Genomic DNA, 72,089 nt, shown 5'->3' with positions numbered 1-72,089 from the left:
GTTTTCGTCATTTGTTATCGAATCGACTTAAAGCCAGATCGTCACATTGGCCGCTCTTCTCTCTGAAACGGTTGTACTTATCGTCTGCAAAGCTATGTAGCGTGCTGCGGCATGCTGAGACACTAAAAGCACCATAGTAGAACACAGATCAAGCTTCTAAGTTGATGTAATAGCCAGTAAGAAGTAGTACAATTCAAGTTTTAGGTATTGAATATGGACCTTTTAGCTGGCTTTGGTGCCTTGGACATGAGCTAGGACCTTAACATTCTGCATGAAATAAGGACTAGCAGCCGAGTTGCACGGGAGAATGTGAAAAGTGTTCATATGTAGTAATAACCTGAGAAATCCGTCCTTTTTCGTCATTTGTTATCGAATCGACTTAAAGCCAGATCGTCACATTGGCCGCTCTTCTCTCTGAAACAGTTGTGCTTATCGTCTGCAAAGCTATGTCGCGTGTTGCCGTAGGCGGAAACAGGAAAAGCACCATAGTAGAACACAGATGAAGCTTCTAAGTTGATGTAATAGCCAGTAAGAAGTAGTCCAATTCAAGATTTAGGAATCGATTATTGACTTTTTAGCTGGCTTTCGTGCCTTGGACATGAGCTAGGACTTTAAGATTCTGCATAAAAGGAGGACTAGCAGCCCATTTGCACGGGAGAATGTGAAAAGTGTTCAAATGTAGTAAAAACCTGAGAAATACGTCCGTTTTTGTCATTTGTTATCGAATCGACTTAAAGCCAGATCGTCACATTGGCCGCTCTTCTCTCTGAAACGGTTGTACTTATCGTCTGCAAAGCTATGTAGCGTGCTGCGGCATGCTGAGACACTAAAAGCACCATAGTAGAACACAGATCAAGCTTCTAAGTTGATGTAATAGCCAGTAAGAAGTAGTACAATTCAAGTTTTAGGTACTGAATATTGAATTTTTAGCTGGCTTTAGTGCCTTGGACATGAGCTAGGACCTTAATATTCTGCATGAAAGGAGGACTGGCAGCCGAGTTGCACGGGAGAATGTGAAAAGTGTTCAAATGTAGTAAAAACCTGAGAAATACGTCCGTTTTCGTCATTTGTTACCGAATCGACTTAAAGCCAGATCGTCACATTGGCCGCTCTTCTCTCTGAAACGGTTGTACTTATCGTCTGCAAAGCTATGTCGCGTGCTGCGGTATGTGGAGACACTAAGAGCACCATAGTAGACCACAGATGAAGCTTCTAAGTTGATGTAATACCCAGTAAGAAGTAGTACAATTCAAGTTTAAGGTATCGATTATTGACATTTTAGCTGGCTTTGGTGCCTTGGACATGAGCTAGGACCTTAACATTCTTCATGAAAGGAGGACTAGCAGCCGAGTTGCACGGGAGAATGTGAAAAGTGTTCATATGTAGTAAAAACCTTAGAAATCCGTCCGTTTTCGTCATTTGTTATCGAATCGACTTAAAGCCAGATCGTCACATTGGCTGCTCATCTCTCTGAAACGGTTGTACTTATCGCCTGCAAAGCAATGTCACGTGCTGCGGTATGCGGTGACACTAAAATCACCACAGTAGAACACAGATGAAGCTACTAAGATGATGTAGTAGCAAGTAAGAAGTAGTACAATTCAAGTTTTAGGTATCGGTTATTGACTTTTTAGCTGGCTTTGGTGCCTTGGACATGTGCTATGACCTTAAGATTCTGCATGAAAGGAGGACTAGCAGCCGAGTTGAACGGGAGAATGTGAAAAGTGTTCATATGTAGTAATAACCTGAGAAATCCGTCCTTTTTCGTCATTTGTTATCGAATCGACTTAAAGCCAGATCGTCGTATTGGCCGCTCTTCTCTCTGAAACGGTTTTGCTTATCGTCTGCAAAGCTATGTCGCGTGCTGCCGTAGGCGGAAACAGGAAAAGCACCATAGTAGAACACAGACGAAGCTTCTAAGTTGATGTAATAGCCAGTAGGAAGTAGTACAATTCAAGTTTTAGGTATCGATTATTGACTTTTTAACTGGCTTTCGTGCCTTGGACATGAGCTAGGACCTTGACATTCTGCATGAAAGGAGGACTAGCAGCCGAGTTGCACGGGAGAATGTGAAAAGTGTTCATATGTAGTAAAAACCTGAGAAATCCGTCCGTTTTCGTCATTTGTAATCGAATCGACTTAAAGCCAGATCGTCACATTGGCTGCTCTTCTCTCTGAAACGGTTGTACTTATCGTCTGCAAAGCTATGTCGCGTGCTGCGGTATGCGGAGAAACTAAAAGCACCGTAGTAGAACACAGATGAAGCTTCTAAGTTGATGCAATAGCCAGTAAGAAGTAGAACAATTCAAGTTTTAGGTATCGATTATTGACTTTTTAGCTGGCTTCGGTACCTTGGACTTGAGCTAGGACCTTAAGATTCTGCATGAAAGGAGGACTAGCAGCCGATTTGCACGTCAGAATGTGAAAAGTGTTCATATGTAGTAAAAACCTGAGAAATCCGTCCGTTTTCGTCATTTGTTATCGAATCGACTTAAAGCCAGATCGTCACTTTGGCCGCTCTTCTCTCTGAAACGGTTGTACTTATCGTCTGCAAAGCTATGTAGCGTGCTGCGGCATGCTGAGACACTAAAAGCACCATAGTAGAACACAGATCAAGCTTCTAAGTTGATGTAGTACCCAGTAAGAAGTAGTACAATTCAAGTTTAAGGTATCGATTATTGACATTTTAGCTGGCTTTGGTGCCTTGGACATGTGCTATGACCTTAAGATTCTGCATGAAAGGAGGACTAGCAGCCGAGTTGCACGGGAGAATGTGAAAAGTGTTCATATGTATTAAAAACCTGAGAAATCCGTCCGTTTTCTTCATTTGTTATCCAATCGACTTAAAGCCAGATCGTCACATTGGCCGCTCTTCTCTCTGAAACGGTTGTACTTATCGTCTGCAAAGCTATGTCGCGTGCTGCGGTATGCGGAGACACTAAAATCACCATAGTAGACCACAGATGAAGCTTCTAAGTTGATGCAATAGCCAGTAAGAAGTAGAAGAATTCAAGTTTTAGGTATCGATTATTGACTTTTTGGCTGGCTTCGGTACCTTGGACATGAGCTAGGACCTTAACATTCTGCATGAAATAAGGACTAGCAGCCGAGTTGCACGGGAGAATGTGAAAAGTGTTCATATGTAGTAATAACCTGAGAAATCCGTCCTTTTTCGTCATTTGTTATCGAATCGACTTAAAGCCAGATCGTCACATTGGCCGCTCTTCTCTCTGAAACAGTTGTGCTTATCGTCTGCAAAGCTATGTCGCGTGTTGCCGTAGGCGGAAACAGGAAAAGCACCATAGTAGAACACAGATGAAGCTTCTAAGTTGATGTAATAGCCAGTAAGAAGTAGTCCAATTCAAGATTTAGGAATCGATTATTGACTTTTTAGCTGGCTTTCGTGCCTTGGACATGAGCTAGGACTTTAAGATTCTGCATAAAAGGAGGACTAGCAGCCCATTTGCACGGGAGAATGTGAAAAGTGTTCAAATGTAGTAAAAACCTGAGAAATACGTCCGTTTTTGTCATTTGTTATCGAATCGACTTAAAGCCAGATCGTCACATTGGCCGCTCTTCTCTCTGAAACGGTTGTACTTATCGTCTGCAAAGCTATGTAGCGTGCTGCGGCATGCTGAGACACTAAAAGCACCATAGTAGAACACAGATCAAGCTTCTAAGTTGATGTAATAGCCAGTAAGAAGTAGTACAATTCAAGTTTTAGGTACTGAATATTGAATTTTTAGCTGGCTTTAGTGCCTTGGACATGAGCTAGGACCTTAATATTCTGCATGAAAGGAGGACTGGCAGCCGAGTTGCACGGGAGAATGTGAAAAGTGTTCAAATGTAGTAAAAACCTGAGAAATACGTCCGTTTTCGTCATTTGTTACCGAATCGACTTAAAGCCAGATCGTCACATTGGCCGCTCTTCTCTCTGAAACGGTTGTACTTATCGTCTGCAAAGCTATGTCGCGTGCTGCGGTATGTGGAGACACTAAGAGCACCATAGTAGAACACAGATGAAGCTTCTAAGTTGATGTAATACCCAGTAAGAAGTAGTACAATTCAAGTTTAAGGTATCGATTATTGACATTTTAGCTGGCTTTGGTGCCTTGGACATGAGCTAGGACCTTAACATTCTTCATGAAAGGAGGACTAGCAGCCGAGTTGCACGGGAGAATGTGAAAAGTGTTCATATGTAGTAAAAACCTTAGAAATCCGTCCGTTTTCGTCATTTGTTATCGAATCGACTTAAAGCCAGATCGTCACATTGGCTGCTCACCTCTCTGAAACGGTTGTACTTATCGCCTGCAAAGCAATGTCACGTGCTGCGGTATGCGGTGACACTAAAATCACCACAGTAGAACACAGATGAAGCTACTAAGATGATGTAGTAGCCAGTAAGAAGTAGTACAATTCAAGTTTTAGGTATCGGTTATTGACTTTTTAGCTGGCTTTGGTGCCTTGGACATGTGCTATGACCTTAAGATTCTGCATGAAAGGAGGACTAGCAGCCGAGTTGCACGGGAGAATGTGAAAAGTGTTCATATGTATTAAAAACCTGAGAAATCCGTCCGTTTTCTTCATTTGTTATCCAATCGACTTAAAGCCAGATCGTCACATTGGCTGCTCATCTCTCTGAAACGGTTGTACTTATCGCCTGCAAAGCAATGTCACGTGCTGCGGTATGCGGTGACACTAAAATCACCACAGTAGAACACAGATGAAGCTACTAAGATGATGTAGTAGCCAGTAAGAAGTAGTACAATTCAAGTTTTAGGTATCGGTTATTGACTTTTTAGCTGGCTTTGGACCCTTGGACATGAGCTAGGACCTTAACATTCTGCATGAAAGGTGGACTAGCAGCCGAGTTGCGCGGGAGAATGTGAAAAGTGTTCATATGTAGTAAAAACGTGAGTAATCCGTCCGTTTTCGTCATTTGTTATCGAATCGACTTAAAGACAGATCGTCACATTGGCCGCTCTTCTCTCTGAAACGGTTGTACTTATCGTCTGAAAAGCTATGTCGCGTGCTGCGGCATGCTGAGACACTAAAAGCGCCATAGTAGAACACAGATCAAGCTTCTAAGTTGATGTAATAGCCAGTAAGAAGTAGTACAATTCAAGTTTTAGGTATTGAATATGGACCTTTTAGCTGGCTTTGGTGCCTTGGACATGAGCTAGGACCTTAAGATTCTGCATGAAAGGAGGACTAGCAGCCGAGTTGAACGGGAGAATGTGAAAAGTGTTCATATGTAGTAATAACCTGAGAAATCCGTCCTTTTTCGTCATTTGTTATCGAATCGACTTAAAGCCAGATCGTCACATTGGCCGCTCTTCTCTCTGAAACAGTTGTGCTTATCGTCTGCAAAGCTATGTCGCGTGTTGCCGTAGGCGGAAACAGGAAAAGCACCATAGTAGAACACAGATGAAGCTTCTAAGTTGATGTAATAGCCAGTAAGAAGTAGTCCAATTCAAGATTTAGGAATCGATTATTGACTTTTTAGCTGGCTTTCGTGCCTTGGACATGAGCTAGGACTTTAAGATTCTGCATAAAAGGAGGACTAGCAGCCCATTTGCACGGGAGAATGTGAAAAGTGTTCAAATGTAGTAAAAACCTGAGAAATACGTCCGTTTTTGTCATTTGTTATCGAATCGACTTAAAGCCAGATCGTCACATTGGCCGCTCTTCTCTCTGAAACGGTTGTACTTATCGTCTGCAAAGCTATGTCGCGTGCTGCGGTATGCGGAGAAACTAAAAGCACCGTAGTAGAACACAGATGAAGCTTCTAAGGTGATGTAATAGCCAGTAAGAAGTAGTACAATTCAAGTTTTAGGTATTGATTATTGACTTTTTAGCTGGCTTTGGTGCCTTGGACATGAGCTTGGACCTTAAGATTCTGCATGAAAGGAGGACTAGCAGCCGAGTTGCACGGGAGAATGTGAAACGTGTTCATATGTAGTACAAACCTGAGAAATCCGTCCGTTTTCGTCTTTTGTTATCGAATCGATTTAAAGCCAGATCGTCACATTGGCCGCTCTTCTCTCTGAAACGGTTGTACTTATCGTCTGCAAAGCTAGGTCGCGTGCTGCGGTATACTGAGACACTAAAAGCACCATAGTAGAACACAGATGAAGCTTCTAAGTTGATGTAATACCCAGTAAGAAGTAGTACAATTCAAGTTTAAGGTATCGATTATTGACATTTTAGCTGGCTTTGGTGCCTTGGACATGAGCTAGGACCTTAACATTCTTCATGAAAGGAGGACTAGCAGCCGAGTTGCACAGGAGAATGTGAAAAGTGTTCATATGTAGTAAAAACCTTAGAAATCCGTCCGTTTTCGTCATTTGTTATCGAATCGACTTAAAGCCAGATCGTCACATTGGCTGCTCTTCTCTCTGAAACGGTTGTACTTATCGCCTGCAAAGCAATGTCACGTGCTGCGGTATGCGGTGACACTAAAATCACCACAGTAGAACACAGATGAAGCTTCTAAGTTGATGTAATATCCAGTAACAAGTAGTACAATTCAAGTTTTAGGTATCGATTATTGACTTTTTAGCTGGCTTTGGTGCATTGGACATGAGCTAGGACCTTAAGATATTGCATGAAACGTGGACTAGCAGCCGAGTTCCACGGGAGAATGTGAAAAGTGTTCATATGTAGTAAAAACCTGAGAAATCCGTCCGTTTCCGTCATTTGTTATCGAATCGACTTAAAGCCAGATCGTCACATTGGCCGCCCTTCTCTCTGAATCGGTTGTACTTATCGAATGCAAAACTATGTCGCGTGCTGCGGTATGCGGAGAAACTAAAAGCACCGTAGTAGAACACAGATGAAGCTTCTAAGGTGATGTAATAGCCAGTAAGAAGTAGTACAATTCAAGTTTTAGGTATTGATTATTGACTTTTTAGCTGGCTTTGGTGCCCTGGACATGAGCTTGGACCTTACGATTCTGCATGAAAGGAGGACTAGCAGCCGAGTTGCACGGGAGAATGTGAAAAGTGTTCATATTTAGTACAAACCTGAGAAATCCGTCCGTTTTCGTCATTTGTTATCGAATCGATTTAAAGCCAGATCGTCACATTGGCCGCTCTTCTCTCTGAAACGGTTGTACTTATCGTCTGCAAGGCTAGGTCGCGTGCTGCGGTATGCTGAGACACTAAAAGCACCATAGTAGAACACAGATGAAGCTTCTAAGTTGATGTAATACCCAGTAAGAAGTAGTATAATTCAAGTTTAAGGTATCGATTATTGACATTTTAGCTGGCTTTGGTGCCTTGGACATGAGCTAGGACCTTAACATTCTTCATGAAAGGAGGACTAGCAGCCGAGTTGCACAGGAGAATGTGAAAAGTGTTCATATGTAGTAAAAACCTGAGAAATCCGTCCGTTTTCGTCATTTGTTATCGAATCGACTTAAAGGCAGATCGTCACATTGGCCGCCCTTCTCTCTGAAACGGTTGTACTTATCGACTGCAAAACTATGTCGCGTGCTGCGGTATGCGGAGAAACTAAAAGCACCGTAGTAGAACACAGATGAAGCTTCTAAGTTGATGTAATAGCCAGTAAGAAGTAGTACAATTCAAGTTTTAGGTATTGATTATTGACTTTTTAGCTGGCTTTGGTGCCTTGGACATGAGCTTGGACCTTAAGATTCTGCATGAAAGGAGGACTAGCAGCCGAGTTGCACGGGAGAATGTGAAAAGTGTTCATATGTAGTACAAACCTGAGAAATCCGTCCGTTTTCGTCATTTGTTATCGAATCGATTTAAAGCCAGATCGTCACATTGGCCGCTCTTCTCTCTGAAACGGTTGTACTTATCGTCTGCAAAGCTATGTCGCGTACTGCGGTATTCGGAGACACTAAAAGCACCATAGTAGAACACAGATGAAGCTCCTAAGATGATGTAATAGCCAGTAAGAAGTAGTACAATTCAAGTTTTAGGTATCGGTTATTGACTTTTTAGCTGGCTTTGGTGCCTTGAACATGTGCTAGGACCTTAAGATTCTGCATGAAAGGAGGACTAGCAGCCGAGTTGCACGGGAGAATGTGAAAAGTGTTCATATGTATTAAAAACCTGAGAAATCCGTCCGTTTTCTTCATTTGTTATCGAATCGACTTAAAGCCAAATCGTCACATTGGCCGCTCTTCTCTCTGAAACGGTTGTACTTATCGTCTGCAAAGCTATGTCGCGTACTGCGGTATTCGGAGACACTAAAAGCACCATAGTAGAACACAGATGAAGCTTCTAAGATGATGTAATAGCCAGTAAGAAGAAGTACAATTGAAGTTTTAGGTATCGGTTATTGTCTTTTTAGCTGGCTTTGGTGCCTTGGACATGAGCTAGGACCTTAGGATTCTGCATGAAAGGAGGACTAGCAGCCGAGTTGCACGGGAGAATGTGAAAAGTTTTCATATGTAGTACAAACCTGAGAAATCCGTCCGTTTTCATCATTTGTTATCGAATCAACTTAAAGCCAGATCGTCACATTAGTTGCTCTTCTCTCTGAAACGGTTGTACTTATCGTCTGCAAAGCTATGTCACGTGCTGCGGTATGCGGTGACACTAAAATCACCACAGTAGAACACAGATGAAGCTTCTAAGTTGATGTTATATCCATTAAGATGTAGTACAATTCAAGTTTTAGGTATCGATTATTGACTTTTTAGCTAGCTTTGGTGCATTGGACATGAGCTAGGACCTTAAGATTCTGCATGAAAGGTGGACTAGCAGCCGAGTTCCACGGGAGAATGTGAAAATTGTTCATATGTAGTAAAAACCTGAGAAATCCGTCGGTTTTCGTCATTTGTTATCGAATCGACTTAAAGCCAGATTGTCACATTGGCCGCTCTTCTCTCTGAAACGGTTGTGCTTATCGTCTGCAAAGCTATGTCGCGTGTTGCCGTAGGCGGAAACAGGAAAAGCACCATAGTAGAACACAGACGAAGCTTCTAAGTTGATGTAATAGCCAGTAAGAAGTAGTCCAATTCAAGATTTAGGTATCGATTATTTACTTTTTAGCTGGCTTAGGTGCCTTGGACATGAGCTAGGACTTAAAGATTGTGCATAAAAGGAGGACTAGCAGCCCAGTTGAACGGGAGAATGTGAAAAGTGTTCATATGTAGTAAAAACCTGAGAAATCCGTCCGTTTTCATCATTTGTTATCGAATCGACTTAAAGCCAGATCGTCACATTGGCCGCTCTTCTCTCTGAAACGGTTGTACTTATCGTCTGCAAAGCTATGTCGCGTACTGCGGTATTCGGAGCCACTAAAAGCACCATAGTAGAACACAGATGAAGCTTCTAAGATGATGTAATAGCCAGTAAGAAGAAGTACAATTCAAGTTTTAGGTATCGGTTATTGTCTTTTTAGCTGGCTTTGGTGCCTTGGACATGAGCTAGGACCTTAAGATTCTGCATGAAAGGAGGACTAGCAGCCGAGTTGCACGGGAGAATGTGAAAAGTGTTCATATGTAGTAAAAACCTGAGAAATCCGTCCGTTTTCGTCATTTGTTATCGAATCAACTTAAAGCCAGATCGTCACATTAGCCGCTCTTCTCTCTGAAACGGTTGTACTTATCGTCTGCAAAGCTATGTCACGTGCTGCGGTATGCGGTGACACTAAAATCACCACAGTAGAACACAGATGAAGCTTCTAAGTTGATGTTATATCCATTAAGATGTAGTACAATTCAAGTTTTAGGTATCGATTATTGACTTTTTAGCTAGCTTTGGTGCATTGGACATGAGCTAGGACCTTAAGATTCTGCATGAAAGGTGGACTAGCAGCCGAGTTCCACGGGAGAATGTGAAAATTGTTCATATTGAGTAAAAACCTGAGAAATCCGTCGGTTTTCGTCATTTGTTATCGAATCGACTTAAAGCCAGATTGTCACATTGGCCGCTCTTCTCTCTGAAACGGTTGTACTTATCGTCTGCAAAGCTATGTCGCGTGCTGCGGTATGCGGAGAAACTAAAAGCTCCGTAGTAGAACACAGATGAAGCTTGTAAGTTGATGTAATAGCCAGTAAGAAGTAGTACAATTCAAGTTTTAGGTATTGATTATTGACTTTTTAGCTGGCTTTGGTGCCTTGGACATGAGCTAGGACATTAAGATTCTGCATGAATGGAGGACTAGCAGCCGAGTTGCACGAGAGAATGTGAAAAGTGTTCATATGTAGTAAAAACCTGAGATATCCGTCCGTTCTCGTCATTTGTTATCGAATCGACTTAAAGCCAGATCGTCACATTGGCCGCTCTTCTCTCTGAAACGGTTGTGCTTATCGTCTGCAAAGCTATGTCGCGTGTTGCCGTAGGCGGAAACAGGAAAAGCACCATAGTAGAACACAGATGAAGCTTCTAAGTTGATGTAATAGCCAGTAAGAAGTAGTCCAATTCAAGATTTAGGTATCGATTATTGACTTTTTAGCTGGCTTTGGTGCCTTGGACATGAGCTAGGACTTTAAGATTCTGCATAAAAGGAGGACTAGCAGCAGAGTTGCACGGGAGAATGTGAAAAGTGTTCATATGTAGCAAAAACCTGAGAAATCCGTCCGTTTTCGTCATTTGTTATCGAATCGACTTAAAGCCCAATCGTCACATTGGCCGCTCTTCTCTCTGAAGCGGTTGTACTTATCGTCTGCAAAGCTATGTCGCGTGCTGCGGTATGCGTAGACACTAAAAGCACCATAGTAGAACACAGACGAAGCTTCTAAGTTGATCTAATAGCCAGTAAGAAGTAGTACAATTCAAGTTTTAGGTATCGATTATTGACTTTTTAACTGGCTTTGGTGCCTTGGCCATGAGCTAGGACCTTGACATTCTGCATGAAAGGAGGACCAGCAGCCGAGTTGCACGGGAGAATGTGAAAAGTGTTCATATGTAGTAACACCTGAGAAATTCGTCCGTTTTCGTCATTTGTTATCGAATCGACTTAAAGCCAGATCGTCACATTGGCCGCCCTTCTCTCTGAAACGGTTGTACTTATCGTCTGCAAAGCTATGTCGCGTGCTGCGGTATGCGGAGACACTAAAATCACCATAGTAGAACACAGATGAAGCTTCTAAGTTGATGCAATAGCCAGTAAGAAGTAGAACAATTCAAGTTTTAGGTATCGATTATTGACTTCTTAGCTGGCTTCGGTACCTTGGACATGAGCTAGGACCTTAAGATTCTGCATGAAAGGAGGACTAGCAGCCGAGTTGCACGGGAGAATGTGAAAAGTGTTCATATGTAGTAATAACCTGAGAAATCCGTCCTTTTTCGTCATTCGTTATCGAATCGACTTAAAGCCTGATCGTCAAATTGGCCGCTCTTCTCTCTGAAACGGTTGTGCTTATCGTCTGCAAAGCTATGTCGCGTGTTGCCGTAGGCGTAAACAGGAAAAGCACCATAGTAGAACACAGATGACTCTTCTAAGTTGATGTAATAGCCAGTAATAAGTAGTCCAATTCAAGATTTAGGTACCGATTATTGACTTTTTAGCTGGCTTTGGTGCCTTGGACATGAGCTAGGGCTTTAAGATTCTGCATAAAAGGAGGACTAGCAGCCAAGGTGCACGGGAGAATGTGAAAAGTGTTCATATGTAGTAAAAACCTGAGAAATCCGTCCGTTTTCGTCATTTGTTATCGAATCGACTTACAACCAGATCGTCACATTGGCCGCACTTCTCTCTGAAAAGGTTGCACTCATCGTCTGCAAAGCTATGTCGCATGCTGCGGTATGCGGAGACACTAAAAGCACCATAGTAGAACACAGACGAAGCTTCTATGTTGACGTAATAGCCGGTAAGATGTAGTCCAATTCAAGATTTACGTATCGATTATTGACTTTTTAACTGGCTTTGGTGCCTTGGACATGAGATAAGACCTTGACATTCTGCATGAAAGGAGGACTAGCAGCCAAGTTGCACGGGAGAATGTGAAAATTGTTCATATGTAGTAAAAACCTGAGAAATCCGTCCGTTTTCGTCATTTGTTATCGAATCGACTTAAAGCCAGATGGTCACATAAGCCGCTGTTCTCTCTGAAACGGTTGTACATATCGTCTGCAGAGCTATGTCGCGTGCAGCGGCATGTGGAGACACTAAAATCACCATAGTAGAACACAGATGAAGCATCTAAGTTGATGTAATAGCCAGTAAGAAGTAGTACAATTCAAGTTTTAGGAATCGATTATTGACTTTTTAGCTGGCTTTGGTGCCTTGGACATGAGCTAGGACCTTAAGATTCTGCATGAAAGGAGCACTAGCAGCCGAGTTGTACGGGAGAATGTGAAAAGTGTTCATATGTAGTAGAATCATGAGAAATCCGTCCGTTTTCGTCATTTGTTATCGAATCGACTTAAAGCCAGATCGTCACATTGGCCGCTCTTCTCTCTTAAACGGTTGTACTTATCGTCTGCAAACCTATGTCGCGTGCTGCGGTATGCTAAGACACTAAAAGCACCATAGTAGAACACATATCAAGCTTCTAAGTTGATGTAATAGCCAGTAAGATGTAGCACAATTCAAGTTTTAGGTAATGAATATGGAACTTTTAGCTGGCTTTGGTGCCTTGGACATGAGCTAGGACATTGAGATTCTGACTGAAAGGAGGACTAGCAGCCGAGTTGCACGGGAGAATGTGAAAAGCGTTCATATGTAGTAAAAACCTGAGAAATCCGTCCTTTTTCGTCATTTGTTATCGAATCGACTTAAAGCCAGATCGTCACATTGGCCGCACTTCTCTCTGAACGGTTACATTTATCGTCTGCAAAACTATGTCGCGTGCTGTGGTATGCGGAGAAACTAAAAGCACCGCAGTAGAACACAGATGAAGCTTCTAAGTTGATGTAATAGCCAGTAAGAAGTAGTCCAATTCAAGTTTTAGGTATCGATTATTGACTTTTGAGCTGGCTTTGGTGCCTTGGACATGAGCTAGGACTTTAAGATTCTGCATAAAAGGAGGACTAGCAGCCCAGTTGCACAGGAGAATGTGAAAAGTGTTCACATGTAGTAAAAACCTGAGACATCCGTCAGTTTTCGTCATTTGTTATTCAATCGACTTAAAGCCAGATCGTCACATTGGCAGCTCTTCTCTCTGAAACGGTTGTACTTATCGTCTGCAAAGCTATGTCGCGTGCTGCGGTATGCGGAGACACTAAAAGCACCATAGTAGATCACAGATGATGCTTCTAAGTTGATGTAATAGCCAGTAAGAAGTAGTACAATTCAAGTTTTAGGTATCGGTTATTGACTATTTACCCTTCTTTGGTGCCTTGGACACGAGCTAGGAACTTAAGACTTTGCATAAAGGCGGACTAGCAGCCGAGTTGCACGGGAGAATGTGAAAAGTGTTCATATGTAGTAAAAACCTGAGAAATCCGTCCGTTTTCGTCATTTGTTATCGAATCGACTTAAAGCCAGATCGTCACATTGGCCGCTCTTCTCACTGAAACGGTTGTACTTATCGTCTGCAAAGCTATGTCGCGTGCTGCGGTATGCGGAGACACTAAAAGCACCTTAGTAGAACACAGATAAAGCTTCTAAGTTGATGTAATACCCAGTAAGAAGTAGTACAATTCAAGTTTTAGGTATCGATTATTGACTTTTTAGCTGGCTTTGGTGCCTTGGACATGAGCTAGGACCTTAAGATTCTGCATGAAAGGAGGACTAGCAGCCGAGTTGCACGGGAGAATGTGAAAAGTGTTCATATGTAGTAAAAACCTGAGAAATCCGCCCGTTTTCGTCATTTGTTATCGAATCGACTTAAAGCCAGATCGTCACATTGGCCGCTCTTCTCTCTGAAACGGTTGTACTTATCGTCTGCAAAGCTATGTCACGTGCTGCGGTATGCGGTGACACTAAAGTCACCACAGTAGAACACAGATGAAGCTTCTAAGTTGATGTAATATCCAGTAAGATGTAGTACAATTCAAGTTTTAGGTATCGATTATTGACTTTTTAGCTGGCTTTGGTGCATTGGACATGAGCTAGGACGTTAAGATTCTGCATGAAAGGTGGACTAGCAGCCGAGTGGCACGGGAGAATGTGAGAAGTGTTCATATGTAGTAAAAACCTGAGAAATCCGTCCGTTTTCGTCATTTGTTATCGAATCGACTTAAAGCCAGATCGTCACATTGGCCGCACTGCTCTCTGAAACGGTTGTACTTATCGTCTGCAAAGCAATGTCGCGTACTGCGGTATCCGGAGACACTAAAAGCACCATAGTAGAACACAGATGTAGCCCCTAAGATGATGTAATAGCCAGTAAGAAGTAGTACAATTCAAGTTTTAGGTATCGGTTATTGACTTTTTAGCTGGCTTTGGTGCCTTGGACATGCGCTAGGACCTTAAGATTCTGCATGAATGGAGGACTAGCAGCCGAGTTGCACGGGAGAATGTTAAAAGTGTTCATATGTAGTAAAAACCTGAGAAATCCGTCAGTTTTCGTCATTTGTTATCGAATCGACGTAAAGCCAGATCGTCACATTGGCCGCTCTTCTCTCTGAAACGGTTGTACTTATCGTCTGCAAAGCTATGTCGCGTGTTGCCGTAGGCGGAAACAGTAAAAGCACCATAGTAGAACACAGATGAAACTTCTACGTTGATGTAATAGCCAGTAAGAGGTAATCCAATTCAAGATTTAGGTATCGATTATTGACTTTTTAGCTGGCTTTGGTGCCTTGGACATGAGCTAGGACTTTAAGATTCTGCATAAAAAGATCACTAGCAGCCCAGTTGCACGGGAGAATGTGAAAAGTGTTCATATGTAGTAAAAACCTGAGAAATCCGTCCGTTTTCGTCATTTGTTATCGAATCGACATAAAGCCAGATCGTCACATTGGCCGCTCTTCTCTCTGAAACGGTTGTACTTATCGTCTGCAAAGCTATGTCGCGTGCTGCGGTATGCTGAGACACTAAAAGCACCATAGTAGAACACAGATCAAGGTTCTAAGTTGATGTAATAGCCAGTAAGAAGTAGTACAATTCAAGTTTTAGGTATTGAATATGGACCTTTTAGCTGGCTTTGGTGCCTTGGACATGAGCTAGGACCTTAAGATTCTGCATGAAAGGAAGACTAGCAGCCGAGTTGCACGGGAGAATGTGAAAAGTGTTCATATGTAGTAATAACCTGAGAAATCCGTCCTTTTTCGTCATTTGCTATCGAATCGACATAAAGCCAGATCGTCACATTGGCCGCTCTTCTCTCTGAAACGGTTGTGCTTACCGTCTGCAAAGCTATGTCGGGTGTTGCCGTAGGCGGAAACAGGAAAAGCAAAATAGTTGAACACAGATGAAGCTTCTAAGTTGATGTAATAGCCAGTAATAAGTAGTCCAATTCAAGATTTAGGTATCGATTATTGACTTTTTAGCTGGCTTTCGTGCCTTGGACATGAGCCAGGACTTTAAGATTCTGCATAAAAGGAGGACTAGCAGCCCACTTGCACGGGAGAATGTGAAAAGTGTTCATATGTAGTAAAAACCTGAGAAATCCGTTTTCGTCATTTGTTATCGAATCGACTTAAAGCCAGATCGTCACAATGGCCCCTCTTCTCTCTGAAACGGTTGTACTTATCGTCTGCAAAGCTATGTCGCGTGCTGCGGTATGCGGAGACACTAAAATCACCATAGTAGAACACAGATGAAGCTTCTAAGATGATGCAATAGCCAGTAAGAAGCAGAACAATTCAAGTTTTAGGTATCGATTATTGACTTTTTAGCTGGCTTCGGTACCTTGGACATGAGCTAGGACCTTAAGATTCTGCATGAAAGGAGGACTAGCAGCCGAGTTGCACGAGAGAAAGTAAAAAGTGTTCATATGTAGTAAAAACCTGAAAAATCCGTCCGTTTTCGTCATTTGTTATCGAATCGACTTAAAGCCAGATCGTCACATTGGCCGCTCTTCTCTCTGAAACGGTTGTACTTATCGTCTGCAAAGCTATGTCGCGTGCTGCGGTATGCTGAGACACTAAAGGCACCATAGTAGAACACCGATGAAGCTTCTAAGTTGATGTAATAGCCAGTAAGAAATAGTACAATTTAAGTTTTTGGTATCGATTATTGACTTTTTAGCTGGCTTTGGTGCCTTGGACATGAGCTAGGACCTTGACATTCTGCATGAAAGAAGGACTAGCAGCCGAGTTGCACGGGACAATGTGAAAAACGTTCATATGTAGTAAAAACCTGAGAAATCCGTCCGTTTTCGTCATTTGTTATAGAATCGACTTAAAGCCAAATCGTCACATTGGCTACTCTTCTCTCTGAAACGGTTGTACTTATCGTCTGCAAAGCTATGTCGAGTGCTGCGGTATGTGGAGACACTAAAAGCACCATAGTAGAACACAGATGAAGCATCTAAGTTGATGTAATAGCCAGTAAGAAGTAGTAGAATTCAAGTTTTAGGTATCGATTATTGACTTATTACCTGGCTTTCGTGCCTTGGACATGAGCAAGGACCTTAAGATTCTGCATGAAAGGAGGACTATCAGGCGAGTTGCACGGGAGAATGTGAAAAGTGTTCATATGTAGTAAAAACCTGAGAAATCCGTCCGTTTTCGTCATTTGTTATCGAATCGACTTAAAGCCACATCGTCATATTGGCCGCTCTTCTCTCTGAAACAGTTGTGCTTATCGAGTGCAAAACTATGTCGCGTGCTGCGATATGCGGAGAAACTAAAAGCACCGTAGTAGAACACAGATGAAGCTTCTAAGTTGATGTAATAGCCAGTAAGAAGTAGTCCAATTCAAGTTTTAGATAGCGATTATTGACTTTTTAGCTGGCTTTGGTGCCTTGGACATGAGCTATGACTTAAAGATTCTGCATAAAAGGAGGACTAGCAGCCCAGTTGCACGGGAGAATGTGAAAAGTGTTCACATGTAGTAAAAACCTGAGACATCCGTCCGTTTTCGTCATTTGTTATTGAATCGGCTTAAAGCCAGATCGTCACATTGGCCGCTCTTCTCTGTGAAACGGTTGTACTTATCGTCTGCAAATCTATGTCGCGTACTGCGGTATGCTGAGACACTAAAAGAACCATAGTAGAACACAGATGAAGCATGTAAGTTGATGTAATAGCCAGTAAGAAGTAGTACAATTCAAGTTTTAGGAATCGATTATTGACCTTTTAGCTGGCCTTGGTGCCTTGGACATGAGCTAGGACCTTAAGATTCTGCATGAAAGGACGACTAGCAGCCGAGTTGCACGGGAGAATGTGAAAAGTGTTCACATGTAGTAAAAACCTGAGAAATCCGTCCGTTTTCCTCATTTGTTATCGAATCGACTTAAAGCCAGATCGTCACATTGGCCGCTCTTCTCTCTGAAACGGTTGTACTTATCGTCTGCAAAGCTATGTCGCGTGCTGCGGTATGCGGAGACACTAAAATCACCATAGTAGAACACAGATGAAGCATCTAAGTTGATGTAATAGCCTGTAAGAAGTAGTACAATTCAAGTTTTAGGAATCGGTTATTGACTTTTTAGCTGGCTTTTGCCTTGGACATGAGCTAGGACTTTAAGATTCTGCATAAAAGGAGGACTAGCAGCCCAGTTGCACGGGAGAATGTGAAATGTGTTCACATGTAGTAAAAACCTGAGACATCCGTCCGTTTTCGTCATTTGTTATTGAATCGACTTAAAGTCAGATTGTCACATTGGCCGCATTTCTCTCTGAAACGGTTGTACTTATCGTCTGCAAAGCTATGTCGCGTACTGCGGTATTCGGAGACAATAAAAGCACCGTAGTAGAACACAGATGAAGCTCCTAAGATGATGTAATAGCCAGTAAGAAGTAGTACAATTCAAGTTTTAGGTATCGGTTATTGACTTTTTAGCTGGCTTTGGTGCCTTGGACATGAGCTAGGACCTTAAGATTCTGCATGAAAGGAGGACTAGCAGCCGATTTGCACGGGAGAATGTGAAAAGTGTTCATATGTAGTAAAAACCTTATAAATCCGACCGTTTTCGTCATTTGTTATCGAATCGACTTCAAGCCAGATCGTCACATTGGCCGCTCTTCTCTCTGAAACGGTTGTACTTATCGTCTGCAAAGCTATGTCGCGTGCTGCGGTATGCTGAGACACTAAAAGCACCATAGTAGAACACAGATCAAGCTTCTAAGTTGATGTAATAGCCAGTAAGAAGTAGTACAATTAAAGTTTTAGGTATTGAATATGGACCTTTTAGCTGGCTTTGGTGTCTTGGACATGAGCTAGGACATTAAGATTCTGCATGAAAGGAAGACTAGCAGCCGAGTTGCACGGGAGAATGTGAAAAGTGTTCATATGTTGTAATAACCTGAGAAATCCGTCCTTTTTCGTCATTTGCTATCGAATCGACATAAAGCCAGATCGTCACATTGGCCGCTCTTCTCTCTGAAACGGTTGTGCTTACCGTCTGCAAAGCTATGTCGCGTGTTGCCGTAGGCGGAAACAGGAAAAGCACCATAGTAGAACACAGATGAAGCTTCTAAGTTGATGTAATAGCCAGTAATAAGTAGTCCAATTCAAGATTTAGGTATCGATTATTAACTTTTTAGCTGGCTTTCGTGCCTTGGACATGAGCCAGGACTTTAAGATTCTGCATAAAAGGAGGACTAGCAGCCCACTTGCACGGGAGAATGTGAAAAGTGTTCATATGTAGTAAAAACCTGAGAAATCCGTCTGTCTTCGTCATTTGTTATCGAATCGACTTAAAGCCAGATCGTCACATTGGCCGCTCTGCTCTCTGAAACGGATGTACGTATCGTCTGCAAAGCTATGTCGCGTGCTGCGGTATGCGGAGACACTAAAATCACCATAGTAGAACACAGATGAAGCTTCTAAGATGATGCAATAGCCAGTAAGAAGTAGAACAATTCAAGTTTTAGGTATCGATTATTGACTTTTTAGCTGGCTTCGGTACCTTGGACATGAGCTAGGACCTTAAGATTCTGCATGAAAGGAGCACTAGCAGCCGAGTTGCACGAGAGAATGTAAAAAGTGTTCATATGTAGTAAAAACCTGAGAAACCCGTCCGTTTTCGTCATTTGTTATCGAATCGACTTAAAGCCAGATCGTCACATTGGCCGCTCTTCTCTCTGAAACGGTTGTACTTATCGTCTGCAAAGCTATGTCGCGTGCTGCGGTTTGCTGAGACACTATAAGCACCATAGTAGAACACAGATCAAGCTTCTAAGTTGATGTAATAGCCAGTAAGAAGTAGTACAATTCAAGTTTTAGGTATCGATTATTGACTTTTTAGCTGGCTTTGGTGCCTTGGACATGAGCTAGGAACTTGACATTCTGCATGAAAGAAGGACTAGCAGCCGAGTTGAACGGGAGACTGTGAAAAGTTTTCATATGTGGTAAAAACCTGAGAAATCCGTCCGTTTTCGTCATTTGTTATCGAATCGACTTAAAGCCAAATCGTCACATTGGCTACTCTTCTCTCTGAAACGGTTGTACTTATCGTCTGCAAAGCTATGTCGCGTGCTGCGGTATGTGGAGACACTAAAAGCACCGTTGTAGAACACAGATGAAACTTCTAAGTTGATGTAATAGCCAGTAAGAAGTAGTCCAATTCAAGTTTTAGATATCGATTATTGACTTTTTAGCTGGCTTTGGTGCCTTGGACATGAGCTATGACTTAAAGATTCTGCATAAAAGGAGGACTAGCAGCCTAGTTGCATGGGAGAATGTGAAAAGTGTTCACATGTAGTAAAAACCTGAGGCATCCGTCCGTTTTCGTCATTTGTTATTGAATCGGCTTAAAGCCAGATCGTCACATTGGCCGCTCTTCTCTCTGAAACGGTTTTACTTATCGTCTGCAAATCAATGTCGCGTACTGCGGTATGCTGAGACACTAAAAGAACCATAGTAGAACACAGATGAAGCATCTAAGTTGATGTAATAGCCAGTAAGAAGTAGTACAATTCAAGTTTTAGGAATCGATTATTGACCTTTTAGCTGGCTTTGGTGCCTTGGACATGAGCTAGGACCTTAAGATTCTGCATGAATGGAGGACTAGCAGCCGCGTTGCACGGGAGAATGTGAAAAGTGTTCATATGTAGTAAAAACCTGAGAAATTCGTCCGTTTTCGTCATTTGTTATCGAATCGACTTAAAGCCAGATCGTCACATTGGCCGCTCTTCTCTCTGAAACGGTTGTACTTATCGTCTGCAAAGCTATGTCGAGTGCTGCGGTATGCGGAGACACTAAAATCACCATAGTAGAACACAGATGAAGCTTCTAAGTTGATGTAATAGCCAGTAAGAAGTAGTAGAATTCAAGTTTTAGGTATCGATTATTGACTTTTTAGCTGGCTTTCGTGACTTGGACATGAGCAAGGACCTTAAGATTCTGCATGAAAGGAGGACTATCAGCCGAGTTGCACGGGAGAATGTGAAAAGTGTTCATATGTAGTAAAAACCTGAGAAATCCGTCCGTTTTCGTCATTTGTTATCGAATCGACTTAAAGCCAAATCGTCACATTGGCTACTCTTCTCTCTGAAACGGTTGCACTTATCGTCTGCAAAGCTATGTCGCGTGCTGCGGTATGTGGAGACACTAAAAGCACCATAGTAGAACACAGATGAAGCTTCTAAGTTGATGTAATAGCCAGCAAGAAGTAGTACAATTCAAGTTTTAGGTATTGAATATTGACCTTTTAGCTGGCTTTGGTGCCTTGGACATGAGCTAGGACTTTAAGATTCTGCATGAAAGGAGGACTAGCTGCCGAGTTGCACGGGAGAATGTGAAAAGTGTTCATATGTAGTAAAAACCCAAGAAATCCGTCCTTTTTCGTCATTTGTTAGCGAATCGACTTATAGCCAGATCGTCACATTGGCCGCTCTTCTCTCTGAAACGGTTGTACTTATCGTCTGCAAAGCTATGTCGCGTGCTGCGGTATGCGGAGACACTAAAATCACCATAGTAGAACACAGATGAAGCATCTAAGTTGATGTAATAGCCAGTAAGAAGTAGTCCAATTCAAGTTTTAGGTATCGATTATTGACTTTTTAGCTGGCTTTGGTGCCTTTGACATGGCCTATGACCTTAAGATTCTGCATGAAAATAGGACTAGCAGCCGAGTTGCACGGGAGAATGTGAAAAGTGTTCATATGTAGTAAAAACCTGAGAAATCCGTCCGTTTTCATCATTTGTTATCGAATCGACTTAAAGCCAGATCGTCACATTGGCCGCTCTTCTCTCTGAAACGGTTGTATTTATCGTCTGCAAAGCTATGTCGCGTGCTGCGGTATGCGGAGACACTAAAAGCACCATAGTAGAACACAGATCAAGGTTCTAAGTTGATGTAATAGCCAGTAAGAAGTAGTACAATTCAAGTTTTAGGTATTGAATATGGACCTTTTAGCTGGCTTTGGTGCCTTGGACATGAGCTAGGACCTTAAGATTCTGCATGAAAGGAGGATTAGCAGCCGAGTTGCACGGAAGAATGTGAAAAGTGTTCATATGTAGTAAAAACCTGAGAAATCCGTCCTTTATCGTCATTTGTTATCGAATCGACATAAAGCCAGATCGTCACATTAGCCGCTCTTCTCTCTGAAACGGTTGTGCTAATCGTCTGCAAAGCTATGTCGCGTGTTGCCGTAGGCGGAAACAGGAAAAGCACCATAGTAGAACACAGATGAAGCTTCTAAGTTGATGTAATAGCCAGTAATAAGTAGTCCTATTCAAGATTTAGGTATCGATTATTGACTTTTTAGCTGGCTTTCGTGCCTTGGACATGAGCCAGGACTTTAAGATTCTGCATAAAAGGAGGACTAGCAGCCCAGTTGCACGGGAGAATGTGAAAAGTGTTCATATGTAGTAAAAACCTGAGAAATCCGTCCGTTTTCGTCATTTGTTATCGAATCGACTTAAAGCCAGATCGTCACATTGGCCGCTCTTCTCTCTGAAAAGGTTGTACTTATCGTCTGCAAAGATTTGTCGCGTGCTGCGGTATGCGGAGACACTAAAAGCACCATAGGAGAACACAGACGAAGCTTCTAAGTTGATGTAATAGCCAGTAAGAAGTAGTACAATTCAAGTTTTAGGTATCGATTATTGACTTTTTAACTGGCTTTGGTGCGTTGGACATGAGGTAGGACCTTGACATTCTGCATGAAAGGAGGACTAGCAGCCGAGTTGCACGGGAGAATGTGAAAAGTGTTTATATGTAGTAAAAACCTGAGAAATTCGTCCGTTTTCGTCATTTGTTATCGAATCGACTTAAAGCCAGATCGTCACATTGGCCGCTCTTCTCTCTGAAACGGTTGTACATATCGTCTGCAAAGCTATGTCGAGTGCTGCGGTATGCGGAGACACTAAAATCACCATAGTAGAACACAGATGAAGCTTCTAAGTTGATGCAATAGCCAGTAAGAAGTTGTACAATTCAAGTTTTTGGAATCGATTATTGACTTTTTATCTGGCTTTTGCTTGGACATGAGCTAGGACTTTAAGACTCTGCATAAAAGGAGGACTAGCAGCCCAGTTGCACGGGAGAATGTGAAAACTGTTCACATGTAGTAAAAACCTGAGAAATCCGTCGTCTTCGTCATTTGTTATCGAATCGACTTAAAGCCAGTTCGTCACATCGGCCGCTCTGCTCTCTGAAACGGTTGTACTTATCGTCTGCAAAGCTATGTCGCGTGTTGCCGTAGGCGTAAACAGGAAAACACCATAGTAGAACACAGATGAAGCTTCTAAGTTGATGTAATAGCCAGTAAGAAGTAGTCAAATTCAAGATTTAGGTATCGATTATTGACTTTTTAGCTGGCTTTGGTGCCTTGGACATGAGCTACGACCTTAAGATTCTGCATAAAAGGAGGAGTAGCAGCCGAGTTGCACGGGAGAATGTGAAAAGTGTTCATATGTAGTAAAACCCTGAGAAATCCGTCCGTTTTCGTCATTTGTTATCGAATCGACTTAAAGCCAGATCGTCACATTGGCCGCTCTTCTCTCTGAAACGGTTGTACTTATCGTCTGCAAAGCTATGTCGCGTGCTGCGGTATGCGGAGACACTAAAATCACCATAGTAGAACACAGATGAAGCTTCTAAGTTGATGCAATAGCCAGTAAGAAGTAGAACAATTCAAGTTTTAGGTATCGATTATTGACTTTTTAGCTGGCTTCGGTACCTTGGACATGAGCTAGGACCTTAAGATTCTGCATGAAAGGAGGACTAGCAGCCGAGTTGCACGAGAGAATGTAAAAAGTGTTCATATGTAGTAAAAACCTGAGAAATCCGTCCGTTTTCGTCATTTGTTATCGAATCGACTTAAAGCCAAATCGTCACATTGGCTACTCTTCTCTCTGAAACGGTTGTACTTATCGTCTGCAAAGCTATGTCGCGTGCTGCGGTATGTGGAGACACTAAAAGCACCGTAGTAGAACACAGATGAAGCTTCTAAGTTGATGTAATAGCCAGTAAGAAGTAGTAGAATTCAAGTTTTAGGTATCGATTATTGACTTTTTAGCTGGCTTTCGTGACTTGGACATGAGCAAGGACCTTAAGATTCTGCATGAAAGGAGGACTATCAGCCGAGTTGCACGGGAGAATGTGAAAAGTGTTCATATGTAGTAAAAACCTGAGAAATCCGTCCGTTTCCGTCATTTGAAATCGAATCGACTTAAAGCCAAATCGTCACATTGGCTACTCTTCTCTCTGAAACGGTTGCACTTATCGTCTGCAAAGCTATGTCGCGTGCTGCGGTATGTGGAGACACTAAAAGCACCATAGTAGAACACAGATGAAGCTTCTAAGTTGATGTAATAGCCAGTAAGAAGTAGTACAATTCAAGTTTTAGGTATCGGTTATTGACTTTTTAGCTGGCTTTGGTGCCTTGGACATGAGCTAGGACCTTAAGATTCTGCATGAAAGGAGGACTAGCTGCCGAGTTGCACGGGAGAATGTGAAAAGTGTTCATATGTAGTAAAAACCCAAGCAATCCGTCCTTTTTCGTCATTTGTTAGCGAATCGACTTATAGCCAGATCGTCACATTGGCCGCTCTTCTCTCTGAAACGGTTGTACTTATCGTCTGCAAAGCTATGTCGCGTGCTGCGGTATGCGGAGACACTAAAATCACCATAGTAGAACACAGATGAAGCATCTAAGTTGATGTAATAGCCAGTAAGAAGTAGTCCAATTCAAGTTTTAGGTATCGATTATTGACTTTTTAGCTGGCTTTGGTGCCTTTGAAATGGCCTATGACCTTAAGATTCTGCATGAAAATAGGACTAGCAGCCGAGTTGCACGGGAGAATGTGAAAAGTGTTCATATGTAGTAAAAACCTGAGAAATCCGTCCGATTTCGTCATTTGTTATCGAATCGACTTAAAGCCAGATCGTCACATTGGCCGCTCTTCTCTCTGAAACGGTTGTACTTATCGTCTGCAAAGCTATGTCGCGTGCTGCGGTATGCGGAGACACTAAAAGCACCATAGTAGAACACAGATGAAGCTTCTAAGTGTATGTAATAGCCAGTAAGAAGTAGTACAATTCAAGTTTTAAGTATTGAATATTGACCTTTTAGCTGGCTTTGGTGCCTTGGATATGAGCTAGGACCTTGACATTCTGCATGAAAGGAGGACTAGCAGCCGCGTTGCACGGGAGAATGTGAAAAGTGTTCATATGTACTAAAAACCTGAGAAATCCGTCCGTTTTCATCATTTGTTATCGAATCGACTCAAAGCCAGATCGTCACATTGGCCGCTCTTCTCTCTGAAACGGTTGTATTTATCGTCTGCAAAGCTATGTCGCGTGCTGCGGTATGCGGAGACACTAAAATCAACATAGTAGAACACAGAAGAAGCTTCTAAGTTGATGTAACAGCCAGTAAGAAGTAGTACAGTTCAAGTTTTAGGTATTGAATATTGACCTTTTAGCTGGCTTTGGTGCCTTGGACATGAGCTAGGACCTTAAGATCCTGCATGAAAGGAGGACTAGCAGCCGAGTTGCACGGCAGAATGTGAAAAGTGTTCATATGTAGTAAAAACATGAGAAATCCGTCCGTTTTCGTCATTTGTTATCGAATTGACTTAAAGCCAGATCGTCACATTGGCCGCTCTTCTCTCTGAAACGGTTGTACTTATCGTCTGCAAAGCTGTGTCGCGTGCTGCGGCATGCGGAGAAATTAAAAGCACCGTAGTAGAACACAGATGAAGCTTCTAAGTTGATGTAATAGCCTTTAAGAAGTTAGGTATCAATTATTGACTTTTTAGCTGGCTTTGGTGCCTTGGACATGAGCTAGGACCTTAACATTCTGCATGAAAGGAGGACTAGCAGCCGCGTTGCTCGGGAGAATGTGAAAAGTGTTCATATGTAGTAAATACCTGAGAAATCCGTCCGGTTTCGTCATTTGTTATCGAATCGAGTTAAAGCCAGATCGTCACATTAGCCACTCTTCTCTCTGAAACGGTTGTACTTATCGTCTACAAAGCTATGTCGCGTGATGCGGTATTCGGAGACACTAAAAGCACCATAGTAGAACACAGATGAAGCTTCTAAGTTGATGTAATAGCCAGAAAGAAGTAGTCCAATTCAAGTTTTAGGTATCGATTATTGACTTTTTAGCTGGCTTTGGTGCCTTGGACATGAGCTAGGACATTAAGATTCTGCATAAAAGGAGGACTAGCAGCCCAGTTGCACGGGAGAATGTGAAAAGTGCTCATATGTAGTAAAAACCTGAGAAATCCGTCCGTTTTCATCATTTGTTATCGAATCGACTTAAAGCCAGATCGTCACATTGGCCGCTCTTCTCTCTGAAACGGTTGTACTTATCGTCTGCAAAGCTATGTCGCGTGCTGCGGTATGCGGAGACACTAAAAGCACCATAGTAGAATACATATGAAGCTTCAAAGTTGATGTAATAGCCAGAAAGAAGTAGTCCAATTCAAGTTTTAGGTATCGATTATTGACTTTTTAGCTGGCTTTGGTGCCTTGGACATGAGCTAGGACCTTAAGATTCTGCATAAAAGGAGGACTAGCAGCCCAGTTGCACGGGAGAATGTGAAAAGTGCTCATATGTAGTAAAAACCTGAGAAATCCGTCCGTTTTCGTCATTTGTTATCGAATCGACTTAAAGCCAGATCGTCATATTGGCCGCTCTTCTCTCTGAAACGGTTGTACTTATCGTCTGCAAAGCTATGTCGCGTGCTGCGGTATGCGGAGACACTAAAAGCACCATAGTAGAACACATATGAAGCTTCAAAGTTGATGTAATAGCCAGTAACAAGTAGTACAGTTCAAGTTTTAGGTATCGATTATTGACTTTTTAGCTGGCTTTGGTGCATTGGACATGAGGTAGGACCTTAAGATTCTGCATGAAAGGAGGACTAGCAGCCGAGTTGCACGGGAGAATTTGAAAAGTGTTCATATGTAATAAAAACCTGAGAAATCCGTCCGTTTTCGTCATTTGTTATCGAATCGACTTAAAGCCAGATGGTCACATTGGCCGCTCTTCTATCTGAAACGGTTGTACTTATCGTCTACAAAGCTATGTCGCGTGCTGCGGTATGCGGACACACTTAAAGCACCATAGTAGAACACAGATGAAGCTTCTAAGTTGATGTAATAGCCAGAAAGAAGTAGTACAATTCAAGTTTTAGGTATCGATTATTGACTTTTTAGCTGGCTTTGGTGCCTTGGACAGGAGCTAGGACCTTAACATTCTGCATGAAAGGAGGACTAGCAGCCGAGCTGCACGGGAGAATGTGAAAAGTGTTCATATGTAGTAAAAACCTGAGAAATTCGTCCGTTTTCGTCATTTGTTATCGAATCGACTTAAAGCCAGATCGTCACATTGGCCGCTCTTCTCTCTGAAACGGTTGTATTTATCGTCTGCAAAGCTATGTCGCGTGCTGCGCTATGCGTAGACACTAAAAGCACAATAGTAGAACACAGATGAAGCTTCTAAGTTGATGTAATAGCCAGTAAGAAGTAGTACAATTCAAGTTTTAGGTATCGATTATTGACTTTTTAGCTGGCTTTGGTGCATTGTACATGAGCTAGGACCTTAAGATTCTGCATGAAAGGAGGAGTAGCAGCCGAGTTGCACGGGAGAATGTGAAAAGTGTTTATATGTAGTAAAAACCGGAGAAATTCGTCCGTTTTCGTCATTTGTTATCGAATCGACTGAAAGCCAGATCGTCACATTGGCCGCTCTTCTCTCTGAAACGGTTGTACTTATCGTCTGCAAAGCTATGTCGCGTGCTGCGGTATGCGGCGACACTAAAATCACCATAGTAGAACACAGATGAAGCTACTAAGTTGATGCAATAGCCAGTAAGAAGTAGTCCAATTCAAGATTTAGGTATCGATTATTGACCTTTTAGCTGGCTTCGGTACCTTGGACATGAGCTAGGACCTTAAGATTCTGCATAAAAGGAGGACTAGCAGCCCAGTTGCACGGGAGAATGTGAAAAGTGTTCATATGCAGTAAAAACCTGAGAAATCCGTCGGTTTTCGTCATTTGTTATCGAATCGACTTAAAGCCAGATCGTCATATTGGCCGCTCTTCTCTCTGAAACGCTTGTACTTATCGTCTGCAAAGCAATGTCGCGTGCTGCGGTATGCGGAGACACTAAAAGCACCATAGTAGAACACAGACCAAGCTTCTAAGTTGATGTAATAGCCAGTAAGAAGTAGTACAGTTCAAGTTTTAGGTATTGAATATTGACCATTTAGCTGGCTTTGGTGCCTTGGACATGAGCTAGGACCTTAAGATTCTGCATGAAAGGAGGACTAGCAGCCGAGTTGCACGGGAGAATGTGAAAAGTATTCATATGTAGTAAAAACCTGAGAAATCCGTCCGTTTTCGTCATTTTTTATCGAATTGACTTAAAGCCAGATCGTCACATTGGCCGCTCTTCTCTCTGAAACCGTTGTACTTATCGTCTGCAAAGCTGTGTCGCGTGCTGCGGTATGCGGAGACACTAAAAGCACCGTAGTAGAACACAGATGAAGCTTCTAAGTTGATGTAATAGCCAGTAAGAAGTTAGGTACCGATTATTGACTTTTTAGCTGGCTTTGGTGCCTTGGACATGAGCTAGGACCTTAAGATTCTGCATGAAAGGAGGACTAGCAGCAGCGTTGCTCGGGAGAATGTGAAAAGTGTTCATATGTAGTAAAAACCTGAGAAATCCGTCCGGTTTCGTCATTTGTTATCGAATCGAGTTAAAGCCAGATCGTCACATTGGCCGCTCTTCTCTCTGAAACGGTTGTACTTATCGTCTGCAAAGCTATGTCGCGTGCTGCGGTATGCGGAGACACTAAAATCAACATAGTAGAACACAGATGAAGCTTCTAAGTTGATGCAATAGCCAGTAACAAGTAGTACAGTTCAAGTTTTAGGTATCGATTATTGACTTTTTAGCTGGCTTTGGTGCTTTGGACATGAGGTAGGACCTTAACATTCTGCATGAAAGGAGGACTAGCAGCCGAGTTGCACGGGAGAATGTGAAAAGTGTTCATATGTAATAAAAACCTGAGAAATCCGTCCGTTTTCGTCATTTGTTATCGAATCGACTTAAAGCCAGATCGTCACATTGGCCGCTCTTCTATCTGAAACGGTTGTACTTATCGTCTACAAAGCTATGTCGCGTGCTGCGGTATGCGGAGACACTTAAAGCACCATAGTAGAACACAGATGAAGCTTCTAAGTTGATGTAATAGCCAGAAAGCAGTAGTACAATTCAAGTTTTAGGTATCGATTATTGACTTTTTAGCTGGCTTTGGTGCCTTGGACATGAGCTAGGACCTTAACATTCTGCATGAAAGGAGGACTAGCAGCCGAGCTGCACGGGAGAATGTGAAAAGTGTTCATATGTAGTAAAAACCTGAGAAATTCGTCCGTTTTCGTCATTTGTTATCGAATCGACTTAAAGCCAGATCGTCACATTGGCCGCTCTTCTCTCTGAAACGGTTGTATTTATCGTCTGCAAAGCTATGTCGCGTGCTGCGCTATGCGTAGACACTAAAAGCACAATAGTAGAACACAGATGAAGCTTCTAAGTTGATGTAATAGCCAGTAAGAAGTAGTACAATTCAAGTTTTAGGTATCGATTATTGACTTCTTAGCTGGCTTTGGTGCCTTGTACATGAGCTCGGACCTTAAGATTCTGCATGAAAGGAGGAGTAGCAGCCGAGTTGCACGGGAGAATGTGAAAAGTGTTTATATGTAGTAAAAACCGGAGAAATTCGTCCGTTTTCGTCATTTGTTATCGAATCGACTGAAAGCCAGATCGTCACATTGGCCGCTCTTCTCTCTGAAACGGTTGTACTTATCGTCTGCAAAGCTATGTCGCGTGCTGCGGTATGCGGAGACACTAAAATCACCATAGTAGAACACAGATGAATCTACTAAGTGTATGCAATAGCCAGTAAGAAGTAGTCCAATTCAAGATTTAGGTATCGATTATTGACCTTTTAGCTGGCTTCGGTACCTTGGACATGAGCTAGGACCTTAAGATTCTGCATAAAAGGAGGACTAGCAGCCCAGTAGCACGGGAGAATGTGAAAAGTGTTCATATGCAGTAAAAACCTGAGAAATCCGTCGGTTTTCGTCATTTGTTATCGAATCGACTTAAAGCCAGATCGTCACATTGGCCGCTCTTCTCTCTGAAACGCTTGTACTTATCGTCTGCAAAGCTATGTCGCGTACTACGGTATTCGGAGACACTAAATCCACCATAGTAGAACACAGATGAAGCTCCTAAGATGATGTAATAGCCAGTAAGAAGTAGTAGAATTCAAGTTTTAGGTAATGAATATTGACCTTTTAGCTGGCTTTGGTGCCTTGGACATGAGCTAGGACCTTAAGATTCTGCATGAAAGGAGGACTAGCAGCCGAGTTGCACGGGAGAATGTGAAAAGTGTTCATATGTAGTAAAAACCTGACAAATCCGTCCGTTTTCGTCATTTGTTATCGAATCGACTTAAAGCCAGATCGTCACATTGGCCGCTCTTCTCTCTGAAACGGTTGTATTTCTCGTCTGCAAAGCTGTGTCGCGTGCTGCGGTATGCGGAGACACTAAAAGCACCATGGTAGAACACAGATGAAGCTTCTAAGTTGATGTAATAGCCAGTAAGAAGTTAGGTACCGATTATTGACTTTTTAGCTGGCTTTGGTGCCTTGGACATGAGGTAGGACCTTAAGATTCTGCATAAAAGGAGGACTAGCAGCCCAGTTGCACGGGAGAATGTGAAAAGTGCTCATATTTAGTAAAAACCTGAGAAATCCGTCCGTTTTCGTCATTTGTTATCGAATCGACTTAAAGCCAGATCGTCACATTGGCCGCTCTTCTCTCTGAAACGGTTGTACTTATCGTCTGCAAAGCTATGTCGCGTGCTGCGGTATGCGGAGACACTAAAAGCACCATAGTAGAACACATATGAAGCTTCAAAGTTGATGTAATAGCCAGAAAGAAGTAGTCCAATTCAAGTTTAAGGTATCGATTATTGACTTTTTAGCTGGCTTTATTGCCTTGGTCATGAGCTAGGACTTTAAGATTCTGCATAAAAGGAGGACTAGCAGCCCAGTTGCACGGGAGAATGTGAAAAGTGCTCATATGTAGTAAAAACCTGAGAAATCCGTCCGTTTTCGTCATTTGTTATCGAATCGGCTTAAAGCCAGATCGTCACATTGGCCGCTCTTCTCTCTGAAATGGTTGTACTTATCGTCTGCATAGCTATGTCGCGTGCTGCGGTATGCGGAGACACTAAAAGCACCATAGTAGAACACATATGAAGCTTCAAAGTTGATGTAATAGCCAGTAACAAGTAGTACAGTTCAAGTTTTAGGTATCGATTATTGACTTTTTAGCTGGCTTTGGTGCATTGGACATGAGCTAGGACCTTAACATTCTGCATGAAAGGAGGACTAGCAGCCGAGTTGCACGGGAGAATGTGAAAAGTGTTCATATGTAATAAAAACCTGAGAAATCCGTCCGTTTTCGTCATTTGTTATCGAATCGACTTAAAGCCAGATCGTCACATTGGCCGCTCTTCTATCTGAAACGGTTGTACTTATCGTCTACAAAGCTATGTCGCGTGCTGCGGTATGCGGAGACACTTAGAGCACCATAGTAGAACACAGATGAAGCTTCTAAGTTGATGTAATAGCCAGTAAGAAGTAGTACAATTCAAGTTTTAGGTATCTATTATTGACTTTTTAGCTGGCTTTGGTGCCTTGGACATGAGCTAGGACCTTAACTTTCTGCATGAAAGGAGGACTAGCAGCCGAGTTGCACGGGAGAATGTGAAAAGTGTTCATATGTAGTAAAAACCTGACAAATTCGTCCGTTTTCGTCATTTGTTATCGGATCGACTTAAAGCCAGATCGTCACATTGGCCGCTCTTCTCTCTGAAACGCTTGTACTTATCGTCTGCAAAGCTATGTCGCGTGCTACGCTATGCGGAGACACTAAAAGCACCATAGTAGAACACAGATGAAGCTTCTAAGTTGATGTAATAGCCAGTAAGAAGTAGTAGAATTCAAGTTTTTGGTAATGAATATTGACCTTTTAGCTGGCTTTGGTGCCTTGGACATGAGCTAGGACCTTAAGATTCTGCATGAAAGGAGGATTAGCAGCCGAGTTGCACGGGAGAATGTGAAAAGTGTTCATATGTAGTAAAAACCTGACAAATCCTTCCGTTTTCGTCATTTGTTATCGAATCGACTTAAAGCCAGATCGTCACATTGGCCGCTCTTCTCTCTAAAACGGTTGTATTTATCGTCTGCAAAGCTATGTCGCGTGCTGCGGTATGCGGAGACACTAAAAGCACCATAGTAGAACACAGATGAAGCTTCTAAGTTGATGTAATAGCCAGTAAGAAGTAGTACAATTCAAGTTTTAGGTATCGATTATTGACTTCTTAGCTGGCTTTGGTGCCTTGTACATGAGCTAGGACCTTAAGATTCTGCATGAAAGGAGGAGTAGCAGCCGAGTTGCACGGGAGAATGTGAAAAGTGTTTATATGTAGTAAAAACCGGAGAAATTCGTCCGTTTTCGTCATTTGTTATCGAATCGACTGAAAGCCAGATCGTCACATTGGCCGCTCTTCTCTCTGAAACGGTTGTACTTATCGTCTGCAAAGCTATGTCGCGTGCTGCGGTATGCGGAGACACTAAAATCACCATAGTAGAACACAGATGAATCTACTAAGTTGATGCAATAGCCAGTAAGAAGTAGTCCAATTCAAGATTTAGGTATCGATTATTGACCTTTTAGCTGGCTTCGGTACCTTGGACATGAGCTAGGACCTTAAGATTCTGCATAAAAGGAGGACTAGCAGCCCAGTTGCACGGGAGAATGTGAAAAGTGTTCATATGCAGTAAAAACCTGAGAAATCCGTCGGTTTTCGTCATTTGTTATCGAATCGACTTAAAGCCAGATCGTCACATTGGCCGCTCTTCTCTCTGAAACGCTTGTACTTATCGTCTGCAAAGCTATGTCGCGTACTACGGTATTCGGAGACACTAAATCCACCATAGTAGAACACAGATGAAGCTCCTAAGATGATGTAATAGCCAGTAAGAAGTAGTAGAATTCAAGTTTTAGGTAATGAATATTGACCTTTTAGCTGGCTTTGGTGCCTTGGACATGAGCTAGGACCTTAAGATTCTGCATGAAAGGAGGACTAGCAGCCGAGTTGCACGGGAGAATGTGAAAAGTGTTCATATGTAGTAAAAACCTGACAAATCCGTCCGTTTTCGTCATTTGTTATCGAATCGACTTAAAGCCAGATCGTCACATTGGCCGCTCTTCTCTCTGAAACGGTTGTATTTCTCGTCTGCAAAGCAATGTCGCGTGCTGCGGTATGCGGAGACACTAAAAGCACCATAGTAGAACACAGACCAAGCTTCTAAGTTGATGTAATAGCCAGTACGAAGTAGTACAGTTCAAGTTTTAGGTATTGAATATTGACCATTTAGCTGGCTTTGGTGCCTTGGACATGAGCTAGGACCTTAAGATTCTGCATGAAAGGAGGACTAGCAGCCGAGTTGCACGGGAGAATGTGAAAAGTATTCATATGTAGTAAAAACCTGAGAAATCCGTCCGTTTTCGTCATTTTTTATCGAATTGACTTAAAGCCAGATCGTCACATTGGCCGCTCTTCTCTCTGAAACGGTTGTACTTATCGTCTGCAAAGCTGTGTCGCGTGCTGCGGTATGCGGAGACACTAAAAGCACCGTAGTAGAACACAGATGAAGCTTCTAAGTTGATGTAATAGCCAGTAAGAAGTTAGGTACCGATTATTGACTTTTTAGCTGGCTTTGGTGCCTTGGACATGAGGTAGGACCTTAAGATTCTGCATAAAAGGAGGACTAGCAGCCCAGTTGCACGGGAGAATGTGAAAAGTACTCATATTTAGTAAAAACCTGAGAAATCCGTCCGTTTTCGTCATTTGTTATCGAATCGACTTAAAGCCAGATCGTCACATTGGCCGCTCTTCTCTCTGAAACGGTTGTACTTATCGTCTGCAAAGCTATGTCGCGTGCTGCGGTATGCGGAGACACTAAAAGCACCATAGTAGAACACATATGAAGCTTCAAAGTTGATGTAATAGCCAGAAAGAAGTAGTCCAATTCAAGTTTAAGGTATCGATTATTGACTTTTTAGCTGGCTTTATTGCCTTGGTCATGAGCTAGGACCTTAAGATTCTGCATAAAAGGAGGACTAGCAGCCCAGTTGCACGGGAGAATGTGAAAAGTGCTCATATGTAGTAAAAACCTGAGAAATCCGTCCGTTTTCGACATTTGTTATCGAATCGGCTTAAAGCCAGATCGTCGTATTGGCCGCTCTTCTCTCTGAAATGGTTGTACTTATCGTCTGCATAGCTATGTCGCGTGCTGCGGTATGCGGAGACACTAAAAGCACCATAGTAGAACACATATGAAGCTTCAAAGTTGATGTAATAGCCAGTAACAAGTAGTACAGTTCAAGTTTTAGGTATCGATTATTGACTTTTTAGCTGGCTTTGGTGCATTGGACATGAGCTAGGACCTTAACATTCTGCATGAAAGGAGGACTAGCAGCCGAGTTGCACGGGAGAATGTGAAAAGTGTTCATATGTAATAAAAACCTGAGAAATCCGTCCGTTTTCGTCATTTGTTATCGAATCGACTTAAAGCCAGATCGTCACATTGGCCGCTCTTCTATCTGAAACGGTTGTACTTATCGTCTACAAAGCTATGTCGCGTGCTGCGGTATGCGGAGACACTTAGAGCACCATAGTAGAACACAGATGAAGCTTCTAAGTTGATGTAATAGCCAGTAAGAAGTAGTACAATTCAAGTTTTAGGTATCTATTATTGACTTTTTAGCTGGCTTTGGTGCCTTGGACATGAGCTAGGACCTTAACTTTCTGCATGAAAGGAGGACTAGCAGCCGAGTTGCACGGGAGAATGTGAAAAGTGTTCATATGTAGTAAAAACCTGACAAATTCGTCCGTTTTCGTCATTTGTTATCGGATCGACTTAAAGCCAGATCGTCACATTGGCCGCTCTTCTCTCTGAAACGCTTGTACTTATCGTCTGAAAAGCTATGTCGCGTGCTGCGGTATGCGGAGACACTAAAATCACCATACTAGAACAGAGTTGAAGCTACTAAGTTGATGCAATAACCAGTAAGAAGTAGTCCAATTCAAGATTTAGGTATTGAATATTGACCTTTTAGCTGGCTTTGGTGCCTTGGACATGAGAAAGGACCGTAAGATTCTGCATGAAAGGAGGACTAGCAGCCGATTTGCACGGGAGAATGTGAAAAGTGTTCATATGTAGTAAAAACCTGAGAAATCCGTCCGTTTTCGTCATTTGTTATCGAATCGACTTAAAGCCAGATCGTCACATTGGCCGCTCTTCTCTCTGAAACGGTTGTATTTATCGTCTGCAAAGCTATGTCGCGTGCTACGCTATGCGGAGACACTAAAAGCACCATAGTAGAACACAGATGAAGCTTCTAAGTTGATGTAATAGCCAGTAAGAAGTAGTAGAATTCAAGTTTTTGGTAATGAATATTGACCTTTTAGCTGGCTTTGGTGCCTTGGACATGAGCTAGGACCTTAAGATTCTGCATGAAAGGAGGATTAGCAGCCGAGTTGCACGGGAGAATGTGAAAAGTGTTCATATGTAGTAAAAACCTGACAAATCCGTCCGTTTTCGTCATTTGTTATCGAATCGACTTAAAGCCAGATCGTCACATTGGCCGCTCTTCTCTCTAAAACGGTTGTATTTATCGTCTGCAAAGCTATGTCGCGTGCTGCGGTATGCGGAGACACTAAAAGCACCATAGTAGAACACATATGAAGCTTCAAAGTTGATGTAATAGCCAGTAACAAGTAGTACAGTTCAAGTTTTAGGTATCGATTATTGACTTTTTAGCTGGCTTTGGTGCCTTGGACATGAGATAGGACCTTAACATTCTGCATGAAAGGTGGACTAGCAGCCGAGTTGCACGGGAGAATGTGAAAAGTGTTCATATGTAGTAAAAACCTGAGAAATCCGTCCGTTTTCGTCATTTGCTATCGAATCGACTTAAAGCCAGATCGTCACATTGGCAGCTCTTCTCTCTGAAACGGTTGTACGTATCGTCTGCAAAGCTATGTCGCGTACAGCGGTATTCGGACACACTAAAAGCACCATAGTAGAACACAGATGAAGCTCCACAGATGATGTAATAGCCAGTAAGAAGTAGTACAATTCAAGTTTTAGGTAATGAATATTGACCTTTTAGCTGGCTTTGGTGCCTTGGACATGAGCTAGGACCTTAAGATTCTGCATGAAAGGAGGACTAGCAGCCGAGTTGCACGAGAGAATGTGAAAAGTGTTCATATGTAGTAAAAACCTGAGAAATCCGTCCGTTTTCGTCATTTGCTATCGAATCGACTTAAAGCCAGATCGTCACATTGGCCGCTCTTCTCTCTGAAACGGTTGTACGTATCGTCTGCAAAGCTATGTCGCGTACTGCGGTATTCGGAGACACTAAAAGCACCATAGAAGAACACAGATGAAGTTCCTAAGATGATGTAATAGCCAGTAAGAAGTAGTACAAATCAAGTTGTAGGTATCGGTTATTGACTTTTTAGCTGGCTTTGGTGCCTTGGACATGAGCTAGGACCTTAAGATTCTGCATGAAAGGAGGACTAGCAGCCGACTTGCACGGGAGAATGTGAAAAGTGTTCATATGTAGTAAAAACCTGAGAAATCCGTCCGTTTTCGTCATTTGTTATCGAATCGAGTTAAAGCCAGATCGTCACATTGGCTGCTCTTCTCTCTGAAACGGTTGTACTTATCGTCTGCAAAGCTATGTCGCGTGCTGCGCTACGCAGAGGCACTAAAAGCACCATAGTAGAACAGAGATGAAGCTTCTAAGTTGATGTAATAGCCAGTAAGAAGTAGTACAATTCAAGTTTTAGGTATCGATTATTGACTTCTTAGCTGGCTTTGGTGCCTTGGACGTGAGCTATTACCTTAAGATTCTGCATGAAAGTAGGACTAGCAGCCGAGTTGCACGGGAGAATTTGAAAAGTGTTCATATGTAGTAAAAACCTGAGAAATCCGTCCGTTTTCGTAATTTGTTCTCGAATCGACTTAAAGCCAGATCGTCACATTGGCCGCTCTTCTCTCTGAAACGGTTGTACTTATCGTCTGCAAAGCTGTGTCGCGTGCTGCGGTATGCGGAGAAACTAAAAGCACCGTAGTAGAACACAGATGAAGCTTCAAAGTTGATGTAATAGCCAGTAAGAAGTTAGGTATCGATTATTGACTTTTTAGCTGGCTTTGGTGCATTGGACATGAGCTAGGACTTTAACATTCTGCATGAAAGGAGGACTAGCAGCCGAGTTGAACGGGAGAATGTGAAAAGTGTTCAGATGTAGTAAAAACCTGAGAAATCCGTCCGTTTTCGTCATTTGCTATCGAATCGACTTAAAGCCAGTTCGTCACATTGGCCGCTCTTCTCTCTGAAACGGTTGTACGTATCGTCTGCAAAGCTATGTCGCGTACTGCGGTATTCGGAGACACTAAAAGCACCATAGTAGAACACAGATATAGCTCCTAAGATGATGTAATAGCCAGTAAGAAGTAGTACAATTCAAGTTTTAGGTAATGAATATTGACCTTTTAGCTGGCTTTGGTGCCTTGGACATGAGCTAGGACCTTAAGATTCTGCATGCAAGGAGGACTAGCAGCCGAGTTGCACGAGAGAATGTGAAAAGTGTTCATATGTAGTAAAAACCTGAGAAATGCGTCCGTCTTCGTCATTTGTTATCGAATCGACTTAAAGCCAGATCGTCACATTGGCCGCTCTTCTCTCTGAAGCGGTTGTACTTATCGTCTGCAAAGCTGTGTCGCGTGCTGCGGTATGCGGAGAAACTAAAAGCACCGTAGTAGAACACAGATGAAGCTTCAAAGTTGATGTAATAGCCAGTAAGAAGTTAGGTATCGATTATTGACTTTTTAGCTGGCTTTGGTGCATTGGACATGAGCTAGGACTTTAACATTCTGCATGAAAGGAGGACTAGCAGCCGAGTTGAACGGGAGAATGTGAAAAGTGTTCAGATGTAGTAAAAACCTGAGAAATCCGTCCGTTTTCGTCATTTGCTATCGAATCGACTTAAAGCCAGTTCGTCACATTGGCCGCTCTTCTCTCTGAAACGGTTGTACGTATCGTCTGCAAAGCTATGTCGCGTACTGCGGTATTCGGAGACACTAAAAGCACCATAGTAGAACACAGATATAGCTCCTAAGATGATGTAATAGCCAGTAAGAAGTAGTACAATTCAAGTTTTAGGTAATGAATATTGACCTTTTAGCTGGCTTTGGTGCCTTGGACATGAGCTAGGACCTTAAGATTCTGCATGCAAGGAGGACTAGCAGCCGAGTTGCACGAGAGAATGTGAAAAGTGTTCATATGTAGTAAAAACCTGAGAAATGCGTCCGTCTTCGTCATTTGTTATCGAATCGACTTAAAGCCAGATCGTCACATTGGCCGCTCTTCTCTCTGAAGCGGTTGTACTTATCGTCTGCAAAGCTATGTCGCGTGCTGCGGTATGCGGAGACACTAAAAGCACCATAGTAGAACACATATGAAGCTTCAAAGTTGATGTAATAGCCAGAAAGAAGTAGTCCAATTCAAGTTTTAGGTATCGATTATTGACTTTTTAGCTGGCTTTGGTGCCTTGGACATGAGATAGGACCTTAAGATTCTGCATAAAAGGAGGACTAGCAGCCCAGTTGCACGGGAGAATGTGAAAAGCGCTCATATGTAGTAAAAACCTGAGAAATCCGTCCGTTTTCGTCATTTGTTATCGAATCGACTTAAAGCCAGATCGTCACATTGGCCGCTCTTCTCTCAGAAACGGTTGTACTTATCGTCTGCAAAGCTATGTCGCGTGCTGCGGTATGCGGAGACACTAAAAGCACCATAGTAGAACACATATGAAGCTTCAAAGTTGATGTAATAGCCAGTAACAAGTAGTACAGTTCAAGTTTTAGGTATCGATTATTGACTTTTTAGCTGGCTTTGGTGCATTGGGCATGAGCTAGGACCTTAACATTCTGCATGAAAGGACTAGCAGCCGAGTTGCACGGGAGAATGTTAAAAGTGTTCATATGTAATAAAATCCTGAGAAATCCGTCCGTTTTCGTCATTTGCTATCGAATCGACTTAAAGCCAGATCGTCACATTGTCCGCTCTTCTCTCTGAAACGGTTGTATTTATCGTCTGCAAAGCTATGCCGCGTGCTGCGCTATGCGGAGACACTAAAAGCACCATAGTAGAACACAGATGAAGCTTCTAAGTTGATGTAATAGCCAGTAAGAAGTAGTAGAATTCAAGTTTTAGGTAATGAATATTGACCTTTTAGCTGGCTTTGGTGCCTTGGACATGAGCTAGGACCGTAAGATTCTGCATGAAAGGAGGACTAGCAGCCGAGTTGCACGGGAGAATGTGAAAAGTGTTCATATGTAGTAAAAACCTGAGAAATCCGTCCGTTTTCGTCATTTGTTATCGAATCGATTTAAAGCCAGATCGTCACATTGGCCGCTCTTCTCTCTGAAACGGTTGTACTTATCGTCTGCAAAGCTGTGTCGCGTGCTGCGGTATGCGGAGACACTAAAAGCACCGTAGTAGAACACAGATGAAGCTTCTAAGTTGATGTAATAGCCAGTAAGAAGTTAGGTATCGATTATTGACTTTTTAGCTGGCTTTGGTGCCTTCGACATGAGCTAGGACCTTAACATTCTGCATGAAAGGAGGACTAGCAGCAGCGTTGCTCGGGAGAATGTGAAAAGTGTTCATATGTAGTAAAAACCTGAGAAATCCGTCCGGTTTCGTCATTTGTTATCGAATCGAGTTAAATCCAGATCGTCACATTGGCCGCTCTTCTCTCTGAAACGCTTGTACTTATCGTCTGCAAAACTATGTCGCGTGCGGCGGTATGCGGAGAAACTAAAAGCACCATAGTAGATCACAGATGAAGCTTCTAAGATGATGTAATAGCCAGTAAGAAGTAGTACAATTCAAGTTTTAGGTATCGATTATTGACTTTTTAGCTGGCTTTGGTGCCTTGGACATGAGCTATGACCTTAACATTCTGCATGAAAGGAGGACTAGCAGCCGAGTTGCACGGGAGAATGTGAAAAGTGTTCATATGCAGTAAAAACCTGAGAAATCCGTCCGTTTTCGTCATTTGTTATCGAATCGACTTAAAGCCAGATCGTCACATTGGCCGCTCTTCTCTCTGAAACGGTTGTGCTTATCGTCTGCAAAACTATGTCGCGTGCTGCGGTATGCGGAGAAACTAAAAGCACCATAGTAGATCACAGATGAAGCTTCTAAGATGATGTAATAGCCAGTAAGAAATAGTACAATTCAAGTTTTAGGTATCGATTATTGACTTTTTAGCTGGCTTTGGTGCCTTGGACATGAGATAGGACCTTAACATTCTGCATGAAAGGTGGACTAGCAGCCGAGTTGCACGGGAGAATGTGAAAAGTGTTCATATGTAGTAAAAACCTGAGAAATCCGTCCGTTTTCGTCATTTGCTATCGAATCGACTTAAAGCCAGATCGTCACATTGGCCGCTCTTCTCTCTGAAACGGTTGTACGTATCGTCTGCAAAGCTATGTCGCGTACTGCGGTATTCGGAGACACTAAAAGCACCATAGTAGAACACAGATGAAGTTCCTAAGATGATGTAATAGCCAGTAAGAAGTAGTACAATTCAAGTTGTAGGTATCGGTTATTGACTTTTTAGCTGGCTTTGGTGCCTTGGACATGAGCTAGGACCTTAAGATTCTGCATGAAAGGAGGACTAGCAGCCGACTTGCACGGGAGAATGTGAAAAGTGTTCATATGTAGTAAAAACCTGAGAAATCCGTCCGTTTTCGTCATTTGTTATCGAATCGAGTTAAAGCCAGATCGTCACATTGGCTGCTCTTCTCTCTGAAACGGTTGTACTTATCGTCTGCAAAGCTATGTCGCGTGCTGCGCTACGCAGAGGCACTAAAAGCACCATAGTAGAACAGAGATGAAGCTTCTAAGTTGATGTAATAGCCAGTAAGAAGTAGTACAATTCAAGTTTTAGGTATCGATTATTGACTTCTTAGCTGGCTTTGGTGCCTTGGACGTGAGCTATTACCTTAAGATTCTGCATGAAAGTAGGACTAGCAGCCGAGTTGCACGGGAGAATTTGAAAAGTGTTCATATGTAGTAAAAACCTGAGAAATCCGTCCGTTTTCGTCATTTGTTCTCGAATCGACTTAAAGCCAGATCGTCACATTGGCCGCTCTTCTCTCTGAAACGGTTGTACTTATCGTCTGCAAAGCTGTGTCGCGTGCTGCGGTATGCGGAGAAACTAAAAGCACCGTAGTAGAACACAGATGAAGCTTCAAAGTTGATGTAATAGCCAGTAAGAAGTTAGGTATCGATTATTGACTTTTTAGCTGGCTTTGGTGCATTGGACATGAGCTAGGACTTTAACATTCTGCATGAAAGGAGGACTAGCAGCCGAGTTGAACGGGAGAATGTGAAAAGTGTTCAGATGTAGTAAAAACCTGAGAAATCCGTCCGTTTTCGTCATTTGCTATCGAATCGACTTAAAGCCAGTTCGTCACATTGGCCGCTCTTCTCTCTGAAACGGTTGTACGTATCGTCTGCAAAGCTATGTCGCGTACTGCGGTATTCGGAGACACTAAAAGCACCATAGTAGAACACAGATATAGCTCCTAAGATGATGTAATAGCCAGTAAGAAGTAGTACAATTCAAGTTTTAGGTAATGAATATTGACCTTTTAGCTGGCTTTGGTGCCTTGGACATGAGCTAGGACCTTAAGATTCTGCATGAAAGGAGGACTAGCAGCCGAGTTGCACGAGAGAATGTGAAAAGTGTTCATATGTAGTAAAAACCTGAGAAATGCGTCCGTTTTCGTCATTTGTTATCGAATCGACTTAAAGCCAGATCGTCACATTGGCCGCTCTTCTCTCTGAAGCGGTTGTACTTATCGTCTGCAAAGCTATGTCGCGTGCTGCGGTATGCGGAGACACTAAAAGCACCATAGTAGAACACATATGAAGCTTCAAAGTTGATGTAATAGCCAGAAAGAAGTAGTCCAATTCAAGTTTTAGGTATCGATTATTGACTTTTTAGCTGGCTTTGGTGCCTTGGACATGAGATAGGACCTTAAGATTCTGCATAAAAGGAGGACTAGCAGCCCAGTTGCACGGGAGAATGTGAAAAGTGCTCATATGTAGTAAAAACCTGAGAAATGCGTCCGTTTTCGTCATTTGTTATCGAATCGACTTAAAGCCAGATCGTCACATTGGCCGCTCTTCTCTCTGAAGCGGTTGTACTTATCGTCTGCAAAGCTATGTCGCGTGCTGCGGTATGCGGAGACACTAAAAGCACCATAGTAGAACACATATGAAGCTTCAAAGTTGATGTAATAGCCAGTAACAAGTAGTACAGTTCAAGTTTTAGGTATCGATTATTGACTTTTTAGCTGGCTTTGGTGCATTGGGCATGAGCTAGGACCTTAATATTCTGCGTGAAAGGACTAGCAGCCGAGTTGCACGGGAGAAAGTTAAAAGTGTTCATATGTAATAAAAACCGGAGAAATCCGTCCGTTTTCGTCATTTGCTATCGAATCGACTTAAAGCCAGATCGTCACATTGTCCGCTCTTCTCTCTGAAACGGTTGTATTTATCGTCTGCAAAGCTATGTCGCGTGCTGCGCTATGCGGAGACACTAAAAGCACCATAGTAGAACACAGATGAAGCTTCTAAGTTGATGTAATAGCCAGTAAGAAGTAGTAGAATTCAAGTTTTAGGTAATGAATATTGACCTTTTAGCTGGCTTTGGTGCCTTGGACATGAGCTAGGACCTTAAGATTCTGCATGAAAGGAGGACTAGCAGCCGAGTTGCACGGGAGAATGTGAAAAGTGTTCATATGTAGTAAAAGCCTGACAAATCCGTCCGTTTTCGTCATTTGTTATCGAATCGACTTAAAGCCAGATCGTCACATTGGCCGCTCTTCTCTCTGAAACGGTTGTACTTATCGTCTGCAGAGCTGTGTCGCGTGCTGCGGTATGCGGAGACACTAAAAGCACCGTAGTAGAACACAGATGAAGCTTCTAAGTTGATGTTATAGCCAGTAAGAAGTTAGGTATCGATTATTGACTTTTTAGCTGGCTTTGGTGCCTTGGACATGAGCTAGGACCTTAACATTTTGCATGAAAGGAGGACTAGCAGCAGCGTGGCTCGGGAGAATGTGAAAAGTGTTCATATGTAGTAAAAACCTGAGAAATCCGTCCGGTTTCGTCATTTGTTATCGAATCGAGTTAAAGCCAGATCGTCACATTGGCCGCTCTTCTCTCTGAAACGGTTGTACTTATCGCCTGCAAAGCTATGTCGCGTGCTGCGGTATGCTGAGACACTAAAAGCACCATAGTAGAACACAGATGAAGTTTCTAAGTTGATGTAATAGCCTGTAAGAAGTAGTCCAATTCAAGTTTTAGGTATCGACTATTGACTTTTTATCTGGCTTTGGTGCTTTGGACATGAGGTAGGACCTTGAGATTCTGCGTGAAAGGAGGACTAGCAGCAGAGTTGCACAGGAGAACGTGAAAAGTGTACGCATGTAGTAAAAACCTGAGAAATCCGTCCGTTTTCGTCATTTGTTATCGAATCGACTTAAAGCCAGATCGTCACATTGGCCGCTCTTCTCTCTGAAACGGTTGTGCTTATCGTCTGCAAAGCTATGTCGCGTGCTGCGGTATGCGGAGACACTAAAAGCACCATAGTAGAACACATATGAAGCTTCAAAGTTGATGTAATAGCCAGTAACAAGTAGTACAGTTCAAGTTTTAGGTATCGATTATTGACTTTTTAGCTGGCTTTGGTGCATTGGACATGAGCTAGGACCTTCACGTTCTGCATGAAAGGAGGACTATCAGCCGAGTTGCACGGGAGAATGTGAAAAGTGTTCATATGTAGTAAAAACCTTAGAAATCCGTCCGTTTTCGTCATTTGTTATCGAATCGACTTAAAGCCAGATCTTCACATTGGCCGCTCTTCTCTCTGAAACGGTTGTACTTATCTTCTGCAAAGCTATGTCGCGTGCTGCGGTATGTGGAGACACTAAAAGCACCATAGTAGAACAGAGAGAAGCTTCTAAGTTGATGTAATAGCCAGTAAGAAGAAGTAGAATTCAAGTTTTAGGTATCGATTATTGACTTTTTAGCTGGCTTTGGTGCCTTGGACATGAGCAAGGACCTTAAGACTCTGCATGAAAGGAGGACTAGCAGCCGAGTTGCCCGGGAGAATGTGAAAAGTGTTCATATGTAGTAAAAACCTGAGAAATCCGTCCGTTTTCGTCATTTGTTATCAGCAACTTAAAGCCAGATCGTCACAATGGCCACTCTTCTCCGTGAAACGGTTGTACTTATCGTCTGCAAAGCTATGTCACGTGCTGCGGTATGCAAAGACACGAAAATCATCATAGTAGAACACAGATGAAACTTCTAAGTTGATGTAATAGCCAGTAAGAAGTAGTACAATTCAAGTTTTAGGTATCGATTATTGACTTTTTAGCTGGCTTTGGTGCCTTGGACATGAGCTACGACCTTGAGATTCTGCGTGAATGGAGGACTAGCAGGAGAGTTGCACGGGAGAACGTGAAAAGTGTTCGCATGTAGTAAAAACCTGAGAAATCCGTCCGTTTTCTTCATTTGTTATCGAATCGACTTAAAGCCAGATCGTCACATTGGCCGCTCTTCTCTCTGAAACGGTTGTACTTATCTTCTGCAAAGCTATGTCGCGTGCTGCGGTATGTGAAGACACTAAAAGCACCATAGTAGAACAGAGATGAAGCTTCTAAGTTGATGTAATAGCCAGTAAGAAGTAGTACAATTCAAGTTTTAGGAACTGAATATTGAATATTTAGCTGGCTTTGGTGCCTTGGACATGAGCTAGGACCTTAATATTCTGCATGAAAGGAGGACTAGCAGCCGAGTTGCACGGGAGAATGTGAAAAGTGTTCATATGTAATAAAAACCTGAGAAATCCGTCCGTTTTCGTCATTTTTTATCGAATCGACTTAAAGCCAGATCGTCACATTGGCCGCTCGTCTCTCTGAAACGGTTGTACTTATCGTCTACAAAGCTATATCGCGTGCTGCGGTATGCGGAGACACTAAAATCACCATAGTAGAACACAGATGAAACTTCTAAGTTGATGTAATAGATAGTAAGAAGTAGTACAATTCAAGTTGTAGGTATCGATTATTGACTTTTTAGCTGGCTTTGGTGCCTTGGACATGAGCTACGACCTTAACATTCTGCATGAAAGGAGGACTAGCAGCCGAGTTGCACGGGAGAATGTGAAAAGTGTTCATATGAAGTAAAAACCTGAGAAATCCGTCCGTTTTCGTCATTTGTTATCGAATCGACTTAAAGCGAGATCGTCACATTGGCTGCTCTTCTCTCTGAAACGGTTGTGCTTATCGTCTGCAAAACTATGTCGCGTGCTGCGGTATGCGGAGAAACTAAAAGCACCATAGTAGATCACAGATGAATCTTCTAAGATGATGTAATAGCCAGTAAGAAATAGTACAATTCAAGTTTTAGGTATCGATTATTGACTTTTTAGCTGGCTTTGGTGCCTTGGACATGATCTAGGACCTTAACATTCTGCATGAAAGGAGGACTTGCAGCCGAGTTGCACGGGAGAATGTGAAAAGTGTTCATATGTAGTAAAAACCTGAGAAATCCGTCCGTTTTCGTCATTTGCTATCGAATCGACTTAAAGAGAGATCGTCACATTGGCAGCTCTTCTCTCTGAAACGGTTGTACGTATCGTCTGCAAAGCTATGTCGCGTACAGCGGTATTCGGACACACTAAAAGCACCATAGTAGAACACAGATGAAGCTCCACAGATGATGTAATAGCCAGTAAGAAGTAGTACAATTCAAGTTTTAGGTAATGAATATTGACCTTTTAGCTGGCTTTGGTGCCTTGGACATGAGCTAGGACCTTAAGATTCTGCATGAAAGGAGGACTAGCAGCCGAGTTGCACTAGAGAATGTGGAAAGTGTTCATATGTAGTAAAAACCTGAGAAATCCGTCCGTTTTCGTCATTTGCTATCGAATCGACTTAAAGCCAGATCGTCACATTGGCCGCTCTTCTCTCTGAAACGGTTGTACGTATCGTCTGCAAAGCTATGTCGCGTACTGCGGTATTCGGAGACACTAAGAGCACCATAGTAGAACACAGATGAAGTTCCTAAGATGATGTAATAGCCAGTAAGAAGTAGTACAATTCAAGTTGTAGGTATCGGTTATTGACTTTTTAGCTGGCTTTGGTGCCTTGGACATGAGCTAGGACCTTAAGATTCTGCATGAAAGGAGGACTAGCAGCCGACTTGCACGGGAGAATGTGAAAAGTGTTCATATGTAGTAAAAACCTGAGAAATCCGTCCGTTTTCGTCATTTGTTATCGAATCGAGTTAAAGCCAGATCGTCACATTGGCTGCTCTTCTCTCTGAAACGGTTGTACTTATCGTCTGCAAAGCTATGTCGCGTGCTGCGCTACGCAGAGGCACTAAAAGCACCATAGTAGAACAGAGATGAAGCTTCTAAGTTGATGTAATAGCCAGTAAGAAGTAGTACAATTCAAGTTTTAGGTATCGATTATTGACTTCTTAGCTGGCTTTGGTGCCATGGACGTGAGCTATTACCTTAAGATTCTGCATGAAAGTAGGACTAGCAGCCGAGTTGCACGGGAGAATTTGAAAAGTGTTCATATGTAGTAAAAACCTGAGAAATCCGTCCGTTTTCGTCATTTGTTCTCGAATCGACTTAAAGCCAGATCGTCACATTGGCCGCTCTTCTCTCTGAAACGGTTGTACTTATCGTCTGCAAAGCTGTGTCGCGTGCTGCGGTATGCGGAGAAACTAAAAGCACCGTAGTAGAACACAGATGAAGCTTCAAAGTTGATGTAATAGCCAGTAAGAAGTTAGGTATCGATTATTGACTTTTTAGCTGGCTTTGGTGCATTGGGCATGAGCTAGGACCTTAACATTCTGCATGAAAGGACTAGCAGCCGAGTTGCACGGGAGAATGTTAAAAGTGTTCATATGTAATAAAAACCTGAGAAATCCGTCCGTTTTCGTCATTTGCTATCGAATCGACTTAAAGCCAGATCGTCACATTGTCCGCTCTTCTCTCTGAAACGGTTGTACTTATCGTCTGCAAAGCTATGTCGCGTGCTGCGCTATGCGGAGACACTAAAAGCACCATAGTAGAACACAGATGAAGCTTCTAAGTTGATGTAATAGCCAATAAGAAGTAGTAGAATTCAAGTTTTAGGTAATGAATATTGACCTTTTAGCTGGCTTTGGTGCCTTGGACATGAGCTAGGACCTTAAGATTCTGCATGAAAGGAGGACTAGCAGCCGAGTTGCACGGGAGAATGTGAAAAGTGTTCATATGTAGTAAAAGCCTGACAAATACGTCCGTTTTCGTCATTTGTTATCGAATCGACTTAAAGCCAGATCGTCACATTGGCCGCTCTTCTCTCTGAAACGGTTGTACTTATCGTCTGCAGAGCTGTGTCGCGTGCTGCGGTATGCGGAGACACTAAAAGCACCGTAGTAGAACACAGATGAAGCTTCTAAGTTGATGTAATAGCCAGTAAGAAGTTAGGTATCGATTATTGACTTTTTAGCTGGCTTTGGTGCCTTGGACATGAGCTAGGACCTTAACATTTTGCATGAAAGGAGGACTAGCAGCAGCGTGGCTCGGGAGAATGTGAAAAGTGTTCATATGTAGTAAAAACCTGAGAAATCCGTAAGGTTTCGTCATTTGTTATCGAATCGAGTTAAAGCCAGATCGTCACATTGGCCGCTCTTCTCTCTGAAACGGTTGTACTTATCGTCTGCAAAGCTATGTCGCGTGCTGCGGTATGCTGAGACACTAAAAGCACCATAGTAGAACACAGATGAAGCTTCTAAGTTGATGTAATAGCCTGTAAGAAGTAGTCCAATTCAAGTTTTAGGTATCGACTATTGACTTTTTATCTGGCTTTGGTGCTTTGGACATGAGGTAGGACCTTGAGATTCTGCGTGAAAGGAGGACTAGCAGCAGAGTTGCACAGGAGAATGTGAAAAGTGTACGCATGTAGTAAAAACCTGAGAAATCCGTCCGTTTTCGTCATTTGTTATCGAATCGACTTAAAGCCAGATCGTCACATTGGCCGCTCTTCTCTCTGAAACGGTTGTGCTTATCGTCTGCAAAGCTATGTCGCGTGCTGCGGTATGCGGAGACACTAAAAGCACCATAGTAGAACACATATGAAGCTTCAAAGTTGATGTAATAGCCAGTAACAAGTAGTACAGTTCAAGTTTTAGGTATCGATTATTGACTTTTTAGCTGGCTTTGGTGCATTGGACATGAGCTAGGACCTTCACGTTCTGCATGAAAGGAGGACTATCAGCCGAGTTGCACGGGAGAATGTGAAAAGTGTTCATATGTAGTAAAAACCTTAGAAATCCGTCCGTTTTCGTCATTTGTTATCGAATCGACTTAAAGCCAGATCTTCACATTGGCCGCTCTTCTCTCTGAAACGGTTGTACGTATCGTCTGCAAAGCTATGTCGCGTACTGCGGTATTCGGAGACACTAAAAGCACCATAGTAGAACACAGATGAAGTTCCTAAGATGATGTAATAGCCAGTAAGAAGTAGTACAATTCAAGTTGTAGGTATCGGTTATTGACTTTTTAGCTGGCTTTGGTGCCTTGGACATGAGCTAGGACCTTAAGATTCTGCATGAAAGGAGGACTAGCAGCCGACTTTCACGGGAGAATGTGAAAAGTGTTCATATGTAGTAAAAACCTGAGAAATCCGTCCGTTTTCGTCATTTGTTATCGAATCGAGTTAAAGCCAGATCGTCACATTGGCTGCTCTTCTCTCTGAAACGGTTGTACTTATCGTCTTCAAAGCTATGTCGCGTGCTGCACTACGCAGAGGCACTAAAAGCACCATAGTAGAACAGAGATGAAGCTTCTAAGTTGATGTAATAGCCAGTAAGAAGTAGTACAATTCAAGTTTTAGGTATCGATTATTGACTTCTTAGCTGGCTTTGGTGCCTTGGACGTGAGCTATTACCTTAAGATTCTGCATGAAAGTAGGACTAGCAGCCGAGTTGCACGGGAGAATTTGAAAAGTGTTCATATGTAGTAAAAACCTGAGAAATCAGTCCGTTTTCGTCATTTGTTCTCGAATCGACTTAAAGCCAGATCGTCACATTGGCCGCTCTTCTCTCTGAAGCGGTTGTACTTATCGTCTGCAAAGCTATGTCGCGTGCTGCGGTATGCGGAGACACTAAAAGCACCATAGTAGAACACATATGAAGCTTCAAAGTTGATGTAATAGCCAGTAACAAGTAGTACAGTTCAAGTTTTAGGTATCGATTATTGACTTTTTAGCTGGCTTTGGTGCATTGGGCATGAGCTAGGACCTTAACATTCTGCATGAAAGGACTAGCAGCCGAGTTGCACGGGAGAATGTTAAAAGTGTTCATATGTAATAAAAACCTGAGAAATCCGTCCGTTTTCGTCATTTGCTATCGAATCGACTTAAAGCCAGATCGTCACATTGTCCGCTCTTCTCTCTGAAACGGTTGTATTTATCGTCTGCAAAGCTATGTCGCGTGCTGCGCTATGCGGAGACACTAAAAGCACCATAGTAGAACACAGATGAAGCTTCTAAGTTGATGTAATAGCCAGTAAGAAGTAGTAGAATTCATGTTTTAGGTAATGAATATTGACCTTTTAGCTGGCTTTGGTGCCTTGGACATGAGCTAGGACCTTAAGATTCTGCATGAAAGGAGGACTAGCAGCCGAGTTGCACGGGAGAATGTGAAAAGTGTTCATATGTAGTAAAAGCCTGACAAATCCGTCCGTTTTCGTCATTTGTTATCGAATCGACTTAAAGCCAGATCGTCACATTGGCCGCTCTTCTCTCTGAAACGGTTGTACTTATCGTCTGCAGAGCTGTGTCGCGTGCTGCGGTATGCGGAGACACTAAAAGCACCGTAGTAGAACACAGATGAAGCTTCTAAGTTGATGTAATAGCCAGTAAGAAGTTAGGTATCGATTATTGACTTTTTAGCTGGCTTTGGTGCCTTGGACATGAGCTAGGACCTTAACATTTTGCATGAAAGGAGGACTAGCAGCAGCGTGGCTCGCGAGAATGTGAAAAGTGTTCATATGTAGTAAAAACCTGAGAAATCCGTCCGGTTTCGTCATTTGTTATCGAATCGAGTTAAAGCCAGATCGTCACATTGGCCGCTCTTCTCTCTGAAACGGTTGTACTTATCGTCTGCAAAGCTATGTCGCGTGCTGCGGTATGCTGAGACACTAAAAGCACCATAGTAGAACACAGATGAAGCTTCTAAGTTGATGTAATAGCCTGTAAGAAGTAGTCCAATTCAAGTTTTAGGTATCGACTATTGACTTTTTATCTGGCTTTGGTGCTTTGGACATGAGGTAGGACCTTGAGATTCTGCGTGAAAGGAGGACTAGCAGCAGAGTTGCACAGGAGAATGTGAAAAGTGTACGCATGTAGTAAAAACCTGAGAAATCCGTCCGTTTTCGTCATTTGTTATCGAATCGACTTAAAGCCAGATCGTCACATTGGCCGCTCTTCTCTCTGAAACGGTTGTGCTTATCGTCTGCAAAGCTATGTCGCGTGCTGCGGTATGCGGAGACACTAAAAGCACCATAGTAGAACACATATGAAGCTTCAAAGTTGATGTAATAGCCAGTAACAAGTAGTACAGTTCAAGTTTTAGGTATCGATTATTGACTTTTTAGCTGGCTTTGGTGCATTGGACATGAGCTAGGACCTTCACGTTCTGCATGAAAGGAGGACTATCAGCCGAGTTGCACGGGAGAATGTGAAAACTGTTCATATGTAGTAAAAACCTTAGAAATCCGTCCGTTTTCGTCATTTGTTATCGAATCGACTTAAAGCCAGATCTTCACATTGGCCGCTCTTCTCTCTGAAACGGTTGTACTTATCTTCTGCAAAGCTATGTCGCGTGCTGCGGTATGTGGAGACACTAAAAGCACCATAGTAGAACAGAGAGAAGCTTCTAAGTTGATGTAATAGCCAGTAAGAAGAAGTAGAATTCAAGTTTTAGGTATCGATTATTGACTTTTTAGCTGGCTTTGGTGCCTTGGACATGAGCAAGGACCTTAAGACTCTGCATGAAAGGAGGACTAGCAGCCGAGTTGCCCGGGAGAATGTGAAAAGTGTTCATATGTAGTAAAAACCTGAGAAATCCGTTCGTTTTCGTCATTTGTTATCAGCAACTTAAAGCCAGATCGTCACAATGGCCACTCTTCTCCGTGAAACGGTTGTACTTATCGTCTGCAAAGCTATGTCACGTGCTGCGGTATGCAAAGACACGAAAATCATCATAGTAGAACACAGATGAAACTTCTAAGTTGATGTAATAGCCAGTAAGAAGTAGTACAATTCAAGTTTTAGGTATCGATTATTGACTTTTTAGCTGGCTTTGGTGCCTTGGACATGAGCTACGACCTTGAGATTCTGCGTGAATGGAGGACTAGCAGGAGAGTTGCACGGGAGAATGTGAAAAGTGTTCGCATGTAGTAAAAACCTGAGAAATCCGTCCGTTTTCTTCATTTGTTATCGAATCGACTTAAAGCCAGATCGTCACATTGGCCGCTCTTCTCTCTGAAACGGTTGTACTTATCTTCTGCAAAGCTATGTCGCGTGCTGCGGTATGTGAAGACACTAAAAGCACCATAGTAGAACAGAGATGAAGCTTCTAAGTTGATGTAATAGCCAGTAAGAAGTAGTACAATTCAAGTTTTAGGAACTGAATATTGAATATTTAGCTGGCTTTGGTGCCTTGGACATGAGCTAGGACCTTAATATTCTGCATGAAAGGAGGACTAGCAGCCGAGTTGCACGGGAGAATGTGAAAACTGTTCATATGTAATAAAAACCTGAGAAATCCGTCCGTTTTCGTCATTTTTTATCGAATCGACTTAAAGCCAGATCGTCACATTGGCCGCTCGTCTCTCTGAAACGGTTGTACTTATCGTCTACAAAGCTATATCGCGTGCTGCGGTATGCGGAGACACTAAAATCACCATAGTAGAACACAGATGAAATTTCTAAGTTGATGTAATAGCCAGTAAGAAGTAGTACAATTCAAGTTTTAGGTATCGATTATTGACTTTTTAGCTGGCTTTGGTGCCTTGGACATGAGCTACGACCTTAACATTCTGCATGAAAGGAGGACTAGCAGCCGAGTTGCACGGGAGAATGTGAAAAGTGTTCATATGAAGTAAAAACCTGAGAAATCCGTCCGTTTTCGTCATTTGTTATCGAATCGACTTAAAGCCAGATCGTCACATTGGCCGCTCTTCTCTCTGAAACGGTTGTGCTTATCGTCTGCAAAACTATGTCGCGTGCTGCGGTATGCGGAGAAACTAAAGGCACCATAGTAGATCACAGATGAATCTTCTAAGATGATGTAATAGCCAGTAAGAAATAGTACAATTCAAGTTTTAGGTATCGATTATTGACTTTTTAGCTGGCTTTGGTGCCTTGGACATGATCTAGGACCTTAACATTCTGCATGAAAGGAGGACTAGCAGCCGAGTTGCACGGGAGAATGTGAAAAGTGTTCATATGTAGTAAAAACCTGAGAAATCCGTCCGTTTTCGTCATTTGCTATCGAATCGACTTAAAGCCAGATCGTCACATTGGCAGCTCTTCTCTCTGAAACGGTTGTACGTATCGTCTGCAAAGCTATGTCGCGTACAGCGGTATTCGGACACACTAAAAGCACCATAGTAGAACACAGAATAAGCTCCAAAGATGATGTAATAGCCAGTAAGAAGTAGTACAATTCAAGTTTTAGGTAATGAATATTGACCTTTTAGCTGGCTTTGGTGCCTTGGACATGAGCTAGGACCTTAAGATTCTGCATGAAAGGAGGACTAGCAGCCGAGTTGCACGAGAGAATGTGAAAAGTGTTCATATGTAGTAAAAACCTGAGAAATCCGTCCGTTTTCGTCATTTGCTATCGAATCGACTTAAAGCCAGATCGTCACATTGGCCGCTCTTCTCTCTGAAACGGTTGTACGTATCGTCTGCAAAGCTATGTCGCGTACTGCGGTATTCGGAGACACTAAAAGCACCATAGTAGAACACAGATGAAGCTCCTAAGATGATGTAATAGCCAGTAAGAAGTAGTACAATTCAAGTTGTAGGTATCGGTTATTGATTTTTAGCTGGCTTTGGTGCCTTGGACATGAGCTAGGACCTTAATATTCTGCATGAAAGGAGGACTAGCAGCCGAGTTGCACGGGAGAATGTGAAAAGTGTTCATATGTAATAAAAACCTGAGAAATCCGTCCGTTTTCGTCATTTGTTATCGAATCGAGTTAAAGCCAGATCGTCACATTGGCTGCTCTTCTCTCTGAAACGGTTGTACTTATCGTCTGCAAAGCTATGTCGCGTGCTGCGCTACGCAGAGGCACTAAAAGCACCATAGTAGAACAGAGATCAAGCTTCTAAGTTGATGTAATAGCCAGTAAGAAGTAGTACAATTCAAGTTTTAGGTATCGATTATTGACTTCTTAGCTGGCTTTGGTGCCTTGGACATGAGCTATTACCTTAAGATTCTGCATGAAAGTAGGACTAGCAGCCGAGTTGCACGGGAGAATTTGAAAAGTGTTCATATGTAGTAAAAACCTGAGAAATCCGTCCGTTTTCGTCATTTGTTCTCGAATCGACTTAAAGCCAGATCGTCACATTGGCCGCTCTTCTCTCTGAAACGGTTGTACTTATCGTCTGCAAAGCTGTGTCGCGTGCTGCGGTATGCGGAGAAACTAAAAGCACCGTAGTAGAACACAGATGAAGCTTCTAAGTTGATGTAATAGCCAGTAAGAAGTTAGGTATCGATTATTGACTTTTTAGCTGGCTTTGGTGCATTGCACATGAGCTAGGACTTTAACATTCTGCATGAAAGGAGGACTAGCAGCCGAGTTGCACGAGAGAATGTGAAAAGTGTTCATATGTAGTAAAAACCTGAGAAATCCGTCCGTTTTCGTCATTTGTTATCGAATCGACTTAAAGCCAGATCGTCACATTGGCCGCTCTTCTCTCTGAAACGGTTGTACTTATCGTTTGCAAAGCTGTGTCGCGTGCTGCGGTATGCGGAGAAACTAAATGCACCGTAGTAGAACACAGATGAAGCTTCTAAGTTGATGTAATAGCCAGTAAGAAGTTAGGTATCGGTTATTGACTTTTTAGCTGGCTTTGGTGCCTTGGACATGAGCTAGGACCTGAACATTCTGCATGAAAGGAGGACTAGCAGCCGAGTTGCACGGGAGAATGTGAAAAGTGTTCAGATGTAGTAAAAACCTGAGAAATCCGTCCGTTTTCGTCATTTGTTATCAGCAACTTAAAGCCAGATCGTCACAATGGCCACTCTTCTCCGTGAAACGGTTGTACTTATCGTCTGCAAAGCTATGTCACGTGCTGCGGTATGCAAAGACACGAAAATCATCATAGTAGAACACAGATGAAACTTCTAAGTTGATGTAATAGCCAGTAAGAAGTAGTACAATTCAAGTTTTAGGTATCGATTATTGACTTTTTAGCTGGCTTTGGTGCCTTGGACATGAGCTACGACCTTGAGATTTTGCGTGAATGGAGGACTAGCAGGAGAGTTGCACGGGAGAATGTGAAAAGTGTTCGCACGTAGTAAATACCTGAGAAATCCGTCCGTTTTCTTCATTTGTTATCGAATCGACTTAAAGCCAGATCGTCACATTGGCCGCTCTTCTCTCTGAAACGGTTGTACTTATCTTCTGCAAAGCTATGTCGCGTGCTGCGGTATGTGAAGACACTAAAAGCACCATAGTAGAACAGAGATGAAGCTTCTAAGTTGATGTAATAGCCAGTAAGAAGTAGTACAATTCAAGTTTTAGGAACTGAATATTGAATATTTAGCTGGCTTTGGTGCCTTGGACATGAGCTAGGACCTTAATATTCTGCATGAAAGGAGGACTAGCAGCCGAGTTGCACGGGAGAATGTGAAAAGTGTTCATATGTAATAAAAACCTGAGAAATCCGTCCGTTTTCGTCATTTTTTATCGAATCGACTTAAAGCCAGATCGTCACATTGGCCGCTCGTCTCTCTGAAACGGTTGTACTTATCGTCTACAAAGCTATATCGCGTGCTGCGGTATGCGGAGACACTAAAATCACCATAGTAGAACACAGATGAAACTTCTAAGTTGATGTAATAGCCAGTAAGAAGTAGTACAATTCAAGTTTTAGGTATCGATTATTGACTTTTTAGCTGGCTTTGGTGCCTTGGACATGAGCTACGACCTTAACATTCTGCATGAAAGGAGGACTAGCAGCCGAGTTGCACGGGAGAATGTGAAAAGTGTTCATATGAAGTAAAAACCTGAGAAATCCGTCCGTTTTCGTCATTTGTTATCGAATCGACTTAAAGCCAGATCGTCACATTGGCCGCTCTTCTCTCTGAAACGGTTGTGCTTATCGTCTGCAAAACTATGTCGCGTGCTGCGGTATGCGGAGAAACTAAAAGCACCATAGTAGATCTCAGATGAATCTTCTAAGATGATGTAATAGCCAGTAAGAAATAGTACAATTCAAGTTTTAGGTATCGATTATTGACTTTTTAGCTGGCTTTGGTGCCTTGGACATGATCTAGGACCTTAACATTCTGCATGAAAGGAGGACTAGCAGCCGAGTTGCACGGGAGAATGTGAAAAGTGTTCATATGTAGTAAAAACCTGAGAAATCCGTCCGTTTTCGTCATTTGCTATCGAATCGACTTAAAGCCAGATCGTCACATTGGCAGCTCTTCTCTCTGAAACGGTTGTACGTATCGTCTGCAAAGCTATGTCGCGTACAGCGGTATTCGGACGCACTAAAAGCACCATAGTAGAACACAGATGAAGCTCCAAAGATGATGTAATAGCCAGTAAGAAGTAGTACAATTCAAGTTTTAGGTAATGAATATTGACCTTTTAGCTGGCTTTGGTGCCTTGGACATGAGCTAGGACCTTAAGATTCTGCATGAAAGGAGGACTAACAGCCGAGTTGCACGAGAGAATGTGAAAAGTGTTCATATGTAGTAAAAACCTGAGAAATCCGTCCGTTTTCGTCATTTGCTATCGAATCGACTTAAAGCCAGATCGTCACATTGGCCGCTCTTCTCTCTGAAACGGTTGTACGTATCGTCTGCAAAGCTATGTCGCGTACTGCGGTATTCGGAGACACTAAACGCACCATAGTAGAACACAGATGAAGCTCCTAAGATGATGTAATAGCCAGTAAGAAGTAGTACAATTCAAGTTGTAGGTATCGGTTATTGATTTTTAGCTGGCTTTGGTGCCTTGGACATGAGCTAGGACCTTAATATTCTGCATGAAAGGAGGACTAGCAGCCGAGTTGCACGGGAGAATGTGAAAAGTGTTCATATGTAATAAAAACCTGAGAAATCCGTCCGTTTTCGTCATTTGTTATCGAATCGAGTTAAAGCCAGATCGTCACATTGGCTGCTCTTCTCTCTGAAACGGTTGTACTTATCGTCTGCAAAGCTATGTCGCGTGCTGCGCTACGCAGAGGCACTAAAAGCACCATAGTAGAACAGAGATCAAGCTTCTAAGTTGATGTAATAGCCAGTAAGAAGTAGTACAATTCAAGTTTTAGGTATCGATTATTGACTTCTTAGCTGGCTTTGGTGCCTTGGACATGAGCTATTACCTTAAGATTCTGCATGAAAGTAGGACTAGCAGCCGAGTTGCACGGGAGAATTTGAAAAGTGTTCATATGTAGTAAAAACCTGAGAAATCCGTCCGTTTTCGTCATTTGTTCTCGAATCGACTTAAAGCCAGATCGTCACATTGGCCGCTCTTCTCTCTGAAACGGTTGTACTTATCGTCTGCAAAGCTGTGTCGCGTGCTGCGGTATGCGGAGAAACTAAAAGCACCGTAGTAGAACACAGATGAAGCTCCTAAGTTGATGTAATAGCCAGTAAGAAGTTAGGTATCGATTATTGACTTTTTAGCTGGCTTTGGTGCATTGCACATGAGCTAGGACTTTAACATTCTGCATGAAAGGAGGACTAGCAGCCGAGTTGCACGAGAGAATGTGAAAAGTGTTCATATGTAGTAAAAACCTGAGAAATCCGTCCGTTTTCGTCATTTGTTATCGAATCGACTTAAAGCCAGATCGTCACATTGGCCGCTCTTCTCTCTGAAACGGTTGTACTTATCGTTTGCAAAGCTGTGTCGCGTGCTGCGGTATGCGGAGAAACTAAATGCACCGTAGTAGAACACAGATGAAGCTTCTAAGTTGATGTAATAGCCAGTAAGAAGTTAGGTATCGGTTATTGACTTTTTAGCTGGCTTTGGTGCCTTGGACATGAGCTAGGACCTGAACATTCTGCATGAAAGGAGGACTAGCAGCCGAGTTGCACGGGAGAATGTGAAAAGTGTTCAGATGTAGTAAAAACCTGAGAAATCCGTCCGTTTTCGTCATTTGCTATCGAATCGACTTAAAGCCAGATCGTCACATTGGCCGCTCTTCTCTCTGAAACGGTTGTACGTATCGTCTGCAAAGCTATGTCGCGTACTGCGGTATTCGGAGACACTAAAAGCACCATAGTAGAACACAGATGAAGCTTCTAAGTTGATGTAATAGCCAGTAAGAAGTTAGGTATCGATTATTGACTTTTTAGCTGGCTTTGGTGCATTGCACATGAGCTAGGACTTTAACATTCTGCATGAAAGGAGGACTAGCAGCCGAGTTGCACGAGAGAATGTGAAAAGTGTTCATATGTAGTAAAAACCTGAGAAATCCGTCCGTTTTCGTCATTTGTTATCGAATCGACTTAAAGCCAGATCGTCACATTGGCCGCTCTTCTCTCTGAAACGGTTGTACTTATCGTTTGCAAAGCTGTGTCGCGTGCTGCGGTATGCGGAGAAACTAAATGCACCGTAGTAGAACACAGATGAAGCTTCTAAGTTGATGTAATAGCCAGTAAGAAGTTAGGTATCGGTTATTGACTTTTTAGCTGGCTTTGGTGCCTTGGACATGAGCTAGGACCTGAACATTCTGCATGAAAGGAGGACTAGCAGCCGAGTTGCACGGGAGAATGTGAAAAGTGTTCAGATGTAGTAAAAACCTGAGAAATCCGTCCGTTTTCGTCATTTGTTATCAGCAACTTAAAGCCAGATCGTCACAATGGCCACTCTTCTCCGTGAAACGGTTGTACTTATCGTCTGCAAAGCTATGTCACGTGCTGCGGTATGCAAAGACACGAAAATCATCATAGTAGAACACAGATGAAACTTCTAAGTTGATGTAATAGCCAGTAAGAAGTAGTACAATTCAAGTTTTAGGTATCGATTATTGACTTTTTAGCTGGCTTTGGTGCCTTGGACATGAGCTACGACCTTGAGATTTTGCGTGAATGGAGGACTAGCAGGAGAGTTGCACGGGAGAATGTGAAAAGTGTTCGCACGTAGTAAATACCTGAGAAATCCGTCCGTTTTCTTCATTTGTTATCGAATCGACTTAAAGCCAGATCGTCACATTGGCCGCTCTTCTCTCTGAAACGGTTGTACTTATCTTCTGCAAAGCTATGTCGCGTGCTGCGGTATGTGAAGACACTAAAAGCACCATAGTAGAACAGAGATGAAGCTTCTAAGTTGATGTAATAGCCAGTAAGAAGTAGTACAATTCAAGTTTTAGGAACTGAATATTGAATATTTAGCTGGCTTTGGTGCCTTGGACATGAGCTAGGACCTTAATATTCTGCATGAAAGGAGGACTAGCAGCCGAGTTGCACGGGAGAATGTGAAAAGTGTTCATATGTAATAAAAACCTGAGAAATCCGTCCGTTTTCGTCATTTTTTATCGAATCGACTTAAAGCCAGATCGTCACATTGGCCGCTCGTCTCTCTGAAACGGTTGTACTTATCGTCTACAAAGCTATATCGCGTGCTGCGGTATGCGGAGACACTAAAATCACCATAGTAGAACACAGATGAAACTTCTAAGTTGATGTAATAGCCAGTAAGAAGTAGTACAATTCAAGTTTTAGGTATCGATTATTGACTTTTTAGCTGGCTTTGGTGCCTTGGACATGAGCTACGACCTTAACATTCTGCATGAAAGGAGGACTAGCAGCCGAGTTGCACGGGAGAATGTGAAAAGTGTTCATATGAAGTAAAAACCTGAGAAATCCGTCCGTTTTCGTCATTTGTTATCGAATCGACTTAAAGCCAGATCGTCACATTGGCCGCTCTTCTCTCTGAAACGGTTGTGCTTATCGTCTGCAAAACTATGTCGCGTGCTGCGGTATGCGGAGAAACTAAAAGCACCATAGTAGATCTCAGATGAATCTTCTAAGATGATGTAATAGCCAGTAAGAAATAGTACAATTCAAGTTTTAGGTATCGATTATTGACTTTTTAGCTGGCTTTGGTGCCTTGGACATGATCTAGGACCTTAACATTCTGCATGAAAGGAGGACTAGCAGCCGAGTTGCACGGGAGAATGTGAAAAGTGTTCATATGTAGTAAAAACCTGAGAAATCCGTCCGTTTTCGTCATTTGCTATCGAATCGACTTAAAGCCAGATCGTCACATTGGCAGCTCTTCTCTCTGAAACGGTTGTACGTATCGTCTGCAAAGCTATGTCGCGTACAGCGGTATTCGGACGCACTAAAAGCACCATAGTAGAACACAGATGAAGCTCCAAAGATGATGTAATAGCCAGTAAGAAGTAGTACAATTCAAGTTTTAGGTAATGAATATTGACCTTTTAGCTGGCTTTGGTGCCTTGGACATGAGCTAGGACCTTAAGATTCTGCATGAAAGGAGGACTAACAGCCGAGTTGCACGAGAGAATGTGAAAAGTGTTCATATGTAGTAAAAACCTGAGAAATCCGTCCGTTTTCGTCATTTGCTATCGAATCGACTTAAAGCCAGATCGTCACATTGGCCGCTCTTCTCTCTGAAACGGTTGTACGTATCGTCTGCAAAGCTATGTCGCGTACTGCGGTATTCGGAGACACTAAACGCACCATAGTAGAACACAGATGAAGCTCCTAAGATGATGTAATAGCCAGTAAGAAGTAGTACAATTCAAGTTGTAGGTATCGGTTATTGATTTTTAGCTGGCTTTGGTGCCTTGGACATGAGCTAGGACCTTAATATTCTGCATGAAAGGAGGACTAGCAGCCGAGTTGCACGGGAGAATGTGAAAAGTGTTCATATGTAATAAAAACCTGAGAAATCCGTCCGTTTTCGTCATTTGTTATCGAATCGAGTTAAAGCCAGATCGTCACATTGGCTGCTCTTCTCTCTGAAACGGTTGTACTTATCGTCTGCAAAGCTATGTCGCGTGCTGCGCTACGCAGAGGCACTAAAAGCACCATAGTAGAACAGAGATCAAGCTTCTAAGTTGATGTAATAGCCAGTAAGAAGTAGTACAATTCAAGTTTTAGGTATCGATTATTGACTTCTTAGCTGGCTTTGGTGCCTTGGACATGAGCTATTACCTTAAGATTCTGCATGAAAGTAGGACTAGCAGCCGAGTTGCACGGGAGAATTTGAAAAGTGTTCATATGTAGTAAAAACCTGAGAAATCCGTCCGTTTTCGTCATTTGTTCTCGAATCGACTTAAAGCCAGATCGTCACATTGGCCGCTCTTCTCTCTGAAACGGTTGTACTTATCGTCTGCAAAGCTGTGTCGCGTGCTGCGGTATGCGGAGAAACTAAAAGCACCGTAGTAGAACACAGATGAAGCTCCTAAGTTGATGTAATAGCCAGTAAGAAGTTAGGTATCGATTATTGACTTTTTAGCTGGCTTTGGTGCATTGCACATGAGCTAGGACTTTAACATTCTGCATGAAAGGAGGACTAGCAGCCGAGTTGCACGAGAGAATGTGAAAAGTGTTCATATGTAGTAAAAACCTGAGAAATCCGTCCGTTTTCGTCATTTGTTATCGAATCGACTTAAAGCCAGATCGTCACATTGGCCGCTCTTCTCTCTGAAACGGTTGTACTTATCGTTTGCAAAGCTGTGTCGCGTGCTGCGGTATGCGGAGAAACTAAATGCACCGTAGTAGAACACAGATGAAGCTTCTAAGTTGATGTAATAGCCAGTAAGAAGTTAGGTATCGGTTATTGACTTTTTAGCTGGCTTTGGTGCCTTGGACATGAGCTAGGACCTGAACATTCTGCATGAAAGGAGGACTAGCAGCCGAGTTGCACGGGAGAATGTGAAAAGTGTTCAGATGTAGTAAAAACCTGAGAAATCCGTCCGTTTTCGTCATTTGCTATCGAATCGACTTAAAGCCAGATCGTCACATTGGCCGCTCTTCTCTCTGAAACGGTTGTACGTATCGTCTGCAAAGCTATGTCGCGTACTGCGGTATTCGGAGACACTAAAAGCACCATAGTAGAACACAGATGAAGCTCCTAAGATGATGTAATAGCCAGTAAGAAGTAGTACAATTCAAGTTGTAGGTATCGGTTATTTACTTTTTAGCTGGCTTTGGTGCCTTGGACATGAGCTAGGACCTTAAGATTCTGCATGGAAGGAGGACTAGCAGCCGAGTTGCACGGGAGACTGTGAAAAGTGTTCATATGTAGTAAAAACCTGAGAAATCCGTCCATTTTCGTCATTTGTTATCGAATCGACTTAAAGCCAGATCGTCACATTGGTCGCTCTTCTCTCTGAAACGGTTGTACTTATCTTCTGCAAAGCTATGTCGCGTGCTGCGGTATGTGGACACACTAATAGCACCATAGTAGAACAGAGATGAAGCTTCTAAGTTGATGTAATAGCCAGTAAGAAGAAGTAGAATTCAAGTTTTAGGTATCGATTATTGACTTTTTAGCTGGCTTTGGTGCCTTGGATATGAGCAAGGACCTTAAGATTCTGCATGAAAGGAGGACTAGCAGCCGAGTTGCACGGGAGAATGTGAAAAGTGTTCATATGTAGTAAAAACCTGAGAAATCCGTCCGTTTTCGTCATTTGTTATCGAATCGACTTAAAGCCAGATCGTCACATTGGCCGCTCTTCTCTCTGAAACGGTTGTACTTATCGTCTGCACAGCTATGTCGCGTGCTGCTGTATGCTGAGACACTAAAAGCACCATAGTAGAACACAGATGAAGCATCTAAGTTGATGTAATAGCCAGTAAGAAGTCGTCCAATTCAAGTTTTAGGTATCGGTTATTGACTTTTTAGCTGGCTTTGGTGACTTGGACATGAGCTAGGACCTTAACATTCTGCATGAAAGGAGGACTAGCAACCGAGTTGCACGGGAGAATGTGAAAAGTGTTCATATGTAATAAAAACCTGAGAAATCCGTCCGTTTTCGTCATTTGTTATCGAATCGACTTAAAGCCAGATCGTCACATTGGCCGCTCTTCTCTCTGAAACGGTTGTACTTATCGTCTACAAAGCTATGTCGCGTGCTGCGGTATGCGGAGACACTAAAAGCACCATAGTAGAACACAGATGAAGCTTCTAAGTTGATGTAATAGCCAGTAAGAAGTAGTACAATTCAAGTTTTAGGTATCGATTATTGACTTCTTAGCTGGCTTTGGTGCCTTGGACATGAGCTATTACCTTAAGATTCTGCATGAAAGTAGGACCAGCAGCCGAGTTGCACGGGAGAATTTGAAAAGTGTTCATATGTAGTAAAAACCTGAGAAATCTGTCCGTTTTCGTCATTTGTTATCGAATCGACTTAAAGCCAGATCGTCACATTGGCCGCTCTTCTCTCTGAAACGGTTGTACTTATCGTCTGCAAAGCTGTGTCGCGTGCTGCGGTATGCGGAGAAACTAAAAGCACCGAAGTAGAACACAGATGAAGCTTCTAAGTTGATGTAATAGCCAGTAAGAAGTTAGGTATCGATTATTGACTTTTTAGCTGACTTTGGTGCCTTGGACATGAGCTAGGACCTTAACATTCTGCATGAAAGGAGGACTAGCAGCCGCGTTGCTCGGGAGAATGTGAAAAGTGTTCATATGTAGTAAAAACCTGAGAAATCCGTCCGGTTTCGTCATTTGTTATCGAATCGACTTAAAGCCAGATCGTCACATTGGCCGCTCTTCTCTCTGAAACGGTTGTACTTATCGTCTGCAAAGCTATGTCGCGTGCTGCGGTATGCGGAGACACGAAAAGCACCATAGTAGAACACAGATGAAGCTTCTAAGTTGATGTAATAGCCAGTAAGATGTAGTACAATTCAAGTTTTAGGTATCGGTTATTGACTTTTTAGCTGGCTTTGGTGCCTTGGACATGAGCTAGGACCTTAAGATTCTGCATGAAAGGAGGACTAGCTGCCGAGTTGCACGGGAGAATGTGAGAAGTGTTCATATGTAGTAAAAACCCAAGAAATCCGTCCGTTTTCGTCATTTGTTATCGAATCGTCTTAAAGCCAGATCGTCACATTGACCGCTCTTCTCTCTTAAACGGTTGTACTTATCGTCTGCAAATCTATGTCGCGTGCTGCGGTATGCGGAGACACTAAAAGCACCATAGTAGAACACAGATGAAGCTTCTAAGTTGATGTAATAGCCAGTAAGAAGTAGTACAATTGAATATTTAGTTATCGATTACTGACTTTGTAGCTGGCTTTGATGCCTTGGACATGAGCTAGGACCTTAAGATTCTGCATGAAAGGAGGACTAGCAGCCGAGTTGCATGGGAGAATGTGAAAAGTGTTCGCATGTAGTAAAAACCTGAGAAATCCGTCCGATTTCGTCATTTATACTTATCGTCTACAAAGCTATATCGCGTGCTGCGGTATGCGGAGACACTAAAAGCACCATAGAAGAACACAGATGAAGCTTCTAAGTTGATATAATAGCCAGTAAGAAGTAGTACAATTCAAGTTTTAGGTATCGGTTATTGACTTTTTAGCTGGCTTTGGTGCCTTGGACATGAGCTAGGACCTTAAGATTCTGCATGAAAGGGCTAGCTGCCGAGTTGCACGAGAGAATGTGAAAAGTGTTCATATGTAGTAAAAACCTAAGAAATCCGTCCGTTTTCGTCATTTGTTATGGAATCGTCTTAAAGCCAGATCGTCACATTGACCGCTCTTCTCTCTGAAACGGTTGTACTTATCGTCTGCAAAGCTATGTCGCGTGCTGCGGTATGCGGAGACACTAAAAGCACCATAGTAGAACACAGATGAAGCTTCTAAGTTGATGTAATAGCCAGTAAGAAGTAGTACAATTGAAGTTTTAGTTATCGATTACTGACTTTGTAGCTGGCTTTGATGCCTTGGACATGAGCAAGGACCTTAAGATTCTGCATGAAAGGAGGACTAGCAGCCGAGTTGCACGGGAGAATGTGAAAAGTGTTCATATGTAGTAAAAACCTGAGAAATCCGTCCGTTTTCGTCATTTGTTATCGAATCGACTTAAAGCCAGATCGTCACATTGGCCGCTTTTCTCTCTGAAACGGTTGTACTTATCGTCTGCAAAGCTGTGTCGCGTGCTGCGGTATGCGGAGAAACTAAAAGCACCGTAGTAGAACACAGATGAAGCTTCTAAGTTGATGTAATAGCCAGTAAGAAATTAGGTATCGATTATTGACTTTTTAGCTGACTTTGGTGCCTTGGACATGAGCTAGGACCTTAACATTCTGCATGAAAGGAGGACTAGCAGCCGCATTGCTCGGGAGAATGTGAAAAGTGTTCATATGTAGTAAAAACCTGGGAAATCCGTCCGGTTTCGTCATTTGTTATCGAATCGACTTAAAGCCAGATCGTCACATTGGTCGCTCTTCTCTCTGAAACGGTTGTACTTATCGTCTGCAAAACTATATCGCGTGCTGCGGTATGCGGAGAAACTAAAAGCACCGTAGTAGAACACAGATGAAGCTTCTTAGTTGATGTAATAGCCAGTTAGAAGTAGTCCAATTCAAGTTTTAGGTATAGATTATTGACTTTTTAGCTGGCTTTGGTGCCTTAGACATGAGCTAGGACCTTAAGATTCTGCATAAAAGGAGGACTAGCAGCCCAGTTGCACGGGAGAATGTGAAAAGTGTTCACATGTAGTAAAAACCTGAGACATCCGTCCGTTTTCGTCATTTGTTATCGAATCGACTTAAAACCAGATCGTCACATTGGCAGCACTTCTCTCTGAAACGGTTGTACTTATCTTCTGCAAAGCTATGTTGCGTGCTGCGTTATGTGGAGACACTAAAAGCACCATAGTAGAACAGAGATGAAGCTTCTAAGTTGATGTAATAGCCAGTAAGAAGTAGTAGAATTCAAGTTTTAGGTATTGATTATTGAGTTTTTAGCTGGCTTTGGTGCCTTGGACATTAGCTAGGACCTTAAGATTCTGCATGAAAGGAGGACTAGCAGCCGAGTTGCCCGGGAGAATGTGAAAAGTGTTCATATGTAATAAAAACCTGAGAAATCCGTCCGTTTTCGTCATTTGTTATCGAATCGACTTTTAGCCAGATCGTCACATTGACCGCTCTTCTCTCTGAAACGGTTGTACTTATCGTCTAAAAGCTATGTCGCGTGCTGCGGTATGCGGAGACACGAAAAGCACCATAGTAGAACACAGATGAAGCTTCTAAGTTGATATAATAGCCAGTAAGATGTAGTACAATTCAAGTTTTAGGTATCGGTTATTGACTTTTTTTCTGGCTTTGGTGCCTTGGACATGAGCTAGGACCTTAAGATTCTGCATGAAAGGAGGACTAGCTGCCGAGTTGCACGGGAGAACGTGAGAAGTGTTCATATGTAGTAAAAACCCAAGAAATCCGTCCGTTTTCGTCATTTGTTATCGAATCGTCTTAAAGCCAGATCGTCACATTGACCGCTCTTCTCTCTTAAACGGTTGTACTTATCGTCTGCAAATCTATGTCGCGTGCTGCGGTATGCGGAGACACTAAAAGCACCATAGTAGAACACAGATGAAGCTTCTAAGTTGATGTAATAGCCAGTAAGAAGTAGTACAATTGAATATTTAGTTATCGATTACTGACTTTGTAGCTGGCTTTGATGCCTTGGACATGAGCTAGGACCTTAAGATTCTGCATGAAAGGAGGACTAGCAGCCGAGTTGCATGGGAGAATGTGAAAAGTGTTCGCATGTAGTAAAAACCTGAGAAATCCGTCCGATTTCGTCATTTATACTTATCGTCTACAAAGCTATGTCGCGTGCTGCGGTATGCGGAGACACTAAAAGCACCATAGAAGAACACAGATGAAGCTTCTAAGTTGATGTAATAGCCAGTAAGAAGTAGTACAATTCAAGTTTTAGGTATCGGTTATTGACTTTTTAGCTGGCTTTGGTGCCTTGGACATGAGCTAGGACCTTAAGATTCTGCATGAAAGGGCTAGCTGCCGAGTTGCACGGGAGAATGTGAAAAGTGTTCATATGTAGTAAAAACCTAAGAAATCCGTCCGTTTTCGTCATTTGTTATGGAATCGTCTTAAAGCCAGATCGTCACATTGACCGCTCTTCTCTCTGAAACGGTTGTACTTATCGTCTGCAAAGCTATGTCGCGTGCTGCGGTATGCGGAGACACTAAAAGCACCATAGTAGAACACAGATGAAGCTTCTAAGTTGATGTAATAGCCAGTAAGAAGTAGTACAATTCAAGTTTTAGGTATCGATTATTGACTTCTTAGCTGGCTTTGGTGCCTTGGACATGAGCTATTACCTTAAGATTCTGCATGAAAGTAGGACCAGCAGCCGAGTTGCACGGGAGAATTTGAAAAGTGTTCATATGTAGTAAAAACCTGAGAAATCCGTCCGTTTTCGTCATTTGTTATCGAATCGACTTAAAGCCAGATCGTCACATTGGCCGCTCTTCTCTCTGAAACGGTTGTACTTATCGTCTGCAAAGCTGTGTCGCGTGCTGCGGTATGCGGAGAAACTAAAAGCACCGTAGTAGAACACAGATGAAGCTTCTAAGTTGATGTAATAGACAGTAAGAAGTTAGGTATCGATTATTGACTTTTTAGCTGACTTTGGTGCCTTGGACATGAGCTAGGACCTTAACATTCTGCATGAAAGGAGGACTAGCAGCCGCGTTGCTCGGGAGAATGTGAAAAGTGTTCATATGTAGTAAAAACCTGAGAAATCCGTCCGGTTTCGTCATTTGTTATCGAATCGACTTAAAGCCAGATCGTCACATTGGCCGCTCTTCTCTCTGAAACGGTTGTACTTATCGTCTGCAAAGCTATGTCGCGTGCTGCGGTATGCGGAGACACTAAAAGCACCATAGTAGAACACAGATGAAGCTTCTAAGTTGATGTAATAGCCAGTAAGAAGTAGTCCAATTTTAAGTTTTAGGTATCGATTATTGACTTTTTAGCTGGCTTTGGTGCCTTGGACATGAGCTAGGACCTTAAGATTCTGCATAAAAGGAGGACTAGCAGCCGAGTTGCACGGGAGAATGTGAAAAGTGCTCATATGTAGTAAAAACCTGAGAAATCCGTCCGTTTTCGTCATTTGTTATCGAATCGACTTAAAGCAGATCGTCACATTGGTCGCTCTTCTCTCTGAAACGGTTGTACTTATCGTCTGCAAAGCTATGTCGCGTGCTGCGGTATGCGGAGACACTAAAAGCACCATAGTAGAACACATATGAAGCTTCAAAGTTGATGTAATAGCCAGTAACAAGTAGTACAGTTCAAGTTTTAGGTATCGATTATTGACTTTTTAGCTGGCTTTGGTGCATTGGACATGAGCTAGGACCTTAACGTTCTGCATGAAAGGAGGACTAGCAGCCGAGACGCATGGGAGAATGTGAAAAGTGTTCATATGTAGTAAAATCCTTGTAAATCCGTCCGTTTTCGTCATTTGTTATCGAATCGACTTATAGCCAGATCGTCACATTGGCCGCTCTTCTCTCTGAAACGGTTGTACTTATCGTCTGCAAAGCTATGTCGCGTTCTGCGGTATGCTGAGACACTAAAATCACCACAGTACAACACAGATCAAGCTTCTAAGTTGATGTAATAGCCAGTAAGAAGTAGTACAATTCAAGTTTTAGGTGTTGAATATTGACCTTTTAGCTGGCTTTGGTGCCTTGGACATGAGCTAGGACCTTAAGATTCTGCATAAAAGGAGGACTAGCAGCCGAGTTGCACGGGACAATGTGAAAAGTGTTCACATGTAGCAAAAACCTGAGACATCCGTCCGTTTTCGTCATTTGTTATCGAATCGACTTAAAACCAGATCGTCACATTGGCAGCACTTCTCTCTGAAACAGTTGTACTTATCTTCTGCAAAGCTATGTTGCGTGCTGCGTTATGTGGAGACACTAAAAGCACCATAGTAGAACAGAGATGAAGCTTCTAAGTTGATGTAATAGCCAGTAAGAAGTAGTAGAATTCAAGTTTTAGGTATTGATTATTGAGTTTTTAGCTGGCTTTGGTGCCTTGGACATTAGCTAGGACCTTAAGATTCTGCATGAAAGGAGGACTAGCAGCCGAGTTGCCCGGGAGAATGTGAAAAGTGCTCATATGTAATAAAAACCTGAGAAATCCGTCCGTTTTCGTCATTTGTTATCGAATCGACTTAAAGCTAGATCGTCACATTGGCCGCTCTTCTCTCTGAAACGGTTGTACTTATCGTCTAAAAGCTATGTCGCGTGCTGCGGTATGCGGAGACACTAAAAGCACCATAGTAGAACACAGATAAGGCTTCTAAGTTGATGTAATAGCCAGTAAGATGTAGTACAATTCAAGTTTTAGGTATCGGTTATTGACTTTTTAGCTGGCTTTGGTGCCTTGGACATGAGCTAGGACCTTAAGATTCTGCATGAAAGGAGGACTAGCTGCCGAGTTGCACGGGAGAATGTGAGAAGTGTTCATATGTAGTAAAAACCCAGAAATCCGTCCGTTTTCGTCATTTGTTATCGAATCGTCTTAAAGCCAGATCGTCACATTGACCGCTCTTCTCTCTTAAACGGTTGTACTTATCGTCTGCAAATCTGTGTCGCGTGCTGCGGTATGCGGAGACACTAAAAGCACCATAGTAGAACACAGATGAAGCTTCTAAGTTGATGTAATAGCCAGTAAGAAGTAGTACAATTGAATATTTAGTTATCGATTACTGACTTTGTAGCTGGTTTTGATGCCTTGGACATGAGCTAGGACCTTAAGATTCTGCATGAAAGGAGGACTAGCAGCCGAGTTGCATGGGAGAATGTGAAAAGTGTTCGCATGTAGTAAAAACCTGAGAAATCCGTCCGATTTCGTCATTTATACTTATCGTCTACAAAGCTATGTCGCGTGCTGCGGTATGCGGAGACACTAAAAGCACCATAGTAGAACACTGATGAAGCTTCTAAGTTGATGTAATAGCCAGTAAGAAGTAGTCCAATTTTAAGTTTTAGGTATCGATTATTGACTTTTTTGCTGGCTTTGGTGCCTTGGACATGAGCTAGGACCTTAAGATTCTGCATAAAAGGAGGACTAGCAGTCCAGTTGCACGGGAGAATGTGAAAAGTGCTCATATGTAGTAAAAACCTGAGAAATCCGTCCGTTTTCGTCATTTGTTATCGAATCGACTTAAAGCCAGATCGTCACATTGGCCGCTCTTCTCTCTGAAACGATTGTACTTATCGTCTACAAAGCTATGTCGCGTGCTGCGGTATGGAAGACACTAAAAGCACCATAGTAGAACACAGATGAAGCTTCTACGTTGATGTAATAGCCAGTAAGAAGTAGTACAATTCAAGTTTTAGGTATCGATTATTGACTTTTTAGTTGGCTTTGGTGCCTTGGACATGAGCTACGACCTTGAGATTCCGCGTGAATGGAGGACTAGCAGCAGAGTTGCGCGGGAGAATGTGAAAAGTGTTCGCATGTAGTAAAAACCTGAGAAATCCGTCCGTTTTCTTCATTTGTTATCGAATCGACTTAAAGCCAGATCGTCACATTGGCCGCTCTTCTCTCTGAAACGGTTGTACTTATCGTCTGCAAAGCTATGTCGCGTTCTGCGGTATGCTGAGACACTAAAAGCACCATAGTACAACACAGATCAAGCTTCTAAGTTGATGTAATAGCCAGTAAGAAGTAGTACAATTCAAGTTTTAGGTGTTGAATATTGACCTTTTAGCTGGCTTTGGTGCCTTGGACATGAGCTAGGACCTTAAGATTCTGCATGAAAGGAGGACTAGCAGCCGAGTTGCACGGGAGAGTGTGAAAAGTGTTCATGTGTAGTAAAAACCTGAGAAATCCGTCCGTTTGCGTCATTTGTTATCGAATCGACTTAAAGCCATATCGTCACATTTGCCGCTCTTCTCTCTGAAACCGTTGTACTTATCGTCTGCAAAGCTATGTCGCGTGCTGCGATATGCGGAGACACTAAAAGCACCATAGTAGAACACAGATGAAGCTTCTTAGTTGATGTAATAGCCAGTAAGAAGTAGTCCAATTCAAGTTTTAGGTATAGATTATTGACTTTTTAGCTGGCTTTGGTGCCTTGGACTTGAGCTAGGACCTTAAGATTCTGCATAAAAGGAGGACTAGCAGCCCAGTTGCACGGGAGAATGTGAAAAGTGTTCACATGTAGTAAAAACCTGAGACATCCGTCCGTTTTCGTCATTTGTTATCGAATCGACTTAAAGCCAGATCGTCACATTGGCCGCACTTCTCTCTGAAACGGTTGTACTTATCTTCTGCAAAGCTATGTTGCGTGCTGCGTTATGTGGAGACACTGAAAGCACCATAGTAGAACAGAGATGAAGCTTCTAAGTTGATGTAATAGCCAGTAAGAAGTAGAATTCAAGTTTTAGGTATTGATTATTGAGTTTTTAGCTGGCTTTGGTGCCTTGGACATTAGCTAGGACCTTAAGATTCTGCATGAAAGGAGGACTAGCAACCGAGTTGCACGGGAGAATGTGAAAAGTGTTCATATGTAATGAAAACCTTAGAAATAAGTCCGTTTTCGTCATTTGTTATCGAATCGACTTAAAGCCAGATCGTCACATTGGCCGCTCTTCTCTCTGAAACGGTTGTACTTATCGTCTACAAAGCTATGTCGCGTGCTGCGGTATGCGGAGACACTAAAAGCACCATAGTAGAACACAGATGAAGCTTCTAAGTTGATGTAATAGCCAGTAAGAAGTAGTACAATTCAAGTTTTTGGTATCGGTTATTGACTTTTTAGCTGGCTTTGGTGCCTTGGACATGAGCTAGGACCTTAAGATTCTGCATGAAAGGAGGAGTAGCTGCCGAGTTGCACGGGAGAATGTGAAAAGTGTTCATATGTAGTAAAAACCTGAGAAATCCGTCCGTTTTCGTCATTTGTTATCGAATCGACTTAAAGCCATATCGTCACATTTGCCGCTCTTCTCTCTGAAACCGTTGTACTTATCGTCTGCAAAGCTATGTCGCGTGCTGCGATATGCGGAGACACTAAAAGCACCATAGTAGAACACAGATGAAGCTTCTAAGTTAATGTAATAGCCAGTAAGAAGTAGTACAATTCAAGTTTTAGATATTGATTATTGACTTTTTAGCTGGCTTTGGTGCCTTGGACATGATCTAGGACCTTATGATTCTGCATGAAAGAAGGACTAGCAGCCGAGTTGCCCGGGAGAATGTGAAAAGTGTTCATATGTAGTAAAAACCTGAGAAATCCGTCCGTTTTCGTCATTTGTTATCGAATCGACTTTTTGCCAGATCGTCACATTGGCCGCTCTTCTCTCTGAAACGGTTGTACTTATCCTCTGCAAAGCTATGTCGCGTGCTGCGGTATGTGGAGACACTAAAAGCACCATAGTAGAACAGAGATGAAGCTTCTAAGTTGATGTAATAGCAAGTAAGAAGTAGTAGAATTCAAGTTTTAGGTATTGATTATTGACTTTTTAGCTGGCTTTGGTGCCTTGGACATGAGCTAGGACCTTAAGATTCTGCATGAAAGGAGTACTAGCAGCCGAGTTGCACGGGACAATGTGAAAAGTGTTCATATGTAATAAAATCCTGAGAAATCCGTCCGTTTTCGTCATTTGTTATCGAATCGACTTAAAGACAGATCGTCACATTGGCCGCTCTTCTCTCTGAAACGGTTGTACTTATCGTCTACAAAGCTATGTCGCGTGCTGCGGTATGCGGAGACACTAAAAGCACCATAGTAGAACACAGATGAAGCTTCTAAGTTAATGTAATAGCCAGTAAGAAGTAGTACAATTCAAGTTTTAGGTATCGGTTATTGACTTTTTAGCTGGCTTTGGTGACTTCTACATGAGCTAGGACCTTAAGATTCTGCATGAAAGGAGGACTAGCTGCCGAGTTGCACGGGAGAATGTGAAAAGTGTTCATATGTAGTAAAAACCCAAGAAATCCGTCCGTTTTCGTCATTTGTTATCGAATCGTCTTAAAGCCAGATCGTCACATTGACCGCTCTTCTCCCTGAAACGGTTGTACTTATCGTCTGCAAAGCTATGTCGCCTGCTGCGGTATACGGAGACACTAAAATCACCATAGTAGAACACAGATGAAGCTTCTAAGTTGATGTAATAGCCA

This window comes from Schistocerca gregaria, chromosome 6, assembly GCF_023897955.1.
Source record: "Schistocerca gregaria isolate iqSchGreg1 chromosome 6, iqSchGreg1.2, whole genome shotgun sequence".
NCBI lineage: Eukaryota > Metazoa > Arthropoda > Insecta > Orthoptera > Acrididae > Schistocerca > Schistocerca gregaria.
Note: the sequence above shows the minus strand (reverse complement) of the source record.